A 60,948-nucleotide genomic window follows, 5' to 3' on the forward strand; every position below is an offset into this window, starting at 1 on the left:
GGTTAATGTAAGTGACCACGAAGGACACATCTTGAGAGTTTCCAGGGGCCTCCTGGCTTTCCGTTTCCGATCGACGGCCATGTTTTAGATGAGCAGTGGTGTCATACGCTCCTCGTTTCCGGATTTATTGAACAGATCTTTCAAAACAAAGCTCTTCGAGATGTAGAAATTGGGATGATATTTTCTTGGTCTTCACGAGGCTGGTTGTTCACTAATGTTCTCCATCAAACCCATCTGGATTCATAAGGAGACCGAGTTACACACAGGGGGACTCTTCACTAATATATTCTGAATATAAATTGTTTAATTATATTTTATTAATTATTGTCAGAGTAAAGGGGGTGAGTACAAAAGCATGCCAAGCTTACACCTATAACCATTTTCTTCTGTTTTACTCTCTACTTTCTGTTGGTATGCAAGATATAATCGCGTTAAATTACACTTTAATTCTCTGATTGTAGAGCTGATGAAATGTCAACCATAGCAATGCAGCTTATTTTTGTTGCGTTGCAGTAGGAAAACATAGCTGAGCTTTTTTTTTTTTTTTTGCTTTAGTATTTATAAGTTTGCATCTCTGCCAGGAGATGGACTCTGCACCCTAAAGTACGAATCCCAGATACATGGAATGCGATCCCATAAATCCTAGGCAGTATGTGTCTTATTTCCTTTTACTCACTTCCATTTTCATCTTTAAAACAACATCATCTCCCAGGCTCTCACTCTCCCTCAAGTCACGTGTACTCTTCAACTCGCAGCATCCTCTCCCTCCCTCTCTCCCTCCCTCCCTCCCTCCCTCCTTACTCATTTTTCAAGCGATCTGCTATTTTAAAACTCCCACCGTCTCCATGTGTTATCTAAACATGTTGGCGAAAGAAGGAAAGACCCGCTCCATCCCTCATGATTTATCGACCCCGTTTTGCCAAAGCTTTGCTGCTGTCATGTTGAACACAGGACGGCCGTGTGAGATTGCAGTCAGGTAGAGAAAAAGAGAGGCAGGGAGAGTTCAGACTGGGAGGAGGAGGGAGGGAGATGGGAGGTGGTTGAGCACTGCAGTGCAGATAAATTAATGCAGCAGTCGAGGCTGAGTCAGCAGCACACTCCCAGTTTACCACTGGGCTTCAGCTAGTGTGTGCCACTGGTCATAATTCTAATTCACCCCCCCCCCCCCCCCCCCCCAAATAAAGGCATAACATCCTTTATTTGAAAATAAAACAAAAAAGCATGGGCGTTAAAAAAATAAAAATAAAATAAAATTTCGCCGACGTTGCAGGTGACGCCGAGTGTGGAGGAGCTGAGCTGTCCCTGGTGCTGGAGGTGGAGCAGCAGGACGGACATCCTGTGCTCGGCTGTAGTGGGGAGCTGCCAGGGGGAGAGGGGGGGGAGGGGGGGGGGCACATGGATGGGGGATCGCTTTATGAGGAAAACATCATAATAATGAAAAGAAAAAAGAAAAAGAAGTGCGCTCGGAGTGCGAGGAGGATGGGAGGTGGACGGGACTCGACCTAATTCGTGCAGAGCCACACCTACACACTCCTCCGCTTTTCCTCCTCTCACACCTCATCCTTCCCTCTGAAGCTGACACGGAACATGTGGTTTCTCTGTGGGCAAACCTGGAAGAGGCTAAATATAACGTTTTAAAGTGTCACCTACAAAACAACCAGCGCAGTTTTCTTTCTTTCTTTCTTTCTTTCTTTCTTTCTTTCTTTCTTTCTTTCTTTCTTTCTGGCTTAATATAGCTCAATTGAAGGTCATGCAGTGCTCTGAAAAAGTATTCACATCCTATGTCGCTCGGTGTATCGAAATAGACAATTATTTAAAATCTATTTCTATCTATTACTATTTGCTTGTACTTTTATTTAACATCTATTCACACCTACTATTTATTTGTAATTTTTACTTAATTTATTTGAGATATTTCAAATTACATACTTTTCCCCCCCTAATTTTCAGACATTATACATCTCCTTTTTTTCTTATCTTTTCAGTGATGCTTCTCTAATTTCTTATCGGCAGCTAATTTCTTGCTTGAAGAAAAAAGAAATTAAATCTGAATCTGCCAGAAGTATGAATTATTTTAACTGTAAACTTCCTCTTTATATTCAAGTTTTATTGTATATTTTATTTCAAAGCATCCTGAACATACCATCATCCCTGTAGAGAAGCATGGTGGTGGCAGCATTATGTTGTGGGGAGGATGATCTAATGCAGAGACAGATGGAGCTAAACATGAGACAATCCTTTTAGAAGACTGCATGTTTAGGACAGCAATCCTAAACATGCAACCAGCTACATTTTTCTTCGTTTTTCACAATTAAGCACTGCTTTGCCTTCTCCTGGCACACAAAATCTCAATACAATTCATTGAAACAAGATGGGGTTCCTGCAAGGCACAGTACAGACTCTTCTCCCATGGGAGCCATTGATACCTTTGGGTCATTTTTATGTCGTTATGGCGCTTCCCTTCCTCCGTCCTGTTTTTCTGCAGTCCTACTGATTAATTTATTCTCAGACACACAGAGAATCTGAATAGTGAATGAAGGGGTTTTTCCTGCAATCTAATCCCATATCAGTCCATGACTGAAATCAGGTGATTTTTTTTGTGTGTGTGCGTGTGTGTGTGTGTGTGTGTGTGTGGGTGTGTATGCATGTGTGTGTGTGTGTGTGTGTGTGTGTGTGTGTGTGTGTGTGTGTGTGTGTGTGTGTGTGTGTGTGTGTGTGCTTGGCTCATATTAGCTCTATTCCTCTTTCCTTCTCCTCCTCTCGTTTTTTTTTCTTTCACCCCAAGGAGTCAGACAGAAGAGTGGTCTCCAGAATCCACAATCCCTGCCTGCTTTGAACAAAATCCTCCCCTCGGTGAGGAGCCAGGCACACCCCGCATACATTCCTAATATTTAGATGCAGGCTGCGTGAAAACCTACACATTCGCCATGAAATGCAGCCCACTGTTTTTCTTCCACCAACCTAAAATCCACCATCCCCCTCTTCACTCAACGTTGGCATCGTTTATTACATAAGATTATTGTGCAACAATGCAAATTTGTGTGGACAAAGCGCAGGCTGTGTGCTGTCTGCGCTGCAAAAGGAAAATCTAACTATTTTTCTTGGCAAAAAATGCACTGCTTCTCCTGCTCAACATTTCCCAAACGAACCGGGGTGAGTTGCGCAATTTTCGAAACAACAGCGCTCACTTGTGGTCAATATTACGTATTACACATCGACTTTTAATTTTTAATCTGTTTTTCCTCATTAGAAATAATGAATACAACCTGTAGGAAAACTCAATCTGTTTAATTCTGAAGGACATCAATCTAAATTATGTAAGTACAATGACTTAATTTTTTTAAATAAATCCCCTTTATGGTTCCAATTAAAAACACATATCATCCATTGGATAAATAAATCAGATGTTTTAATCATGTAAAACACAGTTTGTTCCTAATTTAATTTCAAATCAGTTTAGTCCAGTTCTAATTCCAGTATAATGCAATAAAGTTACATATATCTGTACCCGTCTCCCTCCCAACAGGCACCAATTTTAAATATGTATAAATTATTTTGAAATCATGGTCACTAAGTTTGGGGGTGACGAGGCTAAAATTGCTAGTCCTATATCAAATCAGATGATTGCTGCTATATACTACAGCGTCTCTATCTGAGCAGTTTGCATTTTCATTTAAATATTTCACCCGAACAAGGATTAGGCAAGTGAATTTTGTTCTCAAATGATACTGTCAGGATCTTGGGTTGTTTGAGTTTGCTTTTGTTATTATTTGTGTTCACTAACCCTCTATTAGTTCTGCCTTGTTCCTATTTTTACATCAGTTCCTTATTTATGTCTATTTCATGTGTCTTGTCCCTCATCAAAAACATACCTGAAGTGTTGCTTCCAGAACTTATGCACTTCATTCTCAGTCACTCCTTGCTGGTTCCTCCTGTCTTATCCTGTCAGGTTCTGTTACTTCCCCGGTCTACCCCATGTCCTCCTCACCTCTCCTCCCTGTGCCCCCATGGATTTTTTTTGTTTTTGTTCTTATGTTCTTATATAATTAAATCTTCAAATTCACTTTGCTCCATCCAACTTTCTGCATTTGGGTCCAACATCAACCACTCACCAACCATGCCACTTACAATAACGTAGCCCACAGATCAGCGTTGAGAAATCTTTGACATAAAGTTCAGGTCATCTTAATATGCTTTAAGCTAAAATTTACACGATGTAAAAATGTTTATTTGATTTGGCAACACCTCAATAAATATAAAATAATCACTAATATATAAACACTAAATTGTTAATCTGCTTTAGAGGAGGAGTCTTCTTTGTGCTGCTAGCTGAAACAAAACGTCGTCCTCTCATCCCTCTGCTGGACTTTGGAGCAAAACCTCACGACATCTGCAAAACATGCATGTATGGGTAAATCACTGTAAACCTTCATTACACCTACAATACAATTCAAAAGTGGTCAGAGGGCATTATGTAAATGTGACTTATTTGAGATTACTTAATGTTATAAAATTATTCCCTCAACAGAAACATACCTGGAGTGTTGCTTTAATTATTTCATGCATGTTTTGAGAAATCCTTGAATGTCTGGTGGCAGCGATTCAGAGTTACTTAAACTCTTGATCCCACAAAGAGGCGCCTATCTCCTCCTTTGGAGCTGCACTTCCCCTCTCAGCTCCACCAGGCTAGCGGCAGCAGCAAGTAGCAAACGCCTGATGGAGCTGAGAATCTGTTGAGTTCGTCGTATGAACGCAACAGTTTCAAACTCCTAAGAAGAGTAGGAGCTTCTTAAAGAAACAGAGGCCAATATTGAAGTCAAATTTATCTTATGTTTGACATAGACAGCATTTTTATAACTGAAAGTAACATTGTTATGTGATTGTGCTATAAAATTGGACTACATGCCTGGAAATTACATAATACCGCCTGTTTAAATGATTACAAATCCTTGTTGCATGCTCTCCCAATACAATTTTTCACATAGATGACCTTGAAGCTCACCTCTCTTGTTTGACGCTGGACAGCCACTCCACAAAATCTTTAGCCTTCATTCTGTCCAGGTTGTTGATGAAGTCGCTGGTGAACGTCCCATCTGAATGCCTTTTAAAGTTGCGGATGATGTCTGGTCCAATTCGTCTCTGATGAGAATACCAACTGAGAAAAACAGCACATGTGAGAAATGGTAACATTAAATGTATTCTTTCATCTATTTACAGCAAGTAAAATACATCAATATTCACACTTAGGTGTTTTTCAAAAAAGGAAACCCGGCAAAAATGACTAATGTTTTGATTTAGGCCACTTTTTTTTACTCAAGCGTGCATAAAGCTTAAGAATTGTAAAAATACCTGTATGGTTTTGTTTTATTCAGAACCATCTCCTTTGTGCTTGAACAGAACAAAAGGAGCAAAATGCATAAGATCATGATCTTCATCCTCATAGCACCTAGCAAAAACGTGAGCATAAAAGAGAAAATGAGAATCCAATATTTGAATCCTTTAAACTCATCTTGGAATATTCAGACTTACCTTTGGGACGTGTACCTTATCTCCAGTGAAGTGTTGCTCTGGACCGTCATGTGCACTTGCAGAGTATTGTTAGTGAAGCCACAGATCAATCCTGCAGCTCCTTTTACGACGCTCTGAAGTTGCACTGTCACAACACAACGAACCGCTCCAGCTCCCATGTTTTTATACAGACGTCAGGTGCCATCAGATGACACAAAGGTCCTCTCCCTCTCATTACAGAGGTTTGGATCACAGCTGATCTGAACTACAGCGGTATCTAATCTCTTCAGAAGTCACAGGTTGGAGCCCCGTCACTCTTACTGAGACTGCAGCAGGTGTGAGGAGATGTTGTTATAGTGTTTGGCGCCAAGAACATGACTCCCAAACTGTATTACTCACTTCTTTAATGTTGGAAAGCTAGGAGACTGACCATGTTCAAAGTTTAAGAGAGACATCGTTTGTTACAGAGAAGAAACTTTGGATCAAGTAGTTATGGTTGTGTGTTCAAAGTTTTATTGTGGTTTTATGATGCAAGCCGAAACAACATGAAGCATAGCTGAAGGAAAACGTTACATTGTTTTCTGAATGTTTTACCAAAAAAAAAAAAGAAAGAAAGAAAAAGATCTTAAAAGTTAATGTGTAATTAACTCCTCTTTTATCTGACACCAATACATGAAATCCAGCGACTCGACCTCCTTCCAGATATCAGATAAATAGTATTGCCATATTATTGCCTGTGTGAAATGTAATCTTAGAAAACATTAAACTGTGTAGGCGTCAGACGTTTCTTGGAGAACATTGCTTATCAAACAGCATCGTAAAGACCAAGGAGCACACCGGACTGGTCAAGGATAAGGTTGAAAATAAATGTTAAAGCAATTTATAGAACAATACCCAAAGATCTAAACATATTAGAGAGCAGTTTTTAGACCTCCATCTGAAAAAGGAGAGACTTGACTGTCCTCCTCCAATGACAGGCTGGCCAAGCTGAGCATTAATCAGACGACAAGAACAAGAGACCCATGGTAACTCGGGAGGAAATGCAATTCTACTGCTCCGGTTCTGACAAGACAACTGGAACTTTCAAATTTGTCCTTTGGGGAAGAGGATCAAGAAGACAGTCATTGTAAATTAAGCAAGCCACAAAGCAGAGGACAAAATGTTTCTAGGAGCACGATGGGGTAAAAGCTGCCTAATACACAAAAGATTTTGTGTGGTGGAAAATTATGTCTACCTATAAACTTCAAACCATGTTAGTGGCAGACTGGAGCCTAAACTCATAGCTCAAGCAACAACATTGTGGTTTAGATTAGCGTGTGTCAGTGACCCAATCAAGTCTCTCTAACACACATGTCAGTTTTAGGTTAAGTTTTGACCTAAAACTGAGAATTTCAGATTTAGCTATTTTACCAAACCCCATTTTGCACAATTTAAATTCAAAGCATGCAGGCTAAATATCCAACCTTTCAACTACTTAAAGATTGTCTTCTTCTGTTTTTGATCGGAAGGGCGGGGTCGGTCACGTGATGACTATTAACGATGCTCGTGCTCAGGGGCGCGGTAAAGGGGTGAAAAGTGACGACGATTCTAGTGGCCCTGACCAGCAGGGGGCCCTCCATAATTTAATTATTTACATTTTGTTCATAGACATAAAATAAAAAATTCGGGGTCCTATCAAATACAAAATTAATCATATTGTATTTTCAAAGATTGTTTTTAGCAGTACAAATTTAGTGTTGCCCGGCCCGTCCCAGACAAAAAAAACACACATCCGTTTTTGCCCTGAACCCCCCTATCTGCGTTAAATGGTTCGTTCCTGCTTGGAGCGCTTAACAGTGACGTATGCAGCTACAGTCCGTAGAGCCGCAGCCGAATACAGCGGCGACTGTAGCAGTTACTATGCTGCTAAGAAAAGTTATAAAATCAGGTTTTCAAAAACAAAATAGAGAGAGGGAGAGAGAGAAAAAGACAAGAGTGTTAATTTATACCCCAGTTTTTCTCCAAGAGAGGTGGGTAGACTGTATGAGATTATCAAGCATTTAGCATAATTAGGTTAGCTACAGACTACTGTTTACCTCCATTTCACTAGCATTAAATGAATTAAGGAAAAAAAATTAGCAACATATTCATATATTTAACTTGTTCCCTGTGCCTTTTACCACTTAACAGATGAGTGAATGAGTAGAAGCTCTAACCCACGTCCCTCCTGACCTGTTCTCTCCTGAGTGAAATTAAAGCTGCAGTATGTAACTTTACGTGAATGTCACTTTATATGTGCATGTCACATATAAATATTTTTTTCCACATATTTACATATTTTAAAAAATTGTCATTATGTTGTGACAGCATGGTATGAGAGGTAATCTGTGAAAAATCTATTTCCTCTGCTTTCTCCATGTGCTAGAAACAACCAATCAGTGGCAGGAGAGTTTTAGTGCTGTCAATCACAATCTCATATGGTGCTGCTCATCCTTCCTCCTCCTCGATTTGTTAATATTTTTATTTACTAGAATAATATAAGGGCCAGTCGTACTCCTGGAGTGTCCCCCAAAGAACTCCGCAAGTGACACAGCTGAACGCCAACACATGTAGCGTTGAAGTGACTCTATATATTATGACTCTCTGTTTTGACTCTCAGGATTATTTTCAACCATTCATTTGAAGCTGGTGTTTATACACTGCAGACATTTTCAACTGTTTATCGTGTACTAGCTTGTATTTTTTATTTCTAATTTCAGGTGAGGTTTAAGTAGACAGAAGTGCTTGGGGCGTAACCGGACCTCCTTTCCTATCACCAGATTGGACTTCTCTTCCTGGCTGCTTTCAGAGTTTGTTGAGAGGTGAGGAGGTTCACCAGAGGACAAATGATGACTATCAAACCTTCATCTCACACCACAGACTCAGGTAAGTTTAAACCGCTTTGAGTTGACCTTTTAGTTTGCACCTGTGCAGCACCAATTAATGACTGGAGTCTAATGGAAATGGAAAGGTCATTTGTTGGTCTGTAATGTATAGTTTAAAGGATCTGACAGTAAATATGCCGTAAAATATCATAATATATGTCATTGGTAAAGTAGTGCATTTGCTGGTATTTATTTTGATAATACAGGTGAAGTTAAAAAACATATATGAAGAGCACTCAGCCGTTTCTGCTGTGCATTTACACAAACACAATTAATGTTTTAAATTAAACAGTTTCAAATTCAATGAGTTCCATTAAATGTGACAAATTCTTCAATGTGAAGTATTTGTCATACTTCATTTTGAAGTATGACAAGATATGTCATACTTAAATATGACATATTTTGGACATTTTTTGTGGAGACCTTTCAGTGTGCACAAATATTGGGGAATGACTAAGTTGTAATTTTTGAAAATCTACAAAGCTCTCATTCAATCTAAAATCCACCATACTTCAATATTTAAGAAGAAGTGAGATTCCGGCTTTCCTAGGAGAATATGTATCTGTGGACAATTATTGGTCAACACTAAAGAGCAACATTATCATCAATCTAAATGAAAAAGGGGAACATTTCCCATTTTATTCAATTTGTTTCTTCTACAATGAAAATACTGAACAAATAAAAAGGAACAAATATTTCTGACATTTAAAACAAATCATGGGCCGTTTTAAATGGGAAAGTTCCTGTCAGAAAAACAGTTCACCTTTTTGAAAAGGGTCTGAGGTGCTGCAGCTGCTGCTACACAAAAAGTTGATCATCAGATTAATAAACGGTCCATATTCACTAGCTGTTAGTCATTGATTAGGGTTCAAACCCTGAACCTGGGAATATTGTTGTATGTCTTCAGCTTCTCTCTCTGCCCAGTTCTTGTCTGATCACTGACTAAATCCCACTATTGCCACAAAACCCCTGAAAAACAAAATTACCTGAACATAAATTAAATTATATTTGACTGCAAAGCAATTGATTATTAATTTATCTTTAATATGGGGAAACATTTTTGTGTTAGTTATTCATTGGCATGATTGCATGAAATGGTTGATTTTTGTAATTAGCAACAGCAATGTAGCAAATGTTGCTGTTTGTTTTAAATCTAACTATATTAAGTTAGGAATGTTTACTTTTTTGTTACAGCAAAAACTTTATGCAGGGCTCTGCATACGTCAGACATTAATACTCAGATATCTGTGTCTCTTTCTGTGATGGATTGACTATATTTTTATTTAAAAATATTAATTACATTGTATTTAGGAGACAAATTAAGATTTAAATTAATATATAGACAAAAGAGTTGATAAAAGGAGACCACGTGGATTGAAATGATCTATTTAAAGACAAAAACTTCTCTATTCTGCTGCAGATGTGACTTTTATGAATTTCACTTGCTGGCTCTGACCACCAGGTGTCAAACTTGACCACAGAAGCTATTATCATCTTCTGGTTCACTCGTGATAAATAGGTGCTACTACTTCCAGTAAAACCAGTTGTTTAATGCTAGTGTTACATGCTTCCTCCTGTTAAATACAGTTTTAAGTTATTTCAACATGCTGGAGACAGCCTCAAATTACCTTTGTTGAAATTTATGATTCTTGAGCTGTACGGAGTGAGCCAAATGCTCCAGCTTTTCCTATGAAAAGAATTATTTGTTAATCTGTAGTTGTGTAAACATTGGTTTGAGCAGGCCTTAGAATAACTATATCTGAATTATGTTTGACCAGGATGGTCTGTTAATAAATGTCTGATGTTACGTTATGTAGTATTTATAGGAACTGTGGCTGAATCTTGGAGGACTATACACCCCTGGCCTCTCCCCTTATACACTTGCTGCATTACCAGTGGGAGTATAAATGTTTAAGTCTATATTCAAGATATTTCAGGGGCAAGAGAGGAGAAAGGAGCTTCAGCTCAGAGTGTACATACAGCTATAGACGGGGTCATGTTTATGGGGCTGTTCTCTGTGCAGCTGCTTTATAACTTGGTGGTGATTGATATATTAATATTGCATTGATGTGTTCTCTTCTGTCACACATAAAATCATGGGTGTGTTGGTGATTTGAGTGTTTCCTGGGTGCAGCATCCGTTCTTTTTCTGTTGCCTCACGGTTTTTGTCATCACTCTGCACAGTTTATACTGAAGTCTATTTTTTTCCTACTTGATCAGAAGCAAAAAAAGAATGAAAGTAAAAGAGTGCTTTGTGTGAAGGTGGATGATGCATGAGGTATGAGTTGGGTTCACATTGAGAAGAAACTCCCACTCTGTGATTCGTGTGAGGTTTTTGTGTGATTCACAGTGGATGCTACACATTAGGCAGTTTATCTGTAGCAACAAACACCTTCCCCGGTGACCAAAACAGATCTTTGACACACCACAGGAGACGAAACAATAAGGCTATCCACCCATAAACATCGCGTCTGAGGGCCATGGTTTTACCCTGAGATTTCCCCTTTGCTTTATTTGGGCAGTTAATGACAGGCTATCAGATTCCTATCTCCCCTTTCCTGCTCTCTATCCCCACTTCTGCTCCCCGCTTTAGCCTGGAGGACTGTTTTGGAAAGCATCTGGAGGCAGGCTGTTGAATGGGATTCATTCTTGCAGGGCCTTGTGCTCCAGCGAGTATACTCGGGGCAAAGACGCCTGTCCACAGTCCACAGGGGAGACAGAGCTGGGATGGGGGTGGGGAGAATGGAAACCCAAAAAGGAGCCCTGCAAAACAACGTCAACTGTTCTGGACTTTTTTCTTATCACTCTAAATTTCTTCATTTTTTGTTGTTTTAGAAAGCAGATCTTTGTGTAATGAGGGAAAGTGGTCTTAATGAACAGTCCGTCAGACTTTCTGAAGATTTCTCTATAGATTTTCTTTTTCTTTCCACCATTTTCAGCCCCGTTTTTGTATACCTGGCTATGACATCATGTTGTGCAATCTGTGCATTAAAAATAAGCAAAGGCATCAAATGGTGTACCAAAGAAGAAGCCTCGCTCCTGAAAAGATAATTTATAACAGATTAACAGTGTTCTTGAATTAGGTTAAACCTTGAATGAATAACTTTTAGACAGATTTTTAAAATTAATCTGATGCATTTAACAAAATATATATATTTTTAAAACATCACCTAGTTTTTTCAATCTTTTTGTCATTATTATTAATACATTAGGCCTTTACAGTCTTGTAATTATCAGAACCAAAGGCATGCATTTATAACTTATCACATTTTTGGAACTATTAAACTAATTACTCCATTTTTAATTTGAATACAGAATGATTAAACTCAAGATATTTTCTCAATAAGTCAAGATTTTGAAGAAAGTGCTAACTTTAAAGAGATGGAAGTCCTAGAAATATACAGAAAACATCTTATTTATATAATAAAATTAAAGGCATGTTTATGTTTTTTGGAATTAAATGGATGTAGGAAGTGCCAAAATGGAAACGTGTGAGTTCAAAATGGGGCTGCAAAGGGGTGAGTTGACCTAGAAATTGAAAACAAACTGTCTTTGTGTCAGGTTTCCAGTAAGAAAGTACCTAAAGATTAGATTTCAAACTTAGCTAAGTTGCCTGTTATGTATAGATACAACCCTGGTTTAACCTGTAAATGTTTTACGTCTGAAGGATTCATGGGTCAAAGTTAAGTCCCTTTTAAAAGACAGAAAAACATTCCTCTGAAAATGGTAAATCACTGCACAGAAAATATGTGAAGAAGCAAAAGAAATTCTTAGAGAAAATCTTTGCATTACCTTTAGAAAACTTTCAGATACATTGCTCAATACCATTCTTAAATATTAGAACAAGATGTAGCTGTTTTACGGCAAATATTGCATCTGTTACCACTAGTCTTTCAGTTATATGTAAGACAAAATGAAAAAGTTGTTGCTACATTGTGTTTTAAAGATCTTCAGAAACTCCAAAGTAGTAACAATACTCTTCATTATGAATGCTGACAATTTCTCTGCTGAGGGAGAAGGAGGTGTGACAGGCTGCAGAAGTCAGGCTGTATTACTGGAGCAGCTGAAAAAGTCACTTTTCTGTTTTGGAAAATGCTTTTGGACAACTGTGGTTTCAAACCACAAGGAGCCAGTGATTGACTCGACCCACATCATAACCCTTTGCTATTACTGTAAGTAAAGAAATTCATTAATTTAGTCTCTAAAAGGCCAAACCTAAATGCCAGAAAGTGTAAAAGTCTTGAAAGTATCAAACACAGATGAATCACAATCTGCCTTTTTGTTGTTCTTCAAGGTGAGTAAAAAGAGCCTTTTGAGTTACCCGGTTAAAACTAAATATTCATCCTAGATGGTGATGTAGTGTGATATACGGGAGTGAACACTTTTATATGCAGGAACTCTGTCAAAGCAAACACGGTGGAAGACAACAAATTTCTTCAAACAACAAAATAGCCTCTTTGTTGGAAATGCGTTTTACCCAAGATTATGAAACCATTTGAATTTTACACACTTATATAAAGTGTTGACATCCAGGGACGTTTTGTTTAATTTTTGGTGTTTAAATTACAGGCAGACAGGACTCCCCGCAAAGCTTTTAAATCCTTCAGTATGGTGCCGGTTTGTTGGGCCTCTACCGCTCTCAGACATTTTTCCTGGCTCAAGATAAATCACCAAATAAAACTACTTTTGCTATGAGTAGATATGATGTTATGCACTAATCCTCATCTTCTGAATAACTTTGTTACTCGCTAGCATTCAGTTCTGTAACACTTTTTTTTAAACATACTGTTAAAATGCTGACATAAACTTGTGAGCTGTAAGCCTAAAAATACACTCCAAGACGCAGTTCAGTTTGCTTAATTTATCCAGTCGGATCAAACACTGATGGTGACTCTGGTACTACAACACGTGTTGTAGTACCAGTAAATATGTGGAATTTTACTTCCCTTTTACTGACTGACTCCTTTGACTGTCTTAGTGCCATTGCTGTGAACTGGCGCCTTTGCTTTTTGCTGGTTCCTACCAGTGTGGTTGTGGCTGAGTAAAGGGGGCGCTGGCCTGTACCAGAGCTAATCTGTAAAAGCTAATGGGATTGTAAGTGTTTGGCAGAGAGGAGTGGTAATAAAACGAGGGACCCGTGTTGTTAAAAGTCAGAGGTTTTTCTAACTGACAGCTGTTGGCGAATACACACCATGCAGTTTAATCCTGCGTATGTGAATGTGCACATGTTGTTACATGTGTTCAGGCTCATGTGGACAGTGTGCTTTCTGGAGCCTGGCTGCTCCTGCTGAAGGAGTGCCAAGCAGGATCCTTTGAGTTAGTGTTTGTTTACCATCATTAGGTCTGTGGGTTTGCAGGTCTGCTGTGGTGACAGACAGAAACCTCATGATGACAACATAACTGCAGCATGTTACAGCAGGGGAAGGCGTGACCTGCTGCCACATTTCTCATTCTGCTGATAGTACTTATCTCGAAAGGCAGAGAAATGGGGTAATTCTGCCCCTGCAGCTGTCAAAACACACCATTCTGTGTCTGTTTAGTTGATGCATGTTTCTGGGGAATGGAGCCAAACTTTAGAATCGAGGTTAAGGGTTACACGCTTAGTCGTCCACTTTGTTTTTGAACTCTTTTTAGCTATAAAGACCTTTTGAGCGATCAAAACTGACCGAGGTTATTTTTGTTGTAACATACTCTGTTCAAATCCCTGCAAATTGTCCCCTGGCTATGCAACGAATTGCTCACATTGTGTCCATCCTTTAAAATCGACATATCGCTGCATGAGCCCTATGTATCCCACTGTGATTTGGTTGGGAGAGCAGAAATGGCAGATTAGGCTTAAATCCGTCCAAGTAGATTATGCCCTCATCTCTAAAGCTCATGCACTGAGGGTTTCTTATAATTGCCGCTTGTGGTTTGGAGGGCCCACAGCACCCGGCTTACACGGTCAGGTGTTCAGGCCCGTCTGTTCTTACAACGCCGTCCGTGTGCGCTTATTAAAAGTGCAGTCCACCCCGCTTTTTTCCCATGTGTGCCTCTTCCCATTGTATTCCATCTGATTGATGTTGACTGAGGTCACCTAAGCTCATGCAGGGGATCACGGCACAGTGTGCAGGGGGCTAAATGTTTACATGCATTAATTTGACTTTATTCAGGGGCCCAATCTGCGCTCGTCCAGTGATAGGGCAGGCTAAGCCATATGTTATGCTTTTCAACATCGCCAGACTGAAGGTCACACCACCAGGTTATGGAGGCCAGTTTGGAAAAATACATAATCTTTGTGGGTGGATCCCCACCTTGTGTTTTGGCTCTGAGCTCTCAGGCGTCACACAAAACACGGCTCTTGACATGAGTGGGTTTGGAAACTTGTATGACACTAATGTTCCTGCCCCGACGACATTACCCATAACACACTTGACATTGTTGTACAATCAGTGTCTCTTTCCCACTGATGCACAGTTATGAAAAGCTGAAACCAGATGACAGAACTAAAACTAATATTTTTTTAAAAACTGAAGATTTGAGGAGATGATAGAAAACCTACTTAATTATTTCCTAAAAGACAAACTCAAAGTAACCTCTATGAATGAAAAAAAAAATGGTTAAATAGGATTTGACCTTGGAAAACGCCACTGAGAAAGTAACTTTACAGATATTTTCATAATTTAGTTTATTTTTCACAGGATGTTGAAGACAGAGGGAAAGTCCTGTCTGATGTAGACAATGCTGCATTACTGTGACTAAAAACAGAATGTTTCTTTTTCTGATTAAGATTGAGGAAATTAATGAGATACAGATTGGTTTATTTTTTATCGTAGCAATAAAACGAAATAGTTTAAAAATGAGTCATTGAATTTGACGAGCTCCTGACTGTGGAAGTGAGTGTGAAACCCAGTTGTAGCAGCTTATGGGTTGGGTTGGGGTATAAAGAGGTGTCTAAAGATCACCACTGTATAGGAAAAAAAACCCACAAGTGGAAGATATTCCACTTAAATTCAGACATGGCCTGGTCTGGATGTCAGTGCAAGTTCATCCTGAAGGCAGACCTCAGAATGCTAAAAAAAAAAAGTATCTGAAACCTCTATCGTGTCTCCACAGGACCTACAGCAGGCTCTTTTACTACTGTTGATATAAAAGTAAAAGTTTAACTTTTATGGGACGTGTGTGTAGAAAGGAAACCATTAATCTCTATGACAAGGTGATCAAGTCCAGTTCTTGAGAAATACTACCCTGTGACTTTTAGAGGAATCCCTGACTGAATTCACCTCATCAGCAGAGATTCGGGTCTGCAGAGTCTTGAGTAAAGAGCCACTCATTTGATTCAGATGTGTTGAAGAAGTCATGCATCTAAGCTGCAGGGCAGTAGCTCCTGAAGATGAAGAAAGGATGTTGACAAAACTATGGCTTCTAGATTAATGTTTGTTGGACACATAACTAAGACTGCAGAGGGCATGTTGGCCTTAAACCAAATGGAGCATTAAAGTAAAAAAAAAAAAAAAATTCCTAAAAACTGTTGGAGGTTCTTGCAGCTGGTGGAAGCATCAACTTGAATCCTCTCAGAGGGCACTGCAGGAAAATATGAGACAATCTGTAAAAAACAAAAAAAAACAAACAAAGCTGAAGCAGTACATGACAATGACACAAAATTTGCTTTTCAATCAAGGACCAGGTGAAAAGCTCTCATCTTAAAGTGAAGTATTTCAAGCTTTCATCAGATTTATCTCAATCATAAGATTAAAGGATAGATTTTACTCATCTTTTCCTCTGAAGACTTGTTTTCATCAATATCTTTTGTTTAATGAGTAAAGTAAACTTAACGTGCAGTCAGATCTGTTTCATTTCCATAGAACAGTGGAGCTGTCTCAGTTTGGTAGCAAAGACGGTAGTTCTATGTAGCATCCAGTGTTTAGTTTGTAATAAAGGTGGCAGAGCTTCACACACAGGAGCTGCAGCCCTGCACTGTTATAGTTCACTAAATGATTTAACAGCTGTCCATTGATCCACCTGGTAAACATTCATTGCTTCCAAACAGATTTTCCACCCTGTTCAGAGATCTCTCTCTCTCTCTCCCTCATGCATTGGAATGCAACCGTGCATGTGTGTGTGTGTGTGTGCGTGTGTGTATTTGAACTGAATGTTAACAGGCGGGCGGGGGTGGGGTGGCTGATTGGAGTCTGAGTGAACGATTGTTGGCAGATTGTGCTTGAGACCAAGCGAAGTATGGGACAGAGAATAGACAGTGCGGTAGTAAGACATTAAAATGAAGGATTGTCTGTGATTTCTCTCACCCATTAACCAGACAGGGCCATTGTTGTGCTCACTTCCCACTGGCACACTGTTGCCGTGAGTGACAGGCCGACAAGCCGACTCTGTCGGTCTGCCACATGGTGGGCCGCTGAATAGGGAATGCAGCGTGTCGCTGATTTGGAGAAACGGCTTACCTCAACTCTTTATGTTGCGGAAAGCTTTCACCTGCGCTCCACTGAACACTTTGCTTTCTCCTCTCTGCCTCAAGGTTAAGTGAAATGAGCGCTGAAGACGGCAGGCCTCAGGTAAAGTTTGTCTGTGTGGCTTAATGTTGATGTAAATATGTGTTGGAAAGTTCTATTCCTTACAAGTGGAAACAAAGCGGTTTAACAAACGTCAGCTCCTCTTGAGAAAAGCCTTGCCCCATCGCCACCTTAAGTGTCGTGGCACACACTCGGCAGCGCGGCGGGACCAAAATGGCCGGGGACAGCGTGCGGCGAGGGACAAGGCGTGTTGAGCGGCTCTCACAGGCGGAGGCCGTCTCGTGGAATTCCAGAGTCGGAGCAGGAGGTGCAGAAGAGGCTGCTGGGGCAACAATGGCTGGGGACATCTGTCATGCGTGGCTGCTCTCCCCTTTGCTTACAATGGATCTGGGGGACCAGCCAGTGGTGTCTTTCTTTTGGCTCCCCTCCTTTCCGGGGACACTCCTGTCCCTTACAATGGCTCTTTTGTCCACTCCTCGCTTTTTTTTTTTTTTTGCCAACGTTTAACCCTTCGAGTCTACTCCTTTTTCTGCCTCCTCTTTCTGTTTCCACAAGAAAACAAAACAAAGTCGAAAGCACGACTGTTCATTCACCGCTTTCTCCTGCTGTTTTTCATTATGACTTTTCACTCCGACTCTGCCTTTGCACTGTGCGCCTTGCACGAAGCCCTCTTTATACATGGCTTTTGTTTGTGACGGCAAGTGAGACATTAAATAGACGATGGAAATAACGCCTCTAATCCTCCTCGTGGATGTTTTCCATTGAGCATATTTAAAACGTTTGAAAGAAAACACAGCTCAGGAAGCTGAAATTCTAATTGATCCACTATTGCCTGGTTTTTTAAAGCAGCCAGTCCAGGAGTGCCATGTATTTTCCATGGAGTAGATTGGCTGTACGCCCAAGAGGGAAGATGAAGACTGTAGATGTTAGCGTCTGCGGTCGTGCTAAGATGGTTTACTTGGGATTCCTGACACACAGAAGTTAGCTTATTTTCACAGTTTTCAGCTCATTTTCTTTGATGATTGTGGCTTTTAGTTCATGAAAACACAAAATTAAGGATTTTTACTACAGAAATGAGATGCTATGTCCTACATGATCACAGTGAAGAGGGCTGAGTGCGCATCTGTCCTGCAGACAAACATTGACACCCTTCACAAAGAAGAGGACAAGCCACAAAAGGTTGTTGCTATAGAAACTGGATGTTTACAGAGTGCCGTATCCAAGCACATTAATGAAAAGTTGAGTGGAAGAATAAAGTACGGTAGGAAAAGGTGCTACACTCTTAGGAGGAATATGAAACAAAACCCAAATCTTTTTTTAAAACAAGAAGCTTGCTGTATACCGAGTGCTATTTCCCCAGCATATTAATGGAAAGTTGAGTGGAAGGAGAAAGCATTTACAGAGCAAAGTGTACAAGCAAAAGTGGCCTCCTTGTGAGAATTGTGAAGCAAAGCCCATTCAAGAGTTGAACAAGACGAGAAATGCAGCTTGAGTATGTGACTTAAGGAGCACCAAGATATACAGAAATTGATATGATCATTTTATAAAATGTGGAAGCAAAGTTTTAGGAATAACGACATTCATTGCCCCTACCTCTTCTCTACTTGCAGCCAGATATGCAGCCAAAGTACTAAAACGTTGTCGTTGCCTAAGCTTACTGTTAATGTAATCAAAACCACTTCCTCTGTGTGACACCCGATTATCAAGTCCACAATAATGTTCCCGCCTCAGCTCTGGAGAGGCTTCAGTGTAATTATACTCAAGGTTGTCTGTTTCTCTGTGTTTTCAACACTCATCAGCTTGATGTAAATTACAAATTGATTTTTTTTTTTCCTGCGACTACTCATTCTTAAAGACTTAAGGGGTTCAAGCTGGTCTTCAATTGATTGGTCTGATTGCAATTTAGCAACAAGTCTTTACAAGAGGAAACTTGGCATTAATCTATGCTCATCAATGCAGCTGTATACCAGCATGACCAAGCAGAAAACTCACAATCTAACTTCTTTATATATATTTTTTTCTTTGGCACAAAGAAAGTGCGTTGAGCAGCATTGGTTGTGGACAACCCTGAATGGTTGAAAAGTTATCTCTGCCCTCATTTTTGAGAAAAGACAGCAACGTGTGCTCCTCACAGCCCCGCAACAAATTGCAGCGACTGGCGAGCTGGACTGCTGTGTCCAGTTCTGGCTGCTAATTGTTGCCAGCTGCAGAGGGCTGAGGAAACAAAGGGCTGTTTGAAAAGGTGATCTGTGGATCGGCGAGAGGCCGTCCACCCTGCTGCAACGAGACGTGCTTCATATGGCATGTGGCGTTTGTGTCCTCGTTCTCACTCTCAGGCGTCCTCTTTGGTCAAAACGCTGTAACAGCAGCAGCTCCCGTGTTTATTTAATGATCCAAACAAGGAACATCCCATCTGAGGGTATCTGGTCGATTTTATAGAGGTTGTCAGCTGAGATTTTTTACTTCATGTCTTTTGCTGTCATTTCATCACCTAAGTAGGTTAAATTAATATTTGCAAAGCAGGATGAAAATGTACATCAACTTATCTTCATTTCCAATCTCTGCTCTGCAAAAAACCTTTCTAACTGGCTCTTGGAGGAGGAGGGAGGGATTTTAGGAAGCAAATGGTTCATGTGAGTGGCTGAGTCAGTTGTTGCAGATAACATTCTTGTCTTTTCCTTGTCAGCATAAATATTTAAGTAAAGCTGTCAGAAGGGCTCCCTCACTCCCAGTCCTCTCTGTGAAGACGGAGCAAACCAGAGAGGGGAGAAAAGTCACAGAAAAAGGCCTCTGAACGGTCGTCTGTCAGCAAGGCTGTTCGATTTGCTTATAACCAGCCCTTTTTTGCATGCCGACAGGACCTGCGTGTACGCCTAACACCTCTCAGTGCTGTCTCACTGATGGAACGACGCTCCAGGCGTCCTGTTATGACAGCTCACTCTCCGCCTTGAGAGACCTCATCTGGGGCGTGTTCTGACAGGGCAGCCACTTGGAATCGCTCTGATGAGGGGCAAACTCAGACCTCTATTATTCTGCTGCTGCTCCCTGTCACTTTCTGTTTCTGTCTTTGTTTCTGCACGCAACGGTTGCTGGCCCGATTTGGTGCAATCAAGACTGCGTGCTGAAAAACTTTTTATTTCAGTACAAACATCGCCTAAATAAAATGCCTTCCATGTTGTTTTCACTCATTATTCTGGCATTCAACAAGTGGAAATAATTTCGGTGTTCTTAACAGAACTAAGACTGGAGAAGTTCGGTCTGATTTGATGTTGCTCAGCGAGCGGAAAGGGGTAAAAATGTTGACTTCAAGTAATCTTACATTTTTAATAACATGCTTTTAACTTTTCGAGCGGCTCAGTCAGGATTGAAGTCTGGTAGAAAATCAGTGGGGAAAGATAAATCTGAGCCTTAGAAAACCAGAGCTAACCACTGAATATAAATAGTCAAAATGCCAGTGGAAACCTGTAAAACGTTGATCAGCAGGTATAAGAAGATTTAGATTGATGTAATGCCCAAACACATTTTTTTTACTGACTATTCAGAAGGGCATAAAACTTGTCATTAAAAAAAAAAAATTAACTCAAAGTAAAATTATTTTTCTTTAAAAATTAGTCTCCTTTTGCATTATTGTATTGTTTTTGAGAGAAGCTTATCTTATTTCCTGTCAGAAACAAACATACTCGTTTGTTTCTGAAAATAATTTTAAATTTAAACACATTAGGGTTATGAATAATTTTGGGTTTTAACTGTATTGTATATGTTAAGTTTTAATAAAATCCAGGTACAGTTCAGTTAATTATTAATTAAATTATTATACACATATTGTGATAATGATATTTTTGTAAATTCTCAGCTGGCAACCACTTTTGAATCTTTCCTTTAAAATTAGGTACAAGACTAAGATATTGAAGGCAGGTTAATAAATTTGTCTTAATAAATAATGATTATCACTCTTAGTTGCAGCCTGCCACCCTTTAACATTGTTTTCCACATATTTTTTTGAAAAGAAATGCACCAGTTTTCTATTTTAGTCAGCAATGTCATGAAGCCATAATGTTGCTACTGGAGAGGATGATTAATAAAAGAGGAAATAAAAAGTTGCACCTAGAGGATCAGCACTGACACTGTGAGGTCATGAGAAAGAGATCAGAGCAGTAAAAATGTCCTTGGCGGCGCCCCGGCCAGGCGATGGTTAACAGATCAACCAGCACCATCTGTGACAACCCCAGAAGCAATTATCCCGTATCGCATCCCTGCTGACCATCTATATTAAAACTTGCTCGCAGCACCTGAGATTAACCCGCACTCACACCTTTCCCTCCGTAATCGCGCCTGCCGAGCAGCCCTCGTTCTGCTTCTGCGCGGTCAGGCCGGTAGCGTGACCTAGTTCGCTGTCAGCCTTCACCTTGTTCTGTGTATTCAGTCATGCTGCTGCTGCCTGGTCTGCAGTCACAGCCGTCCCCATCAGTAAATGTCCAATACCTTAAAATAACTATAAGCCAGGTTATTGCACTCAGAGGGAGAAGGAATAAAGGAGGGATCTTGACTGTAAAGGCACCATCACGGACATTTCCCGTAAATGGCATCTGAAGGTCAGTGGTTGGACACAGAGCACCAGCTGTGGTCTGACCGTCTGCCAGAGGATAAAAAACACACAAATTGTCTTGGCTTCTCTTTTTGTCTTCATTTTTAAAAACACAGATCAATCAATCTGGCAACTGGAATATTAAAGTCTGCATTACACCTTTGGGTGTGATAAGTGGTTCCTATCCCTTCGTTTTCCTGCTTTGCTATTGGGCACAAAAAAGTGAGACTTTTAGCTGTTGCTTTGTTTTACACAACAACCGCATGAATCGCTTCTTCGATTCTTCTCACACAAGTTGGTCAAAGAAACGGGAAGGTTGTGTCCATCAGAGCAACGGTGCTGTCCGGAACCATAACAGAGATTACATCTCTCTAAATTGAATCCATTTCTTTTTTTTTTTTTTTTTTAGTTTTTCTCAATTTGTTTTCATCAAAACTTATTTATAATTTCAAAGCCACTGTGTCGTTTCTTCTGACTTTTGCTATATAAATCTTCTTTTCTTGTGTTATGCATTCATGTCCAAGTCTGTTGTTTTTTTTTCTCCTCTCTTCATTCTAGGTTTAATGTTTATTTTGTTACGCTTGTGAAAAATGAATGTGTATGTAAACATAACTTTTATGAGCTGCAAGCCCAAACACAACAAAAAGGAAAAAACGTGTTAAAATCATATAATGTTCTCCTTAAATTGTAAAGAAAACTGGCAGAAATGTGAGAAAAAAGACGAGCGAAAAGAACCCTAATATGATGTGTTCTTGGAGGAATGTACACTTTAATCGATGGAAAGAAAGCATCTGTACTTCTACTTCATCTCGTCTGCAGTATAGTTTCATAAATGTTGAAAACGCTCATAGAAGGCGCAGCGCTGTCTTGTTGTGCTTCCTAGAAAATGAACAGACCTTCAAAGTGCAGAGGGCCACAAAGACAGCGTGCACACACTTTTGATGTTTTTGAAATGAAAGGTAGTGAAATGCCAGTGACAAAGAGCAGAGCCGCCGCGGCTCGTCGAGACTCGGATGTGAACAGAGACGTGGAACTCAGCGCAGCCTCAAACACATGGCTCCATTGTGCTAAATGTTTTCCCTTCACTGTAGGACAATGCTCAAGGCTGTCCCCTTCATTTGATCTGTCCTTGCATTCAGCGCCGCGTATTGTAGAAGATGCATCAATTCAGGCCCGCAGTACAATGCAAGTGAGGACTGTAATAGGTGAGACATATTCTCCTTCATCCTTCCACGTTTGAAATGTGCAGCTCGCCATTGTTTCACTGCAGCAAGCAGACCTGAAAACTGCCCGTTTCTCTCGGAGCATGTTATTTTCTGGAGGCCATTAAGCTATCAAAGATGTGGCCTGTGAGGAAATGAAACATTGTCCAGAGAGCTGGAGCATTCCTCTGAGCTGGGGGAGGACAGGGAGAGAGAGCAGCGGTGTGTGTGTGTGTGTTTGTAGGGGTGGGATTAGAGAAGGTTTGGAGGTGGAGGAGAGGGGAGACGATGATGATGGACAGACACGGGGGAGTTCTACCAGTATCAAAGCGGCAGGAATGTAGAGCGGGCTGGTGGGACCTGGAACGCTCTGATCTGATGTGATGTGTGAAGTGGAAGAGTGAGGCAGAGCTCAGCACTGCACACAGCACCCAAGACACAGAGCAGCACCTCAGAGTCACAGCTGGCTACCAGACCTAAAACAATGCAGGAATGTGTTTCCTTCCATGAGCATCTAATGCCTTATTTTTTAACTTTATAAATCTGGTCAATTGTCAAATTGATTCTACCAAACCACATTGACTATTTAGCTTAAAAATCCTGCCGGAATGCTATTCTCTATCTGAGCTGGTTGATGATTTATGGGCCTAAGTGATTCTTCCTGATAGGACGTTAGTGGGTAAAATGTTGGGTGAAATCAGAGCTTCACTGTTTAATTGACTTGGACGGCTTTCCGTCCTCATGCAGGGTCATCAGCTGGCCGGAGACTCTTTGCCTCCATGCTATTTTATTTCTGGTTAGCCATTACAAAGAAGCCTGGAGCTTTTACTGTATCAGTCTATGCATGCACTCCTGTTTAAGTTCATTTGCTCTTACTTAATGTCCAAACTATTCCCTAATGCTTTGTTCTTTACTCTTAACACAAATCTCCCTCTCAGTTTTTTCCTCCCCTCCCTTTTATCTCTGGGCGGACAGTGGCGTCTTCCCTTCTCCCTCCACCTGCCAATAAAAACGTGGCCCACGCTGCCGCTCAGCCCCATCTGCACGTTTCTTAACCCACCTGAAATTCTCTGTCGTTTTCTCATTTCTGTACCTCTGCCTGAAACAAAGGAGGAAAAACATTCAATACTTATTGATTTGGAGACCTACAACTTTTACTGGAGATCCCATTTAATCTCAAAAGCTGATTTATTGCGGGCCCTCTGACAATCCCATTAAACTGCTGTCCAGCTAATCAAGTGAATTCTTTCTCCTCGAGGAGGACTAATCTTTTATAGGGCCAGAAGAGCAAAACCTCGTAGTATGATTGGCAAAGGAACTGGAAGGTGTAGAATTGCGTCACCTTACCGTAAAATACAAATATGCAATATAAAATACATCATTTAGGGAATATCTGTGGATTTGATCTGTTTCACTGTGAATTGAGCAGTAGACTCATGATTGTTTTTAACATATTGTTCAAAATTGGGGGAAATTCAAACATGTATAACTACTTTTTTATGCATAAGGTAATTATAAAATCACATTTACAGTAAATGTAATTTCCCTTTTGGATCAATAAAGTATTTTTGAAATGTGTTGCGGATCGACTCTGAAACGTCTCTGAAACACCAACGTCTTCCAATAGGTGTTGCCAAAACACTAGTGCTGAACGTAATTTGTTTTTGTTTTTTACGGAAAAAAAAAATAATTATGTGATTTAGTATGTGAAATTTCATGCTTTTTGTTATTTAATAAAGACTTGTGTAAATACTTTTAAATACCTTGCAAAAGCATTAAATATTGTGACTGAACCATTGTGCTTTTTTTATATTTGTGAAATATAAAAACAGGTTCTACACATACCTGTTGCTATGTGTAGAACTCTTTGGCTGTTAATATTTTTGACATAATCTATAGAGAAGTTGTATAATTTTTCAAAATCAATACAAACCAAACTGTTTCCATCTTCCCAAGTTGGTACAGAAGCACTGCTGGCACAAAAACCAGCTGTTCTCCTCCTTTGCTCTCTGGAACGATGGTGGCTGACGATCAAAACAGGTTAAAAGTTTAAAACTCCTCTTACGTGGATTGTACATCTGGAGACGAGCCTCTGTGACCTCCTTAGGCAGATGGATAGGAGATAAGCTTTAATTCAAGCGGTGATACAGATTATACAGACTATAGAGCTGAGTAACACTACACCTGTGGCCAAGTATCTTAAAAACTGAAATTTTGATATTTAGGAGGAATTTAGGAAGCCCCTTTACCAACAACAGGGCTGTTGAGACAGTATTTGACATGCTGGATAGCACACGTTAACGTTGTCTCTTTAAATCTCTTTAAATATTAATAACGTACTGATAGCCCCGTTAAAGCTTTACCCACCTGCAGCTTCATACTGATGGAGGGTTGGAGCGTCCAGAAATAAAATTGCTTCATTTTGTAACCAAGAAATCACTTGTTTATCTGAATTCAATGTACATACTCTCATCCATGATGTGATCATTTATCACAGACTGTTTTTTATTTGAAAGAAACCCTTTCTTGCTGTTTATTTATACAATAAAATTACATTTGAAGTATTTTTCATCCAAGTTGCATTTGAATTGCCTACTAGTTTTTGGCTTGGCACAAATTAAGATGACATAAATATTGATATACTGTTACTAAGTTCATCTAATGTGCTTTTCTGCAACATTGAACAAAGGTATAGAGTATTTTTGTTGGTGATATTGTGCCAAATATACCGCTATGCTAATAAGTAGCTCTCCTGTAGTTTTTTTTACAGGTTAAATCCACTATTGTGTTGTCACATTGTTTTTAAAAAAATGTTGATTACTTTGGTTAATTTCAGGTTTTCTGTAAATAAATGTCCTGTGTGAACTGCAGAGATTTACTTCTCGTGCTGAAATTGTTCTCGTAAATCTATATAATTGTGTATGTGCACATCTCTACTTTAGCTGCTTCTCATCAACAGGGTTCCAGGCTTATTTTGTGTTTCTAAGTAAAGTAGAAACACAAAATACATGACGGTGGAAGCTTTTTGTATGTGTGGTTGAACTTTATGACAGATTGATAAAATTTCACAAGCTCTTGACTCATTGAACCAGCTAAAAAAAAATGCCTTATTGTAATTTCTTTATATGCTTTTTATTTCATTTTGTAAAGAACAATCCCTTATGGTTGCTGTTTTCAATAAATAATTCATTAGACGTCATTTAGCTTTACTTAAATGTTGTATTTATCATGTCTTGCAGCGCCAGACATCATTGGGTTGTCATTTTCTCTCAGAGGGAAAATGCCAGATGGAGCATTTCCATCAGATTAAATTGATGCTAGATCAGATTATGCGTGAAGGGAGCTGCAGTTGTCTGCTGTTTAGGAATTCAATGCTGTCAATAGAATGCAAAGGGGTGTCATTTACTGTTAGCGAGCTAACCCTGTTACTTTTACTTGCCATTTATATTGAGCCACTAAGTAGGTTTATTTGTTTTTTCCCCAGTTTTCCTCTGTATGACACATTTCTTTAGTTGGAGCATCAAGAAGGAAAGTGTAGCTCTCTTTGTTTCCACAGGTTTCCATATAAAATGGCGCTATAATTGATTCGATCCTTTATTTCTCCATTGACAAAGATTCACTTTGCCACATCGTTTTGGCAGAATAAACCCGAGTCAATTCAAGCTCACATATTGTCAGCAGATATTTGAAAGTTTATTCCCTTTGGTGTTCATGGAGATTTTCAGCTCCTACTTCGATAGCAGTTGAGCTTTAGATGGCGATAGCTTTTCTTCCCACTCATTTGCATACTAAGAGTGGGATCCCATTGGAAAGATCAAGGTAATCTATGTGTGGCCAATGTTGGGCTGCGGCCAGGAAGGCTCAGTCGATTCCATTAAAGGTAGGGCCAGATGTTTGTCATTACCTTTATTGATAACCACAGAATCAATACTGTGATTTATTCTGCTGGGATCAGACAAAGCTGTAGTCACAAGTTTCACCATTGCCTGATCAATAGTACACAGTCGACAAGTATAAGATGACCACACATGAATGATGAGCAGCAGCAAAGATGTAAAGTTTATGTGCAGAGAGACAAAACTGTTGGGGGGGGGGGTTTGGTTCCACATAGACGTCTGTTGTTGCTGTGGATATGTCTTCATTTAGGCTTTTATTTCAAAATACTAAATAGGCACTAAAATACCATGCCTTGCAAGTGATTCAGCATGTCAACATTTTTACAAAAAGAAGTGTGGTATGCATTTGCATTCAGCCACTTTTACTCTAATACCACTAAATAAAATTCAGTGGAAACCAAATGTTTCTAATGACGTGTTAGATTGGGTCAGATAAAGTACAGAATTAAATCCAATTGTGAATCTGTGGTAAGAATTTAATGTTCACAGATACTGTCCATTCAAACGACTTATTTGAATCTATTTTTCAAAGAAGGATGATTAAAAATTTTTGTTTCTATATTTACAAAAATGCTGGAAGATACATGCCTCTTAAGCCTTAAAGGCAAACATTTCCCGTCTCCATTAGCTTTTTGTAGCATCGTACTAAATGGCTCCGCTAAAAGCCTGCCCCAACACACGCATGTAGCTCAGTGTAGTTACTAGTCCACAGCATTTTGTCCAGAGCTGGACATTCCTCTGGTGGTTGTGTTGTGTAGAAGGGAGGGCTGCACTGACAACACCCTCTGAATAGACGCTGAGTTGCCGAACTGGACCAAAATGTAATTACTTCTCGCTCACAATGTCACGCCGCAGACCTGAACCTGACAGCAACCTCAAAATGGAAAGCACCAGGATTGAATTAACCTCCAGCTGGGAACATTGTTCTTGTGTGTCGGTGTGAACCAGTCCTGTGTCGTTTCCATGACTGAAATTCACAGAGTTCTCCTGAACTTGAGCTGTCACGCTATTATGCTGCCCAGAAACAGTTTTCTGAAAATGCTTGGCCAAGCAGCCCGGCTGTGGAGAATGTGTTGACTTTTGGCCCAAATGGAAAACCACAAAAATCAGCTCAGACCAGCACACCATAAAAAAAAAAAAAGTTAGACCCAAAATCATTCAACAGATTTACCTTTAAAGCTATATTTTAATTTTACCCACTTGTTTTCAGTGATCCAGATTCTGTATTTAAGGATTTGAGTTAAAGTAAAATAAAACAAAATCTTAAATTACAGTGAAGGCACGAAGGCCTTCCTACGTCAAACACTTGGAGATCATCACCAAAACATCAGTGGACACATGCAAACGGCTGATTGACAATTATTATTTTATAACAAAAAAATTGATGTAATGAAGTAATGGCAACTTTTTTACTTACTATAGAGAAGAAAATAAATAATTTCTGACATATTTTTAATAAAATGCATAAAACTTCCACTAATTTTACTTTTTTATTTTCACCTTTCCGATTTACTGCCAGAGATAAGCTTCCCGGTTGAATGAGAATCTAAATCTGCCAGAACTAAGAATAACTTTGAGTTTAGCTTTAAATCATTAATATGTGTGTGTTATTTTACTAGAGATGCACTCATAGGGAATTTGAGGCTTATTCTTGAACATATGAGGATATTACAAGCAGAAACATATTGTGTTTCATTTTTCCTGACTCAATATAAACCTTTAATATCTGACGGATTACATGCAGTCCATCATGGATGTTAATGAATATTTCCATGATGTGATTTATTTGCTGGGTTGTGTGCAGTGGGCACTGGTTGAAGGGGCTAATATAATGTAACGAGGACTTAAATGAGCTATTAATCTGGTCGACCCAAGGGTAAAAGGACAACAGAAAATGGATCTGAGCAGCATGATGTAACCAAGATGCTGGGAGCTGTAGATCATTATTAATTATTTTTGATTTCATACGTTAAAAGGAATAGATAATTCAAAGAAATGGGGATTTTTATTCCACTGGGCATTCCATCAAAGCACCACATCCATCATATGTGTAATAACATACACATTTTATTATTTATGAATTTAGATGACATTATTGAAAAAGAATTAATGTGGCAATTTACAATAATCTGCGAGAGACGTTTTCTAAGGTCTTACAAATGACCCAGCGAGGGCCGGAGAGGTTGGTTTGAATCGGTGAACCATCAGAGGCTGCATAATTAAAAATCATTCGGACAGCTGTACCATTTAACCTGGGCGCACCACGTCTTGGTTACTAAGTTATGGGTTGACAAACAAGGAAGGAGTGTGTGGTGAGGTAACAAGTGTGTTTTTACATTTTCCAGGAATCTCTACATAACCCTGGGAACTGAGTCATAATTTCAGGTTTGCAAAATCTACCCACATTTAAAGTGTTTTTTTCCTTTTTTTAAAAAAATCCTGCAAACCACCTCTTACCTGCACGCTGGCTGATGCAGTAAAGCGTAAGGAGTTTGTGTGTTTTGGAAGCAGGAGAGTGTCTTCTCCCTTCACGTGGTGGCCTGGAGTCGTGTTGTCTTCTCTTCTCTCATGGAACCAGATGCATTATTGATGGACGGCTGATTGGGAACTCAATTACACAGAGATTACGGTGATGGCAGACACTGGAACACCACTACCTTGTCAGAACTATTGAATTAGAGCAGAGGAGAGGAGGAAAGTGTCCTTCAGAGCCTCTCTTCTCTGCAGACCTCTTGGGGATGCCAAACGGCGGCAGGCTTGTTCATACTTTGACAGGTGACCTTCCAAACAAATGTACCTTCAGCTGGGCAGCCAGCTGGCTGAACGCTGCTACAGCATGCTGCCTCTTGCTTGGAGTCTGAAGAAACTGTGATTTAATTTCATTTGGGTTCTACAAAAACACATTGAAATTTTAGGAAATTACAGATTAAAGATGATCCGTGATATTGGATTCTGAGGATATTACAGGGGATTTGGCCTTTCCTTTGTTACCTAATCCTACCAAATTTTCTAGCTCTCCTGTTGTGAGCTGTCATTTTTATTAGGACCAGAGACGCTGCCATTACACATGTTTGAGAGAGCAGTGCATGAATTTACAGTGCTGAATTCAGTTTTTGCATTGACTTGTGACATGTTATATTCACAGCTCGCATGGTTGGCATAGCTAGCATAACACAAAACAGTATTATATGAGGATTCCTTTGAAAATGTAGATTCTTACCTGAGGATTTCTCCAGGGCATGCATGACATTTTCAAATTCAGCTCGGTCCAGCAGACAAGGTTGAAAGCCCAAAAGCAATTAAAGAGAAAATATTTCTTGTATACTCTTCATCCTTTCTGATACCAGCTGAAAGTCTTTCTCTCTCTCTCTAACGCTCCTTCCTTCCTCTGACTTCATTTCAAACCCATATCTCACACAGAGAATAGTTATCTTTGAGTCTTCTGCTTGCAGTAGCAACTTCCACCATGAAGCATGTTGTTTTTGTCAGGCAGAGGTTGGCATGGTGAGTTCACTGATTGGAAAAAGATTGGATTTTGGAGTTTTTGCCTGACTGGTCACTTTTAAAGCCACCACAGCTGACAGTCGTTCGTCAAATACAAAAAAAACAATTTTTTTAACACATTTAATTTTTGTCATGTTATGAGGTTTTTGCTTTCTGCATTCAGATTAAAATATATGAATAAATGCTAAAAGTAAACAATATTTTCTTGTTGTATTCTCACAGAGCCAACAGTGCAATGAAGCGTTAGAGTTCATCTTTTGTGTTAAGCCAGAAAAGATTTGAAGAATTAAATATTTGCAGCAAAGTGTGGATCGCACATCACGTGCACCCAGTGCAGAATTGCAATATTGTGCAAATCTAACCTGAATGCGATCAATGCGATGCGTCTGTGTGCATTCTGGCACCTGCACGGCAGCATTTGTGTATCCCTCAATATAATTTGATTTATCAAATGACAGCTGCTCATCTCTTTGCGCTAAAGTAGATGCAATGATGAGAAATGCTCGGAATGGGAATGTATGTGCATAAATATTGGAATTTCACCAAAGCTCATTCATATAACATGGCCCACCTGAATGAGAATTGTGCCTTGCAGGGTCGTATGCTATTACAAGTTTAATGCAATATCTGGATAGAGGAAGATGAGAGAAGGGATAGAGGAAGGCAGGGTGGTGGTGGGGGCATTGGCACCTGAAATGGAAGCATTCATCTTTCTTTTCTGTCGGTCAGCAAATACGTTCAGAGGAAGAGAAAAAGGTGAGAAAAGCTGAACTCGAGGAAGAAAAATCATTTTATATGGACTGCACACTGACGCCCATTTTAAATTTTTTGCCTTATAGAACTTCCTATTCTGAACTTCATTTTATTGCCTTCATCAGAGTTGGAATTCATTTTTATTCTTTCACAGCTGTTTCATTTAAGGAGAGAATTGATATCAGTCAACAAGAGCAGTTTTATCCCTTTAGCATTTATCGTGGAAGCGATTTCTTCATTCCTCAAGTGTCTTCTTCAGAGTGTCTATGAAGAGACCCAGCCTTGAAAGGGACCTTTGTTCAGGTTTTGTGTTGTCAATGGAGCCGGGGACATAGCTTGGATTAGGTGGACAACAGGCAGCTTTCACGGGACTCCTGCTTTATCCAGGTCTTCTCCAACAGGCTGGACGGTTCAGAAAAAGACACCCCGGTGTGCCGTGCCCCGCTCCATTGCCCCCGTTTCCTCGAACACTGGGCACGAGTGAGGCCCTGGAGAAAAGGTTTAATAAGGAGGAGAGAATAGCCATTAGCTCCCTACCAACCACTGTTGATGGAGGAGAAAATAGAGGGACCAATAGACCAACAAGAACTATTGGAGTCGGTGACAATCACATCACTGGGAAACTAATTCCTGCTCCTTTAGGGCTGCTGCTGTCAGCCGATTCTGAGCAGAAAAGACTCATTACAAAACTGAAATGGCAAGAGTTTAAAGAAATGTAGAGTTACATTTCGTCTGATTTGAACCATTTAATCCAGACGACAGCTACTCCCCCGTGGAAAGTTGTGTGTGTGTGGGTGCGGGGAGGTTCAGCAGCCTTTCGCCTTTCTGCTGCCATCGGCTGTTGCTTTTCCCAATCCAACATGGATCCTAGGGACAGGTGGTATCCACTTTTATCTTTATACATAAAGAAGTGACCATGAGGAAAAATATATGAGTAACAGACGTCGTGTTAAAACTTTATTCCAACATGGGTTTTCTCCCAGGGTTTCATAATAGTAGAAAAGTAATGTTTTTCAACTTTTTCCTTAAGATTGAGTAAAAATAAGCAACATAATTCTTATGCTGACAATAAGAAATGGAGTCTTATTGTTTGCAGTCCTGCTTGCATTTGTCTGAGGAACAATAATGTAAAGGTGACGCATTGTGTGTGTAGAATGACTGAATGGCATTCAATGAATATCATGAGGTTTGAAAGGGATTCTGCCTGTTTGGATTGATTTTATAAGACCAAGTGGTTGATTATCCTGAGCTTTGCTTAAGAAAACTTATAACACATTACATCCAGCTGAACCAAACTGTGGAAATGTTTTTTTTTCTATAAATGCAGCTTAGTTCCTTTCTGTGTTGTTATAATTTGGATTATTCCTGCGATTCTGAACCTACCAGCTGCAGAAAGTTGTTTTCATTCAACTTGGCCCAGGTTGCTCAGTCTGCTCTAGTATTTTGAAGTCTTACAACAATGCAATCCATGTGAAGATATTTGAAATGCTGAGTCCATTAAGGCCATTCAAAGTTGATGGCAGCAACTTTGAATAAACAACACTTGCCATTATTTGAAGAAATAATTCCCTTTAAGCAAGCATTTTTGGAAATTAATGTCGTAGCCCTAACGCATTAGGTGAGGTGACATCAGTGAGAACGGCTCTATTTTGCATCTGTTATAATTGTTGATTAATTGTGCCTCATTGGTAGGCTACAGAGAAAGCATGACCCTTTATGATTTATTAATGGTCTAGCTTATGTTTTTTGCAGATTCAAGATGAAAATGGTTTACACTCAGATTTAAAACACACATAAAGCTCAGCCACTAAAGCTATCTTCAGAATATCCTACAAAACTTAAGTATTACTGTGTGTACAACAAAGATTTATCAAATAAACACATGGGTTTCACCATATAATACTATAGTTTATTTTACTCCAAGTTAACGTTAAGGTTATCATTTACATGTGAGCTAATGTAATAAGGTCCTTTTATTAAATCCTGATTTGTTTCTTTGGTAACCTGACTAAAAACAGTTTCTGTGCAACCTGCCCCAGATTGTAATCTGAAACAGCCTGAAGTCCAGGCCAATCTAAATTCAACTTTCTGACCTCCATATGTCCAAAGTTCTTTTTCCATACCATCAGACTGCATGCCTGCATGGTGTTTAAAGGTCAGGTTTCCCACTTTAGTGTCGCATGTCCCTCTACATATTAACGACATACATGGTCCTGGCTAATCTACAGTTCCTTCTTTACCTGTTGCTTCACGTTCTGAATTAGTCAGATTAGTTGTTTACCGTTTCCTCTCTAGTCAAAGTCATTGTTTGTTGAATAAAATCCAGGCAAGCAAAGTTGTCTACAAATTCTTCTGATTAACTTATCAGCAGAACATCTTTTTTCTGCTTCAGGCTTGAAGATCTGAAGCTCGTATATTTTCTTTTTTAACAACTGCACAATCACTTCTGCAGCGTGAAGTTATTCATCGACATGTGAGGTCTTTTGAGTGTCTTATCACTTCAGAGCGGTAAATCTGATGTGTCTGTTAAGTTTTCGGAGTGACCTCTGTGGTGTGCATGTGCTGCGTCAGTATCTATGAGCGCCGTCAGTGCGAGCCGCCATGCCACAGGGTTTAACCCCTCCTGCATTGATCCCCAGTTTGCTCCGGGCTGCCGCCTAATTCTCCAATTTTCAGCTGTTAGAGATAGAATTGGAATAATAAACAGCTGAACCTCCCACTAATAATCCTTCTGACCCCCCTTACCCCATCTAACGCTTTCTTACACACATACTCACTTTGTCCCTTCCTCCACAGCTTACCCAGTCCTCCTTAGTGGTGGGTAGAGTTTCCCTTTCTATCTTAATCTATGCCATAGCCACAAAGGACTCATAAAATGATATTTTCCTGCCTTTAGAGCCTGGAACTCATCAGCACTAGCTCACACTAACCACATGTGCAACATTCATTTATGTTTGTGGAGTCGACTGTTTCTGTTTCCTAGAAACTTTTTTCATCTGTTCTCAGCAGCAAAGTGGAACATGTTTTGGTCTCTGCATGTCATCAAATGCTGTATGCTGTAATGTGGCGCACTATTTTTTCCTCACAAGAAACGGTGGTGTTGCTGTTTATTGCTTTGATACCAGATCTAGTAGCTGATACTCTGTTAAATGATTTGCACTCTTCCTATTTTACAAGCCGCTTCAAATAAGCTGATAAATGTTTTACGTTTAACAACTCTACATGAGATCTACAGTTACAACATCACTGTACCCCACAGTCGTAGAGCGTTTCATGGTTCATGTAAACCAGTGAAGGAGGTTCTTCATCAACTGGTTGTCAGATACATACTTGTAGTTACGGTGGATCTCAGATATGTGTAAGTATCTCTGTTAAATAATAGGGTTTAGTAATGTTAAAAGCACTAGATGAAATGTTGGTTTTTTTCTTTAATCAGACATGTACACTGTGCAAAGACAGAGTCTGTTTTGGGTGGAAAGTAAAGAAGTGAAAAAGCTACTATGACCTCGCTGCTCATTCAATTTGAGCATTCAGTCTTCTTGGGTAGGAGTTTATCAATATCCCACATCCTAATTCGGCAATATTTGCCCAATCTACATTGAAAATGTCCTCCATTTGTCTGTTGGTGCATGTCCAGTTTGCTCTTGCCAAGACCTTCCAGTTACTTCCAGTGCAGTCATTGTTTTACTGATTAAAGTATATGTCTAAACTCACTGTGAAGCTGAAATAATAAATCTCCTCTTCATTTTTAGATTTTTATCAGACAACTGAAGGCTTTGGCTCAGACTCTACTTTTGTTTTAAATCTTTCTTAAATTTAAATGTGACCTTTTTCTGACTGACAGAAATGGAAAAATGTCACATTTAAAGTGACATATAAATGTGTACATTTAAAAGTTGCTTCCAGTATGTCTTGTTTCAAATTTTTGCGTCTTTTTATTAATTTATTTTTAAATTTATATTGTGCACAATATATGGAGAACTCACAGAGGGAAAAGTATTAAATTAATCATTTATTATGTGATTTTGTACATTGTGAAACTGTGATATTTAAGTGTAGTGTCTACTTTTTTCTTCTTAGGTCCGCTGTAGACACATTTTGCAGAAATGCCACTGTAAGCGGCTTACTTATAATGAAGACATTTACATTATACCCCTGTATAGATTATCACCATGATGCTCTGTTTGCATCATTTAATTTACCCAAATTAAATAAAAGCCTGATTTACTACTTTGACTAAAGAAAAATTGCTGATCTTCTTGTAAAGTTTCTGGAGGAAACTTTACAAGGACTGTGCTTTCAAATCCTAGCATCTCAAACCAAACTTTTTGTCAAGTTTTTTTCTGGCCTTGTGGCTCATTTGTCTTTAACATTTCTCTATTAACAATTATTCACCAGTTATGCAAGCACTAAACTTTGTGTGTCAAAGTGTTCACTCCACTAAATCTCTTTTCAATCGTCGTGTGGTCAGAAATGTCACTGGTGTGTAGATACATTTCTTCAACGGTCTTTAAGAGTTGATTAAAACTTGCCAGAAGTGTCTGCTAATCTTTAATGCGGGGGAAAAGCTCTGTGCTGACAGTATCCATTTGGTCTCAGTGAAATTATCTTTCTGTCTTGTTTTTCTCCGTTTTTGGCTCACTTTTAGTCCCGAGGCCCTAGAGCCTTTGTGCTGCAGTAGTGCTGGGCTCAGCATGCTGCCAGTGTCCACACATTGCTGCCTCAGCACTAATAAGGCAATAGAGTGATAGAGAGAGCGCCAGTTGTCTGCTTTCAACATCCCTACTCAACCGTACCCTCACCTAACCCCCCACAGAGACACCATTAGCAAACCTATTGAGGATCCCATATTAGGAAAAACATCAAGGAGTCTAATTGTGGTTGTGAGCTGAGACTCGCTGGGTGTGTTAAGTTTTGTATCCACACTAATGAGTTGTGGTGTTTCCCTCTTTGGTTTATTGCCCCACATTCTGATTTGAGTCGTGTCACTGACCACTCGAGTGTCTCCTGATTTAGCTCCAGCCTCACGTCATGTTACAAATTAGACTTCAGATGCAGAGCGTTTGTAAAGCATTTTAGTTCACATCTCAGATCTTATTCTTATATTTTGTTCCGTATTATTTCTGTCTGCTATAACAATAAGAAACTGCTAAAACAAATAAACACTTTGAGGTTTATAAATTAAAAATATGGAAGTAACAAAAGCCTGGGGTGGTCACTCATATGGCAAACAAATGACTAAAGAAAATAGTGCAAGACAGGAGGGTGGCTGTGAGTGTGCTGGATTAAAATCAACTAAATTCATGAAAACTAATGATAGTAGTAGTAGTAATAGTACTTTCTCATAGTTCTGTAACCCCGTCCCATAAAAACATCAGAGGCGCATAAGAAAAGTATGATTAGTTTAATTTCCTGCCAGGTTGTGCTTTTGTCAGATTTATCCTTGTGCAGCAGCAGCAGCACAAATGGACAGAAACTGGACTGGAGAACTGACTCCATGTAACAGGAGGAGACGACTGTGCTATATGAGCCTGAATGTGGCGCTAAAAACAGACTGACAGCTGGGAGTTAAGAGCCAGAATATGAAACTCAAATGTCACCTGATCAAAACATTGGGTGGGACATTAAAAATATTTACAGGTGTAAGAACGGTGAGTCATAAAAAAAAAGTTTCATCTTATACTGTTTATTTTCTGTGTTTGACTCTAATTGAAAAAAAGTGTTAGAACATACTGTATCTTGTGATATTTTTTCACTGCTATCATTTGTGTTAAAGACGCATGTTTAAAACCCGAGTAACAGGACGTCTGGAAGTACAAATTGAAATGAAGAATATAATGTTTATCAGTACTTGTAGTTTGTTACTGAAGCTTTTGCTGTAAATCGCCTGACATAATGGGAGAATGACATCAAACTCCATCTGTTAGGAAATAATTACAAAACTGACTTTCACGTCAAAGGGGAAAGAAAACGCAGCGTTTTCATTTTTCGTGTATTTTGTGTTCAGTTTAATTAAGTTCAATTATTTAAATAATGCCAATTCAATACACATGTCATCTTAAGGCACTTAACAAAAAGGGACAAAAAGTCCAATCAATCCAGTCATGCAGACAGATTGCAAGTCAAGTACATCCATTCCAATTGATCCCAGTTAGCAAACAAGGAGAACTCACTTGCTAATCAATTCACGGAAATAGACCATCCTAACTCAACGAACATCTCATTGCCCAGAAATCAACTCCGTTTCTCCGCTCTGCAGATTCCTACAGGCTCGATACACCACAGACAAACCTTCACACCGTGGGCTCTGCTGCGCCTCGTCTCTCCCCAAACCACCTGATGACTCTCTACTGAGAGCTTTAAGAAAGCACAGAAGATAATTGTAGCATTTTGAGATTGAAAAATCTGAGATACAGTACAAATTCAATAATTTATCAGCATTGTCGGGTTTAGTTTATTATTCAAACTGTATAAAAATAAATAAATAAAAAAACCCATGTGGGCTGTTGCTTCCATTGTCTCGTTGACTTTGCAACAGTCCCTCATACTTATTTCCTTATTTCTGCATGACAGAAATAAGGAAATAAGAAACCTCCAACATGGCGCCTTCTCTGAACCGATCAAGAATAGATAAAATTTTAGACTAGGTCCAATGTTTTCCAAAATGTTACTCATTTTTATGAATTTAATACAATGCACTTGTGTCATAAATAAATTTATTTGTTGAATGAAAATAATTTCTGACCTTGATCTTTTGTTATTTTCATGGACTTAATGTAATGAGAAAACAGCCACACATTTTATTTTATATTTATTTATTTACAGTTTAAAATTAACATCTCACATATTGATACGAACAAAAGATTTGAATGAAAATAATTAGTTGCAAGGGAAAAAAAATCTCTCTTTTGGTTATTTCAACACCCATTTAAGTCCATGTAAGAATCAGGTTTCAAAGAACGTAACTTAAATCAGAATTGGTTGTTTCTATACTGAACCATTTTTCTTTTTCAGGAAGGACATGTTGTCATACGACTGAATAAAACATCTGTCTTATCCAGTCATCATGATCACTGCAGAGTCTTTATGAATGAATGCATCAAAGTCTCATCAAAACAGCGCTGACGTTTTTGCAACGGTGTTGAATCCTTGTGAATGAAAACATCTTTCCAGTCTAGAAACATCAGTGCCGTACTTTGCTCTACTTAAAGTGAAGGGATGCTTAGGTCAGAGGCTTAAGCAGCATGTATGATAAGCTCTTTAAAAGCTACCACACAGCTGTTGTCCGGCTTACAACTTCACCAGTAGCTGCCAGTAAAGGACTTTGATTGATCCCGACTCAACTCATCCTTGGAATCTAAGCCCGGCAAGATTTCCTCACTGTCATCATTTTCACACAATATTTAGGAGAATCCATTTGCCTCGAAGGGTAAATATGGAAGCGCGTTGAAATTCAGCAGCTCCGCCTTTGCCAGTTTGTCACCTTTTCACCAGTATTGATAATTATGTGCTCCATTATCAGGCAAATTGCACTGAAAACATTCCTGCAGATTAAATCTGGGCTTGACTGAAGATTTGATTATCTGATTTTTTGGTGGAGTTTGGGGTGAATTGATAGTTTTCTCTGAATACATTCCAGAAATAATAGTTAGAGGTAATATTATGTATTTTCCAGGCACATAGTGCCATTTCATAGCATAATCAATTAACTCTTACCTTCAGTTTTTATAAAAATGCTGCATATCAAACTTGAGTTGAAACAACTTTGACTTTACATTTTAGCACCTTGAAATAGGGTCTCTGTCTCTTTAAGAAGCTCCTCCTCTTTCTGACGCTCCGCCTTCAGAACAATGCGTCTCATTATGTTGTTTACAACCATCTTAGGAGCAGTGGACTGAGAAGTAGTGTTTATGATGAACTCAGCAGACTCGCAGCTCCATCAGGTGTTTGCTAATTTCAACTGCCGCTAGTCTGAAGGAGCTGAGTGAGGAAGCCACAGCCTCTGTAATGAGGGAGCTTTGCTGCAGACTGCAGCTCTAAGGAGGAGCTGTGTGGAAATACGCTGAATCTACCACGGGAGATTCAGCGATTCTTCAAAAATGTTTGACCAAAACTAAATATATTTTTTATAACATTCAACAGAATTGTGCTACAATATGCCCTCCACAATCAACTTTTTTTTTTTTTTTTTAGCCTTTTTTGATCGGTGGCTGAGTGTAAATGCTGGTAGCTACCTTGCTATGTTTCGCTGTAAATGGTCATGATTTATTCCTTTGGATAATAAATAATGGCAAGATGTTTTGCTTTCAATCATTACTGGAGAAACATCATTTGGAAAGTCTGCTGCAAATGTATGGAGAACGAGGGGTCAAAGTTTGATTGTACTCATCTTTCATTTGTCTTTTCATTTGTTTAGTATGCCATCAAGTGAATATAGCTGTCTGAGAGCTGCGCTGATCACTATCAGCTACTGTTTCTCTCCTCAAAGTTGCATTTGTGTGCTTTGGCTTGTGAGGCCCAACTGAAGTGGACTTTGAAAGTCGAGGCTAAAAATGTGCACACACAGAGAGACAGGTGCAAAACAAACTGTCAGACAGGTTTCACTCCACAGATCTTTGTCCGGGGCAAATATTTGTGACTTCTGTCTACCTGTACATGCGGGTGAAGAGATTTGTAACTCCTGAAATTTACTGTTAAATTTCGCTAAGAGAAAACATGCAATTCTTCTATTCTTGAAAATACTGCATGAAAGTGCATACTTTTATTGATTAAAAATGGAGGGAGTTGCAAGTCTGCAGTTGAGGATCAGTAAAAAATCTATCCAATTTGAGTGGATGATTGCCAAACAAGGGAAGTTGTCTGACTCTGCAGCACATTTTTTTTCTTTCTGGAACATTGGTGTATATTTAATTCACATAACTTCTACTAAACGATCCTAGTTTGTCATCAAACTAGCAGGTTAACGTTACTGAAATGTCCCAAGATTTGTTTTTAAACAAAGGATGACAACTTTATAAGTTAAGGTCATTTATTCTGGATGTGTCATGAGTTGTCGAGTTTTGATGTTCTGTTTTTAAATTGCAGTCACTGTTTTATTTCTACCCATTTGCTCTTGTGCAATTATTTCCTTGTGAAATGGTTTTAGTCATAGTTTTACCTGATTCTTTGGTTTTTCATGCGATTTACCCTCTTTCCACTCTTTAATCATCTTTCTCCAAGTATTTAGACTTTCTGTTTTACCAATTCTTGACCAGTTTTGCTCCATGATGTTTCCTCCTTCATGTTCTTTCCTATTTGTAAATTTGCTTTTCCTGCCATCCTCCCCCTTGTACTTGCGTCTTTCTACACCAAAGTACATGACCGGCCTGTCAAGCAGAAGTTAATCTCCAAATTCCATTTATCTACTTCTTGCTAAACCACATTTTCTAGTTTGTCATCTCTTATTGTGTTACCTAAAGACGTGTGGAATTTTTCAACTTATCTTTAACAAAGCTGGGCTGACTAACAACATTAACCAACTGGTGATGTGACATTTTTGGGGGGTAATTTGTTTAGCAGGGTAATTACTTTCAAACTTTGTTAAGCAACTTGATAAACAGTTTCAGTCAGCCAGAGAAGAAGTCAAAGTTTCCCCAAGATCTTTCCACTGTTTATATTTCAGTGCAATCCTTCGCGCCAGACCAAACCCCTAAAACTCGGACAGTGTCCGGTGAGCCAAAGCTTCGATGTACGAGTGGCCTCTCTCTCTGCTTCTGAGAATGATTGGTCAGTCCACGCCCTCGCCTCATTCTCTCTCCCTCTTCCTACTTAAATACTTTTAGCATAAAGAGAGAGAAGGAGGGGAGGGGGATGGGAGATCCATGGGGGATGGGAGCTAAGTGCTACCTCTGTTGTCACTGGCCAGAGAGAGAAGCAGAGAGAGAGTGGGAGAGAGAGGCAGGGAGGGAGGGAAAGAGCAGAGTTGTGTCCCATATGTGGAAAAAAAGCATAGCAGTGCACACACGAGTCCGGTCAGCTCCAGGGATTATCCTAGTGCTCTCAGATCTGATGGAGGACATGCAGGCATGAATAGGTAAGGCCGCTTGTCTTCTCTGCATCTCTGTGTCGATCTGCTGTCACGGCCAGCTGCTCTCCCTGCTGTTTGCCTGGAATCGAGCTCTTTTGAAGCAGCTCTCTCCTCTCTTTGGCCACTGACCATTAGACGTTTCTTCCCCCCCTGTGAACAAAATCTCTTTCCTGCAAAGAGGTTCTGTTTGTTTGAAGTGGAAGCTGTGGTTTGCTGCTGCGGCGCGGATTGTTATTCTGGGCTGCGAGTGGTAAAAGTTGGCTGTCAGTTTAAAGTGTGTGTGTGTGTGTGGGGGGGGTTGTTGCTGGAGTGAAGCCTGTTGGCGTCCAGAGTCGAATCGAGGGGGTCATTGCGTAATATCGTCTTCATGTGAACGAAGGAATGTAAATAAATGTCTTTCTTGTTGCTGTAAGCTGGGTGTCTCTGCATCCATGACAACAATGTTAGTTTACTGTGAATTATTGTGGCCTGATAAAGTTCTTTGAATTTAGGGAATAAATAGTGAGAAAATTCATACAATTTTCTGTAGAAGTTAAATATTTTTGTCTGTTCCTTTAATTTTTGATGTGATAAATGCATCTTTTTGCTGTGCATGAATAATTAAGCAAGCATTCCCAAAGCTCTTGTAGTTTATAGAAGAAAGAAGCAATAAACACTGAAAGATTAATCTGCCTTATCATATATGTATACTGAAATGATCAAAACCAAAATGAATATTTCGTACAGTATATGCTGACTTGCCTCTTTAAGTCAATTAGAGTAAAATTTGTTTCCCATTTTTAAAATGTATAATTCCACCCTGTCAACAAAATTAATTGAGGATCTTTTATTTACCAGATTGGTTGTTACGTGAAATGTGATAGGAGAGATCTTTTGACTACATTTGGCTTATGAACCTTCAGAAGTATTTGCTGTCTCAAGAATGCAGTCTTTATTACCCCAGCGCGTGGAGCAATGGTATGCATGAGTCTTTTTGTAAGGCAGATTTAGAAAACCCTCTTTGGAGGCTGAACACAGCTCCACAATCAGCTTAATGCCTGCCTGTAATGAATGCCCTTGTGTGTCTGAATTTGGCTGACTGAGTGTGTGAGTGAGACAGAGTGTGAATTCTGGTTCTGTTACACCGATACGGCTCTCAGGTTGGTCCGTAACTCTATCGTCCTCTGCTTCGGCGTGTTCGGACTCATCTGAAAGTGTTGGTTAACATTTGTCAAAGCTTTTCACAGCGGCTTCCAGCAGCCTCATCTATTTCTATTTTCTATTTTTCTGTGTTTTTCTCAGGGTTGTTCTGTTGTCAGTGAGCGCTCATGCCAGTGATGGACCCCAGCCGGACCTGCGCTAACCTTAGCTGGCATTCATGAAACAGCATTCCTCCTTACTGAGACCAGCTCCACAGAATGCTGAGTCCTATTGTCCCTTATAGTGAGTAGGACACTCTCTTGTTTTTTCCCCCCCCTCCTCTCTAAACTACACACCACAGAGGCTTGACTTAGTTGGACTTTGCCTGAATCAATGAGCTCTCACAGAAAAAAATAAGTGGGAGTGGACATGTGCAAACAGAACGAGAGATGCACCGGTGGCTAAAAGTCGGGCTCAGCGCAGAGACTGGACTTTTCTTTAATACGCAGAGTGGAAACGCTAAACCTTGAGCACTGAATGTTTCATCAGCAGCCGGTAGAAAACAGCTGTGGCACAGAAGAGGAACAGAGGAAGGATGGAGGGATGACGGGTTAAGCTGCACAAACCCCTTAGCTAGGCAAGTGTAATTTTACCGATACACCAATGCAGGACTTACCACAGCACACACTTCCTCCAGCTTCTCATTTTTCTTCCCACAGTGCTGACCTAATAACTGACATGTCCAGTGCCATTGCTCCCCTGTGGGCACCCTCACACCGGGCCTCTTAGGAGTCCAGTGCTTGGGCTCTCCAAAACAGCATTGTTTGGTGGCCAGCAGGGGCCAGCCTCTGTGGCCTCGTCCTCAAGAGCCTCTTTTTCCCAGCTCTTTAACTCGCCTCAATGGACCATTATTGGCATGACAGTTACAAGAAAGGAGGGAGAATCAAACAGAATAGTTAATTTAAAAAGTATTACTTTATAATTGATGACAGAAACTTCTGTTTGTGCACCGGCATGTAAAAACGCGTCGCAAAGGCAGCGTAGGCAGATGTGTGGCTGTTTCGAGTTAGAAATGCTTGACTGAAACATAATCTGATGTTTGATGTTTTCTGTTATTAGAGATGCACCACATGTACTTGACATGTTGATATGACTCAGATGTTCAGCAGATCAAATACTTAACATGCTGATCTTTTTTATGTTCATAAAGCGAGTAAAAGACAAGAACTCCCACCTCAAAGACCTCAAAGAAAATAAAAGTGTGACACTGACTGACACTGACCAGGAAAAGCTTTATCGTTACATGTCTAAACTTCAATGTCTTCCCCTTTAATGGCTTAGGAAGGATGCCATAATACTCCAGCATCACCTCACTATGCATTTAACACTGAATCATACACAACTTGATCACCGGTTAAGCCAGGCTGACAAGTACTTTTTATCCATGTTGGAAAAATTTGACCACATCAGCATCATGTCCACCACTGCTTCAAAATGAATCCAACTCTGACTCTGATATTGTAGCAATGACCCAATAGAAACATTATCTGATCTCACTGTGCTATGCACATGTGATCACTCACCTTGAAGCTGAACGTGAAACTGACAGCATGACCTACTTTCTGATTAATTCAGTTAAAAATGATCTGACCACTTGGGGGGGATTTGCAGAACATTTGTATGGATAAAGATTGTCTTTAATCGTTATTGTGATGAAATGTGTGGTGGTTATTAATATTGTTATAGAACTTGGTCATCATTAAATCCATTCTGTTATTGCACAATGAAACTATTTGTGAGTTTTGGCTGTGCAAGAGATGTGAAGTGGAAGCAGCATGAAAAAGGCCCTGGAATTACAGCTTCGTCTTTGACTTTTGGAAAAAATCTCCTAAAAGGATTGTTTATGTGAAATCACTTTTTGTTTCTGTCCTCAAAGCAAAAACTAATTTTTGTGTTTTGCCTACAATTTTTTTGTTTAGTGGCAATATAATAAATATCTGACTAAGTAAAAAAAGCAGGATAATATAATTCTAATTTACTTCGCTAAGTGATTCTTCTCCAGTAACTGAATATTTTTGGGCAATGTAAAATAAACATAACCGAAATAATGTCCTGGTTCCTCATGGTTAATTATGCTTCAGTTTATCACTTGAAGACCTCCAGACCAAGTTTTTCAGTGCACTTTACATACATGCAAAATTGGAAATAGAGCAACAGTAGCTTGTCTATTGCTTTTTGCAAATTTCATCCTTTTGATAGGTGCCATATCTACATAGTAGATCTTTTACTCTGAATAAGAAAGCAAGATGTCCAAAAGTATGTTCACACAAATACGTGTAATTAGGTTGACATGTTTGGATCACACTGAGGGCTCCATTTAGATTGCAACACCAACTTATTTGAACTTAACCAGTGACACACCTTATACTAAGTTGAGTTCTCCTGGAGACGGTAGCGCTAAGAATGTCACAGACGGATGGCGGAAAAGTTGGTCTGCTTTCAAACGTCTCTCTGCTGGTTAATAGGGATCTTCTGAACCTTTGTGGGGTGGGGGGCTCATTTTACGACTGGCCGCAGTGGTTTTCTCTGTTCGACGGCTTGGTAGGTTCCCATGTACAGCATAGCTCTGTTGTCGAGGTCATTTAAGAACAGCCCGCTAGTGTGTGTTTGCAGAAAGGAGCTTCGTATGGTTACGCACAGCAGTGTGAGGTAGTCACACTGTTTACTCTCAGACCGGTGACACACAAGCTCACCCATGTGCTTGCTGGTGACACTGCAGCTCTCAGTTAAAAAGTGGAGTCATAATTGAGAGAGATTTTGCATGTGTGCAGAGCATGCGAAGACTCTCACCTCCATGTTGGAATGCCACTTTATGGGAATGTCCGGCTTCCTTTTGCTACTTCTCACTCCCGTAGTTGGCTTTTCTGTTTCTGCGCATAGAGAATAGATGCACCCCTGGTTACATGACATGGCAACAGCTTGTATACACAACATGCTGTTGGTCCTCGTCTGTGGCCGGTCCAGAATACCTCAAGCTGGGTGAAACCGCTATCGCCGGACCTGAGACGAAACCTGAGAGAGATTCCAGGGGCCATGGATACTCCTGGAGGGATTTGGTGCAAAAATCTGTAATCTGCACTTCAAACACACTCTTAAATCAGTCCCAGGCCGCCAACCCAGGAGTGCCCTAACTCTTGTTGCTGGGGGCCCCCGCTGGTGGAGGGATACCTTCTCTTTTAAAGCAGCACACATGCACAGAGAATGACTACACACAAGAGTCCAGTCTGGCAGATTTTACTGCTCTCCTCTGAGTGACCCCCTGTCTTCTCTCTCTCTCTCTCTCTCTCTCTCTCCCTCTCCCTCTCCCTTTCTGGCTCTGTTTTTATGTTTTACTCTAAGTTTTAGAGCAGTTGATCTCATCCCATGGCCCCGCAGACATTGGCCGGAGGACCACAACGGCATCTTTCCCCATTGTAGGCAGAGTGGTATGAGTGTTGCCGTGGAGGGCCCTGTGAGGTCTTTGAGTAAACACACAGCCCGCTAAACTGTGTGTGAATAAGAGCAAGGATCATTAGTGTGGGTGTGAATTGGCTCTAATTAGCTTCCAGTGTGTGTGTGTGTGTGTGTGTGTGCATGTTGTTTTGTGCATGTATTGCAGGGGGGTGGATGTTTTTAGGGACCCGGGCTCCTGTGAGTCCACGGGCCCGGTGCTTTATTTCTCAAGGGGTTTATCAGCTCATTAAGAAGACCTCCGCTCCCATTAATGGTCCAATTAAGAAGCAAGGAGGTTGAGGCTCACTTGGATGGCTGCACTTCACTGGATTCCTGAGGCAGCAGAAATTCAGGGCTCGACAGTGTGACACGTTTTTCCACACAAACACGGCTAATTAGTAAATTAATGCACTTGAGAAAATACTTTAATGCTGTTAGATGTTTGTAGTGTGGAGGATCAAAACTTTGCCAGGGCAGCATGTGTATCGAATGTATTGAGACTTGCTTAATTTGTCCATGCACAAAGTAAAAGCTGGATGCAGAGAGAGAGTCCAGGTGATTTAGTTAGAAAAGGGAGTAAAGAGAAAGGCGAGGAAGATTGAATGGAAATGATGGAGCTGGAGAGTGGGAGATTGGTTGGGTTAGACAGATGGAAGGGGCGATTGGTCATCACTGAGCCTTAAGGACAGCTGTTCTTTGATATATTGGTGGACACAATGACCTAAAGCCAGCCTGAAGCCACAGAAAATAGGGACCCTGTGTTTTTTTGCTCTTGAAGAGAACAGGGGATAGGGGGTGGGTGGGCTGGACTCGGCTTCTGCCATTTGTGGATGTGCGCTAGCAGGCTCGGGGGATGGGGGGAGTTGTTTCTAAAATTACGAGCATGAAGTGACGCATCCAGCAATTATTCCTGAGGCTTTCTACTTTTGGAGAGTGCTGAGAAAAGTGCTGTTAAAATGAGCACGCTCTCAGATGAGACCCAGCCTTCCCGCTGCATCATCGTTAGCAATTCCAAACACGTTTGTCAATGAATCAATTGTTAACAAATGCCACCAAGTAGTTTGGCCGCCCTTCTTGTTCGTCCAGTTCAGAGAAAAACAAGCTGTGGTGACAATTGCTATTTGTTATTTTCCACTCGTAAAATAACAAATAGCAAAAATAATTGTTAAATTTATAACAGTAAAGAGTATTTTAATCTCGCAGTTTATTTTCTAAGCACTTTCTCATGTTTTGTTCTTCCTCTATTAAGTGGTATGATCTCCACATTGACAAAACTCTTCTGACAGCTGGCCTGGAACATTCCCAGCGGAGGTCGAAGCATAAAATAGACTAACTCCAACTGTCATCGTGAGACACGAAACAAAGATCTCAAGTACAGAGATAGGAAGGAGAAGAGACACACAGAGGACGCCCCTCAAAGCCATTGCAGGAGAGAGAGTTGTTTTTTTCCTCCTGGGATGGGACTTATGATCCATGTTTAAACTCGGGGCAGCAGGTGTGAAAACTCCACACCAGATCTCTGTTATTGCATCTTTTTAGGCCATTGAAAGAGATCCAGACTGAGGCAGAGCGAGAGTGTGGGATTGTGCTTTCTTTTGAGTGATAGTAGGCCTGTGATTAGTGCTTAAATTTATTATAATTTTCCTCACTCATTTATTTCTGAGTGATATGTACCTGTCTTGATGTCACTTAAAAATGGCCTCAAGAACTCACCTTGCACTTCTTTTTGCAGATATTTAGCAGCACCTCACACAATATTTCAGTACCTTTTGATTAAAATAATTTAGCATACCATATTTTCATACTATAGAGCGCACCTTACTATAACCGGGCTATAAGCCGCTGGTATCTCCTCCGCTCTCGGTTTTCCACAAGGACACAGCAAAGGGCAGAGTCCTTAATAAATCTGCTATTAAGGTCTCCAACGCCGAACCATGGATTCATTCACGCCGAGCTTACGTGCAGCGGCTCTATTTCCCTCCTGTACTGCCAGATCGATACTCCTCAACTTAAAAATCTTTTTCTTCGTGTGGTTTCCATGATGAGGGGGTATGAGTTTGAAGAAAATTCTCCGTTGTGCCTGCTGCTAGCATGTGCTTGTACTACTATTGTATTATAACTTGAAAATTAGCACTTTCTTCTTCTATTTCCAATTTTGACTTCCAATGATTCACTTCCTGCTGAAGAGCCCCCTGGTGGTTGAAGAAAAATCCACAGAAAAACCGCATCGGGCTATAATCCGCATGGCCCAAAGCGTGGGAAAAAACTAGTGGCTTATAGTCCGCAAAATACGGTATTTGACACTGATTTATATTAATATAAAACTGTAATATAATTGAATATTTTACCGCAGCTGTTTTGTAATAATGCAGATGAAAAAGTTTATTTCATACCATAGTGGAAGACCACCTTAAGACAATTTTGTACCGTCTCCTCCAGCCATGTTGTAAAATGCAGTTGGCCTCTCAGGTTGGTGCTTTTACGACTGGCTGGCAGTATGTCACTGCATACTGCCCAGAAAGAATGTCCTGTTTGATATTAGTATCATAAATCACCGTGAACTTGAAAACAAAGGACTCAGGGGCCTTCTAATGACAAATCAAGATATGAAACATAAATAATGGATTCTCGGATGCTTTTTATGAGCACGCTAAACTTGTGATGGCAGAGGTTTTTACAAAGTTTTGAAAAATTGTTTGCCTGACTTTTTTGTGCACATTACACTTGATTTTGTTCCAGTTGCTAATTGATTAGTTTTATGCAAGCTGATAACATAAAAGCAGTTTCAGGTTTTAGATAAATAACATTTCTTTATTGTTTTACGTCTCCTTAAGTCTGTTATTCCCAACTTGATTTCACAGATGCTCTTTGGATGAAGGATGGACAGCCAACAATTTTCACAGCTAAGCCCAAAGTTATTAATTTCGCTGGCAAATTTAGGTAGAAAGTGATCTTTTATTTTTACCAGTAGCTATCTCTAAACATCAAGTAATAATGACATTTTGAAGTGGCTAAGTCAGAGTCCCCATTTAAACTGATCTGTGGAAGGAGCCAAAGGTTAGGGCGATGGTAATCATGCTTTCCAATTTCAAAGCCCACCGCAAAAGATAAATCAAGTTACCACTGACAATTGCAGCAAATATTTTTCCGTTGAACATTTAGAGGTGTATAAATACTTAAATAAACTAAAATGTAAATTAAAAACATACTTTTTTTTTCAAACTAATACTCACTTTACTCACTTTAAGGCGTAGGAGGTGAGTAAGAAAGCTCAAAGTTAGCCATTTTCTTTATCAGTGAAGTTTTAAGACCTAAAGCTAGAGGAAGCACATATCCTGATATGTCCAATGTTCATTCAGGCTGTGAGACAGGGAGAGAAAGCAAGACGTTCAAGTGAACATATTACATTGAAGTATCTGTTTTATCCTTTTCAGTTTTCAGACTCCTTGTTATAAAACTTGCTAGATTTGGTCATGTCAGCTACTGTTTGAAAAGGCAAAAATAACGATCTACAATCTCCAGGGAAAAAGACTGATGATTAGTTACTAATCCTACCTGTGCTGATCACAACTAATATACTAAAGGCCATTTAAATTGTCTACAACCTAATCATTTTGACTTAGTTTTAAAACAATATTAAAATCACGACTATGACTTGATTTTAAAAGTATAACATCTTCACATTATACTTTTAAATCAGGATGGGCTTAAATTGGTATTAATAATCAAAAATATCCCAGACTGATTGTTGTTCAGAAAACTGTGATCACTTTTACTATCTTTACAATAAATACTAGAACATATTGTTCTAAAATTGGTGAGGTTCACATGTGCCGATGATGCACAGTGAAGGTGAGTCAGCTTGTTTTGTTGCCAGTCATTTTTCTATTCGCTTTTGTCGCAGCAATACTTGGGTTTTACTGAGAACGGGCGATTTTTGTACAAACTGAATTTCCTAAATGTTGCCAAAATACTCAAACTGATCATCTGTTTACATTTTTGTAACATTTTACCATGTTCAATTTTTAGATAGACCCTTTTTCTTGGATTTAAACGGAAAGATTCAGCTTTGCATCCTGTCCTCAAATTGCATCTTGTTTTTCTAACGCGTTTGACTCCTGCCTCATTGCGGAGGTGTATGATGTCGAGTTGTTAGGTTTATCAGTGGACGGAGGTGTAGCTCAACGCCGAACAGACCCTGATTGAATTGATCCAAAATGCTGCTGTTTACAAGCAGCCCCCTTCACAATCTGCACATTTTAATAGCACAAAGTCCCAGAAGGCTTGTTGCATCCGTGTATGTTTTGTTCCTCGAGGCATGGAAAATAAAAGAGCCTGGAAGGACGAAGGGGAACGCAACCTCTGGGGAGCAGTAAAACACCGCTGGGTCCCTCCGTCTCAGGGCTTAATGCCAAGATAACTTTTCACCTCCAACCTATAATATTTTTATGAGAAACCACAACAGAGCTGGAAGTAATGCCTACTTTATGGTACAAAAACTACTGTTGTGTTCTCCAATAAGCACTGGATGAGGGGACTTTATAGATAGCAGATCTGAGCATGTTTAGACTATAAAAAAAACCTCCCTCCTAAAAGTGAAAATTGCTGAAGAGAGCCATGCCGCTGTCTTCATCTCGTACTCCTGCCATAGGATGCAGCTCACACAGGTCCCTCAATAAATCCCACCCTGACACAAAAGCTGTCAGTGAACTGCTCCTGAATAGATTAATAAGATTTCCATAATTAGACAGGCCCCTGACAATGGGATCCCTTCGGCTTTGTCTCAGGGCCAACTGGATTGTTCGATCCATGCACGTCTGCTGGATGGTTGTCCACCACAAAGGCTGCACAGACAGTAAGGCGGTCAGCAGAGGAACATCTGTCTCTCCTGGGGCCGAGAAAACACACACAAAGAGTGGGAAGTTTCACATGCACGGACAGAAGGTTCTTATCAGCCTCCTCACAGCCAAAGGAGACCATCAGTCAACATAGGAAAGACCTGTTCCATATTAAATCAAAAAGATTATATATACATATTCAGTGCTTTTTCAGTGTGATCCTGGTACGAAAGTAGCTTCAAAAATAATCAAGTCTGGATTAAAACTTTTCTAGCATAATAATGTCTCTGCCTACAGGTTTTAAATCTATAATCCTCCCATGTGTGCGTGAAAGTTGATTTGTTTGAGGCTGGAAAACAGAAAGTAATGGAGGCGCAACAGAAAAATGAATTTTTACCTTTAATATTTACACATTTTACCAGCTCTGCACTCGCCTTTCTTGATGTCTTAAATAATTTGCAATCTAAGCTGACACTCGAGCATTTACTGAGGTTGATCTAATGATTTTACTGTCGTCACACATTGTCCTGATTTCCTGCTTCTAATCTTAGCTTTCTTACCGGCCCTCCAATGAATTAATCTGTGTGATGGCTCCGATTTAGGCAGAACCATAGATTAGAGCTCGCTCAAACTGTTACTGCTCTAAAACCCACAATCCAGCAGAAGGCAGCATTTAATTACACAGAAAGGGCTAAACTCTGCTGAAATGCTGCTGCTTTCTTCACAGACGAATGATTCAGTCACTTTTTTTTTTTTTAGAAATAATGACAGTGAATTTGGTTCTTCGTAAGCACAATCAGCTGGTGGGATGGGAGAGGTGAGACGTAGTTCTCTGTATTAGTGCTGATGATGGAGTGGACAGCAGTCAGCCCGTCTCACAGGGTCCTCTAATGTCTGCTACAGTCCCCTCAGAAAGGACGGAGCGCCTGCTGTCCACTCGCTCTCTTTTTCCTCCCTCCCTCCGTCTCTGCCTTCTTCCATCCCTCCCTCCCTGCTGCAGGTTTTATGAGCTCCCCTGGGCTCTCATCCATCTTTGTCACACACAGGCCCCATTATTGGGGCTGCTCGCAAACTGGTCCGGCTGCAGATGGGAAGGGCCTGCAGGACATGTACGGTTTCTGTGGCCCGGACAAAGACCTGCAAGTCAGTCCGCAACAAAACAAAGCAAAACTGAAAAACAAAAAAAAACAAAAAGTGGTCATCTGGGTGTGGACAAGCCTGTAATTCTGCAAGTGAAGATGTGTGAGAATGTCACAGTTTGCTGCAGTGGGTGTGCAGCCGTGTGTGCTGTCAGAAGCTTAGCGAAGCACTTGAACTGGTTTGGCCATTGGGAACTTAGGGGAGTCTATTTGAATATGAAGGACATGATAATCCAACGGCCATCTGGTCCGCTGGTCTCATCTGACTGAATAAACAACAGGCGTAATCTGAAAACACACACGGGGAGGTTTGGAAAGACGCAGGTCAAAGTTTAGCAGCGAGATAGTAGAAGCAGAATCTCGCGCTGTGGATATTGAGATTTGATTTAAACAGCAATAAGAGTCCTGGCTCCACACCTACAGACAGCCATGAATAATGAATCATCAGGCGGCTGCTGGAGGAAAAGGCAAAGAGCTGCAGCAATGACGGCTTCTGCTATATTCCTTTTTACCTCGCCGTTCCTGGCCAGAGTATTTCTCACCTCGGGGTAAATTGTGACAGTTCGATAATGCCAAGCTATGTGTGGAATGTCAAGCTAATGCCTGAGCAGGAGGCAGGGCTACCATATCCTACATCTAATGCTAATAACATAAAACTATTCGCAATTTAGCATTTATGGGATGTTTCTGAGTTTGTGTTTTTAGGCAGATTTAGTAAAGAGGCATGGAGTGAAAATGTTATTTATAGAACATTAGTTATTTGTTTTTTCCAAGCTGCTTCGACCTCGCTGAAGTCAGCTAGAGGAGCAGACATTCCCCCTTCCCAATGTTCCATAGGAGCCTGTGCTGATGAATAGCTCACTATGCTGCACTTCCAGTACACCCCCTTTTTCTTTCCCCCTCTCTCTAAACCACTGTCCACACGCGCACACGCATGCACGCACACACACACACGCACACGCACGCACACACACACACACACACACGCACACACACACACACACACACACACACACACCCACACACACACACACACACACACACACACACACACACACACACACACACACCACACACACACACACACACACACACACACACACGCACACACATTCATACACGTACTCCCTCCTTTTCCTTCCCTCCTTGTGTCCAGCAAGCCATTCTGGGCGGTGGTGTACGGTGGGTGGGTGGATCCGTGGGTGGTAGGTGGGGGTGTGGGGCGGAGAGAGCAGGCATTCACAGCAACATGCACTGGGAGATAACAATAGCTCCTCTGGGAGACCTGCAGATGCTACTAGTAGGGCGAACAGTGGAGGGGTCTTATCGCTACGCCAACATGAGCTGGGAAACTACTAAACAACACATGCATCCCACTGATTTGCTTTCACTCCTTCTTTCTGCTGCTTTCCGTGTTTTCCTGTGCCTCCCTTTCAGATTCCCCCTCCCTGTTTAGGAAATTTGACACTGTTCTGTTGCCAAACTTGGCAGCAGCACTGAGAAAAGATGCCTTTCCTGACAGAGGAAGTTCACTTCTTGGCACAGGAGGCGTCCTTGATCACGTCTCGTTATACACAATAGTCAAAGTAACGGAGATCCACCAGTTTCTAAGTCATGTTTTTTTTGTAAAATATCAACCTGCTGATTCTGTTTTCTGTTTAAGAACTACATATAATCAATGATATTAAAATATTTTTTAATAATTAAGATTTATTAATATTGTTTGCCTTCTTGCCAAAACCAGTCATTCATTTGCTGAGCAGGGCTGCAAGATAAAGTGAATACACAGAGCTGCAATATTTTTGCCTTACAGTACAATTTATGTATCATTTGGAGTCAACTCAGGGTTTTTTTTTGCAGTCTGTAAAGTTTGAAAGTATTTTCCAGATCTGGATAAGACTAGACAATAAGGAAAACATTTTTTATATTTCAAGACTTATGTCCCATTCCATTACCTGAAAGATCCATCCATCCATTACTTAATGGCAGCCATTACTTTAAAATATTTATAAAATTGAACTTTTAATCAGGAAAACACACACAAAAAACCATGTAAGTGTAAGACTTATACTATGTTGATATATTTGAAAGAAAATCTGTGGTATGAGAAAGAAACTGTACAATTCAGTACAGTAAATAAATTTGAGGATGTCAATAATTAATAAAAAAAACTAGGTAAAACTGTTTCATTATTTTCAACATGGAATACAGTTACTCCAGAAACAGCGTCGGTCTAAAGTTTTTTGGCATAGTTGCATGTAAAATAATTTGATGTTTTTTGTGACTTGTCTCGTCAGGCCTGTTAAAGATGCACTGGAACCCAGAGCATGCCCAGCCCCTCAGCCAGTGGCCCGAGCAGCACCTGGACGTCTCCTCCACCACCTCCTCTCCAGCCCACAAGGGGGATCTCTACTCCGGCCGCGGACGCAGCTCCTACAACTACGCCTGGGCCAACGACGACATCTCCGCCCTCACAGCCTCAAACCTCCTGAAGCGCTACGCTGAAAAGTACGCGGGTGTGTTGGACTCACCGTACGACCGGCCTCCTACGGTGGGAACGTACCCAGAGCCGGGGGCATTTGGGGGCCTTAACGGCCAGAAGACAGAGCTGGAGCCTTGGCCGCTCACACACAACGTTGATGGCTCTTATCCTTTGGTTCCTCCTGGAGGCCATGAGAGTCTTTCGAGCTCCAAGACTGTTGCCACATCTGCGGGCCTCCCTGGGGTGAGCAGCGTGTCAGTAGTCAACAGTAATCTGTCAGACTCGGCCTACAGTGGCAGCAGCTCCTGCAGCGGTTCAGGCGAGTATCCCTCCAGCTACAACGGCACCTATCTCTCCTCAGGGTTCTGTCCTCAGCCCAGTGCAGCACTTCCCCCCACCTCCCTTCACACTCTGCAACCCACACCCACTCTGGTGCCCAGCTACAGCCCCAACACACCAGTTTATAACTACCCACCCAGCACATACCCACCCCAGACTAGCCTTGCTCCCAGCTACAGTCATCCCTCCACAACGTACCTCCCCTCAGGTCTACCAGCTCCTACCCCTATCCCCTCCAGGCCCACAGTGGTTGGAGGCTCATACAGCTACCAGAGCGCCAACCTCGGAGCATCCGAGTCTGGAGGGACATTAAAGAGGAAGGCCTTTGAAATGGGCGTAGAGGAGGATGACAGTGGGGATCGATCACGGTACAGGAAGTACAGCTATGATGCCCTGAAGGCTGGAGGAACCTCTCCCTATGGAGTGAGTGAGAAAACAGAGTGCAGGGGAAATGGATTCAGCAGCTCAGGCAGCTCAGACCCTCAAACCTTCAAGTCCAGCAAGCCCTCCTCTCAGCCCCTGGTGTCTCCTCAGTATGGGGCCGGAGGGGAGTACAGTCCTCCTGCAGGCATGACGGGGGAGAACGGGGTGACGGAGCAGGGCTTCACCCAGCAACAGCACCGCCCCCAGTCACTCAAACGCCCTGCGTTGTGTTCTGCACCTATTGAAGCTATGAAGAGCCCAGACCCCCGACTGCTGGAGCTCATCAACGGAGAGTTGTTAGACTGCAGCCCTGCACTGCTCTGGACCGAACTGTTTGGGCTCACTCACGTCAAGGCTGCCCTGGAAGAGGACCTGCTGTGGCCCGTGTTACGGCCCAGCCCATTGGTGCGCCCGCCAAGAACCGTCCTGCTGTTTGGTCCCAGAGGAGGGGGGAAGACGACGCTGATTCGTTCGTTGGCCTCGCAGATGGGGGCTTCCTTCTACCGTGTGAGCGGACCTATGTTGGCATCTAAAGGGAAGCTCGAAGCAGAACACATTCTGGGTTCTCTGCTGCAGGTGGCAGGGGCTCGGCAACCCGCCGTGATTCTGCTCAGTCAGGTGGAAGCAATGGAGGAGGAGGAGGGGCTGAGGCAGATACTGCTGACAACTCTGGAGAAAATCCAGGTGGGGCCCACAGGTTTGGTTATTCTTGTGTGTGCCACTGGTAGGCCAGATCTCCTGCAGGACCCGGTCCACCGGAGCTTCGCCAAGAAGTATTATGTGAGCCTCCCTGACATGGGGATCCGTCAGCATGTCCTGCTGCAGGCGCTGACGCCTCAGGGTTGCACCCTGAGTGAGAGGGAGATGACCGCTGTGCTGCAGCGCACCGAGGGCTTCTCCGTGTGGGAGCTGCTGCAGCTGAGCCAGCAGGTGCTCTCCTCAGCATCTTCCCCGGCCGGAGCCATGCACGGCCTCACCACGTCCCCCAAAACTCCGGACTTTACAGATTTTGAGAATGCCTTTTGCAAGGTGCGCCCACACACCACCACAAAGGACCTGGACACTTGTATAGAGTGGAGCAAGATGTACAGCCACTGAGAAAGCAGCTAGTCACCGTACTCGGACTGCACTACGACCCTGTTTTTGCTTCGGCATTTTAAAGCCTTGGGGATATTTTGTTGTTGTTTCCTAATTACTGATTATGCAGCCAAAAGAGCCAGAGAATCTCGACGGTAAGGGCAGCGCTGATAAAGTTATTTCACTGGCAGGAACCTGACACGGTATACTGTTTGTTTTGCCCAGAACACTGATAATATTTGATGTTTTCCCAAAGAAAAAGTGAGGTGAACGGGTTTTAGTCATTTGGCCAACAGGGGAAATCGGAGGGGTGTCTCGATTAGCCTGGGTCCAGGACAAAATCAGTTATTTGTTGCTAGGCGATGTGGTCCAACATTATGGATAATCAGGGTTTGGAAAATCCGCCCTTTGGCTGCTACTCTCAGGATCCTATTTATTACCAATCCACTTCCATGTTATCCTACAGTCAATGTAGTCATAGGATTGTCGCTCAAAGGGCTTGGGATCAGCAACACTTCAGCAACTTTTTTTTTTTACCAAAAACGTGACAAACCAAATACATAATAATAATAATAATAATAATAATAATAATAATAATAATAATAATAATAATAATAATAATAATAATAATAATTAAAAAAAAGCACTGATAATTTCTCAAAACTGACTAGTAGTAACAAAGTAAAAATTGCAGCATGTTGATATTCACAATAGCTTTTTTACCAAACTATGACACAAAAACCTTCTCGGAGAAAACAAGTGAAGCTGGGCCTCCTTTGTCCTGGAATACAGCTGTTGAAGTGGAGTGTTTTTATGTTTCGTTGCAGAACCACTTCTCGTGCTTCACCCATCTAATCACCAACTGCGCTGTGCTTATAGTAAATATAGTACGATGAACCCAAAACCTGCTTCACGATTCACATTCCTCATCAGGTTCAGTTTCCCACCTGCAGAACAACACCTGCGCATTCAGCTTGTCCCACATCGTGTTGGTTTTCCTGCCTCCGTTCCTCCTGTGTTTTTTTTGGGGGGGTTTTTTCCTTGTATTATGTGATATTGTTTGAAATGCTCAGGAAGAATTTCTTTACCTCAGAAATATGAAATAAAGAATGTATGTAATCTTAGGGTCTTAGATGAGAGTGAGATAGAAGAGCGAGGAGGACCGTGACAGTCTCGTGAAAAACCCACTGCGGCTGGGCTTGTACCTCAGCAGAGAAACTTGAATATTCTACAAAGAGTAACATTGAATGTAATTCAGGTATTTCAAAGGATATTTGATGCCATAAATCCATGTATTATTATATATGAATATATAAATACTTTTTTTTTCGTTTGTTTCAGTTCTTTTACCATTTATTTTTTAATGTAGTTTATGGTGAAGTGATGATTGTCTTTGAGAAATGTAGAAAACAGAAAATATTTCTTCTTTTGTTGGACAAACTGCTGGGAAATGCACCGTTTGGTGTTTTCCTCACACATCTACACACACAGACGTCATTTATCAGCAAACCTTGGCAAACGTGTAAAACCCCTTAAAATAATTTATTCTACTAGCTTTAAGTCGCAGAAATACATTTCGAAACATCCAATCTAAAAACCTCCCAAATTTGTCAACTTTTTTAAGTTGATTGGAGTTTTTATGAAGTTTGAGATAAAACTCTTTTAACCTGGAATTGTCCTATATAAAACCTCTATGTTCATGAGGTAACAATCCCATCAGTTGTTTGATTTTCATTAAATTTCCTGTCAATATGGGCTCCTTGTGTAAATATTAGCTTACTTAAAAAAGGGACTCATTTTTAATGTTTTCATTTTTTATTATTGGGCTCTTGGGTGGATGAGGACTCATACGCATTTTGCCACCATAACAACAGCTAGATGCTTCCCTCACACCAAATGGCTCCTTAGGAGGTCAGTAAACATGTGGACTTGTATTAACCCTTTAACTGGAGCTGTTTCTTTGGTCAGATGAGACAAAGATTGTGCTGGAAAGAAATAAACACTCTCGGTGGGTCCGGTGCAAAAAATATTAAGAGGCCTTAAAGTATGACGGAGGATCAGTGATGCTGTGGGTCTCTTGTTTGAGTGCATGGAATCACCAGGAGCCTATAGTAAAATATTGATTTATTTTAAGGCTTTTTGCACATTTTTACCAGGCGTGCCAAGGAATCTGACCGCAACTGTAAGTTTGTTCTGTGTTGTGGTTCTAAATTGTATTTCTAAATTCAATAAATAAATAAACACAGAACCAACCCCAATGCACTGACAGTCATCATCTGAACCCAAAACTTGATTAAAATTACTTAAAATATCAACCCCAACTAGTAGTTCAGACCAAGGTGTTGCATGTGGCTTTCGGTACATCTCAAAGATTATTTACAATTATTCTGTGCATAAGCCGGCATGTAGACAATCCAGCAATATATCTCCTTTTAGACGCCGGGAAAAAACCCAGTCAACGTTCTGCAGGCAAAGCGGCTTGTAAGTTTCAGGATGATGTAATATTTCCCTATCCTTCATCCCTCCCTCTGTCGCTCCATCCCCATCATTCTTTTTTTTTTTTTCTTTTCCCAAATACAATCTCATTAAAGTGGATTGCCCCCGGCCACAGGCCCCAGTGACCATGTGGCGTTGAATCTCCTCCCCATCGTCCCTCCTCCTCCCTTTCTACTTCCCGTATTCTGATTTCTCCGGAGTGGAAGTGGACTGATTGATGCCCGGCAATCCTATATCTCAGAGCAGCCTTCCCTCACCAGCTGGTGGCTTCGGCCAGATCAATCAGAGTGACCCCCACTGTTTTGGAAATTAAAAAAAAAAAAAAAAAAAAACACTTTTCCACAATTGCTCACATTAAATTACAGAAATGAAATCACTTCCTTCTCTCTGTCGACAGTTTGTCCACCAAAACAAGCTTTTATTTTGTCCACTTCTAATCTGCCCACCGCAGTAACTTTTTCTCTTGGTTATTGTACATTTTCTGTGACCATTTCTACCTCATTTTTGCAGCATATTGTACATGAAAATATTTATTTCATGTCGTTTTATTTGATGTCTGTTTTAAAAATGATAATGATGTTTCTTGAACTGTAATAGTCTACCTCAGAAAAGACTGTATTTTAAGAGAAGAGTATCACACAATATTAAACAGAATTTGTCAATATTGCAACGCGGCTGTTTATTTAGATCACACTCACAAGGTCTCTGCTTTTCTTAGGCTTACTTTACCTGGTTATATATGTTTCATTGATTAGTTTTAATTTTATCTATGCTGAAAAAACAAACATTTCTTTTGCTTTTTTGTCACTTTTTTGTTTCAGATCATCAAGCAAAAATGACATTTTTTTTTCATTTATAAACAAAAACAGCTATCCAAACCAACTTGGCCCTTTGTTTAATAGTAATCTACTTGACATAAAGTCTTTGCTATAACTGCTGTTGAGTTTCTTATATTCCTGTTGAGGAATTTTGCCCGACTCTGTTCTGCAGAATTGTATCATTTCAGCTTCAGTAGGGAGTTTTCAAGCATGAACTGCCTCTTTAACATCAGATCACAGCATCTCAATCAGATTTAAGTCCAGACTTTGACTAGGCCACTCTAAAATTTTCATTTCTTAGTCATTCAAGGTGGGATTTCCAGCTGAATAACCTAAAAGTGTTTGAGCTTTGGGTAACAAACTGATGTCTGGCGATTCTGGTAAAGGCAGAATTTATGGTTCTGTCAGAAACGGCATGTCGTGAAGCAAGAAAACTGTCGTAGACAGTTACTTCTCACCCCAAACTTCTCATGAAGCTCTTTTTCTAAAATGTTGCTAGTTTTGAACCAGATGTAATGCACACCTACAGAAAGTTCCAGCTGATATTTTTCCAAAAGCCTTTGGCCGATTGAAATAATTATTTGGGGCTATTTTCCGCCTCGTGTTGTAGGTTTTCTTCTTGCAACTCTCACAAACATCCCATTTTTATCCAATTTATTTTCTACTGATAAAAATGAACATTTATCTCAAGTGAGGCCTGCAGTGCTTCAGATGTTTCTTGTATGACCTCCTGAGGTGTCAATGTGCTGAAAGAGTAACATGGTAGAACTTCAGCACTCTTTTTGTACATGGACACAGTCTCACTGTCATTCGCTGGATTCCTTAAAAATGACCTCGTAACACTTTCAATAACAATGTTAGTGACTTTATTCCTCCTCTGTTCTTCAATTAATGCTTTCTGAGATGTTTTAGCCTTTTTCATGTTGTCAGACCGGTTCTACTGAAGTAATATTTTAATTCTACATCTAGACGAAATCTACATCTAGATTTTGTCTAGATCAGATCTGGAATAAATCAGGTCTAGGCGTGGCTACTGAAACTGAAACTAAGAATTGATATCAACTGAAAAGTGCTTTTTCTTATTTATTCAGGTTCTTTATCAGATGTAAACAAAAAATATTTCAGTATTTTAAATATTTAGGTTTGTAGGATTAAAAACATTAAACCCCTAAAAGTATTGTATTTTAGAGTTTTACACATGCCAAAAGTTATATAAGTTATATTTTGGTGTAAATCAGTGTTGGATGAATTTTAACAGGGTATTCATTGAATGATAAAGGTGCAGACAGAAAACTGCCTTGCTTTGTGCTTCTGTGTGCAAATCATTTTGCCGACCTGTGAGGACTTGCACTTCATGTTCGTATCTGTGCATGTGTATGTGTGTGTGTGTGTGTGCGTGTGTGTGTGTGCTAATGCTGGAGCTTCCAGAGCGGCCACGGAAGCAGCACTGGCGTGGCCCCCGAGGCTGCGGGGCCCGGCACCAGAACGCAGAGGTCCTTCATCCCTGTCACTGTCTGTAAACAACAGCTCGTCCCAGCGGCCTGCCCTCTGCGCTATTTCTGTTCCTTCCTGACATCTTTCAAAGACTCAAAACTAACTGAGAGTTGTGAAATAAATCTAAGCAAAGTAGTGAAAGTTCAGCCGAAGCACGACACGGGGTACATTGCTGCAGAGCTGCAGCTCCAAACATCTGCGCCTGCGAATATCCCGGCAGAACAGTGGTGCTGAGGGTGCTAATGACAAAAGTAATTAATTGTCTAATAATGATGCATTGCTGTGGTATAATCGCAACCTTGTGCAG

General features: G+C 40.6%; 1 protein-coding gene and 1 long non-coding RNA gene across 3 annotated transcripts; one reads left to right on the top strand and one right to left on the bottom strand.

The window, feature by feature from the left end:
• Window positions 1–30,788: 30,788 nt before the first annotated feature.
• LOC145552237 (uncharacterized) lies at window positions 30,789–45,285 on the bottom strand. Its single transcript, XR_014088207.1, has 3 exons — window positions 45,073–45,285; window positions 44,894–44,973; window positions 30,789–31,346 (listed from the first exon to the last, which is right to left on the bottom strand). It is a non-coding gene; the product is annotated as an uncharacterized LOC145552237 (long non-coding RNA).
• Window positions 40,382–58,999, top strand: fignl2 (fidgetin like 2). Of its 2 annotated transcripts, XM_008413569.3 has the most exons (3): window positions 40,382–40,930; window positions 42,206–42,346; window positions 53,810–58,999. In XM_008413569.3, exons 2-3 carry the CDS (start codon window positions 42,322–42,324, stop codon window positions 55,852–55,854), a joined length of 2,070 nt encoding a protein of 689 aa, XP_008411791.1. In that variant the 5' UTR covers window positions 40,382–40,930; window positions 42,206–42,321; the 3' UTR covers window positions 55,855–58,999. The 2 variants fall into 2 exon arrangements, with proteins under 2 accessions (XP_008411791.1, XP_008411792.1); XM_008413570.3 differs by lacking the exon at window positions 40,382–40,930 and having other exon boundaries at window positions 42,207–42,680.
• The last annotated feature ends 1,949 nt before the right edge of the window (window positions 59,000–60,948 follow it).

This window comes from Poecilia reticulata, chromosome 7 (assembly GCF_904066995.2).
Source record: "Poecilia reticulata chromosome 7, P_reticulata-male-v2, whole genome shotgun sequence".
Taxonomy (NCBI): domain Eukaryota; kingdom Metazoa; phylum Chordata; class Actinopteri; order Cyprinodontiformes; family Poeciliidae; genus Poecilia; species Poecilia reticulata.

Bases quoted from the DNA above. Each gene is read 5' to 3' on its own strand.
- fignl2 (XM_008413569.3), top strand. From the start codon at position 42,322: ATGCTGAGTCCTATTGTCCCTTATA. The intron at 42,347-53,809 runs GTGAGTAGGACA...TTGTCTCGTCAG, and splicing joins GAGTCCTATTGTCCCTTATA to GCCTGTTAAAGATGCACTGG.